Here is a 72,089-nt window from a genome sequence, read left to right as displayed (position 1 = left end):
TTATAAGAATACGAGTATATACCCTAGGAGTAATGAAAGTGAAAGTTTCACTCTAGCATGTCTGAATACTATGAGTTATGAGAGTGAAGATGAAAGTGACATTCACTCTCAATGCTAGTATACAGGACGAGAAAGTGAGTGCTACATATTTTACTGAAAGAAATTGAATCCCTACAGTGACAATAAACTAATACTACTGAAGGAAACTTATGGATAAAGACTGTAGATATATATAAGTGTTATATAGTAATAGAAATATAAAGTGTGAGGGGTTTTATGAATAATAAATGACAGAGTACCAAGAGCGAACTAGCGCAAGTGCGGCGGTCAGACGCGCTCATAATTTTCATTGCTTTCACAGTGGGTTTTTTTTTGGAGTATGGATCCCAAACTACTTGAAAATCATAGAGTAGTGTTTATAGTGTTAATATCTGGCTGTGGTAATCATATTATGGGTTGTCGGGAAGTGTAAAGTGGAGACTTCGTTACCCAACTTCAGAGGTCTCCACAAGTCCTACGGTAACCGACGAAGGCTCAACAAACATTCCAGGAGAAAGCTGAAGGTATGTGCCATAAGCATATATAATTTTAATATTCTAGGACTAATAACTGATTTTTGGCAAATATTTTTTGAGAGTCTGTCAGAGCCCGATTAACCCCGCGGCACACGCAAAACATCGGTAAACATGCCCGCGTTGTAGGGGTTAAACCAATGGTTTAAACCAAGCCTTTTTTTTTTTTTCCTCTCTCTCTCTCTCTCCTACAACTAAATTTAAAAATTTTTCAATTGCAAAAGTAAAAGAGATCTTCCATGCATATGAGACAAGTGTAGCTGACTGATAAAAGTTGATAGAAGCATGTGAGAGAAGTGTAGCTGGCTGATAAAAGCATGTGAGACAAAAGTAGCTGGCTGATAAAAGCATGTGAGACAAATGTAGCTGGCTGATAAAAGCATGTGAGACAAATGTAGCTGGCTGATAAAAGCATGTGAGACAAATGTAGCTGGTTGATAAAAAGCTGGCTGATAAAAGCATGTGAGACAAATGCAGCTGGCTGATAAAAGCATGTGAGACAAATGTAGCTGGCTGATAAAAGCATGTGAGACAGATGCAGCTGGCTGATAAAAGCATGTGAGACAAATGCACCTGGCTGATAAAAGCAAGTGAGACAAATGTAGTTTGCTGATAAAAGCATGTGAAACAAATGTAGCTGGCTGATAAAAGCATGTGAGACAAATGTAGCTGGCTGATAAAAGCTGATGAAAACATGTGAAACAAGTGTAGCTGGCTGATAAAAGCTTGCTTTTAGACTAAATCAGGAACCGTATTTTCACTTTTTTATGTCTGAGTTCATGAACTGGTTGTCTTTGAAGTGCTCAGCACAAAAAACACAACTTTTAAGCAGAGACTCGGATGTTCTCCCCAGATCCTCCCTCCTCTCCTTGACCTCTAAGACAAACTCAGTAACCATAGTAGTCTATAGATAAAACACTGAGAAATTACATAGCATGAGCAACATAAAAACGGCCTGATACCCTAGAACAACACTCAGTAACCACTCGTAGTGTCTAGATAAATCACGGTGTACCAAAGCAGCAATGAGAGAATAACCAACCTGATCAACATTTCTGATTATTTCATCAGCGTGAACTTTGTTTATATAAGATGTGATTGTCAATATATCACTCACCTTTCCTTGTCCCTTGGGAATAAAAAAAGATAATCCTGGCCTTTTTTTTACCTAGAATTTCTGCAGTTAATAGCAGCACAGACCTGACTGCCTAGCGTGATGTTTACATTATCCTGCTCTGTTTCTGCGCCTGCTGGTTGGGGTGCCACTGTCACCCAGAGTTACACGGGGATGGTGTGACTGTCCAGTGCACAGTGTAGAGACTCAAACAGTGTGCTCATCTCTGGACCAAAATAAGGTCAGTTTTGCACAGGTCATCTATGATTGATGGCCTTGACCCGTGACGTCACTTGGGTGGCTGTGTCGCTCACAGGAGCAGGACAACAGTGTGTTTTTACCAGCCATTTGTGATGCATAGCCTGCTTTATTTTATACACTTCATCAAGTTAAAATACTTTTCATGATGTGCAGTGTGTTTGAGTGTTCAGGGAAGACATCTGATGGCAAGTTTCTGAGACGCTTTTGCATGCCAAATGATAAAATCAACAGGCAAAAGTGGATACATTTGTGTGGACGGAAAGACAAGGTTTCTCCCACTGGCCGAGTCTGTGAAAGGCATTTCAGCTCGCAACAGCATACAAGAGATCTGCAAAGCGAGTTGCTGGGGACACCACCACCAATCAGAAGAATGCTAAAGTCAGGAGCAGTCCCTGATCAAAATCTGCCTAATAAACAACAAGGTATGCAGTGAGTGAATACTTTTATGGTGAAAAATAACTGACTACAGTAAGATTAATAATTATTAAGGGATTTATGTTTAAGTATGAGCATCAAATGTTCACGTTAGATGCTTAAAGGATTTTCTTGTTCCTATGCAATGCATTATCACGGAGAACCCCTTGGGTTCTCCGTGATAATAATAAATGAATGTGGACCCAGCCATATCTAACGTACCTCTAGGGCATTATCAGTGCACCATAACTATATTTTCATTAAACTTACAATTATTTATACAATTTCCATGATGAAATTGTGGTAGATTCATTGAAATATGAGTGAAGAGGTTCTGTATAACAAAACAATTGGTGAATGCAACAAAGTATTAATGCTACTGACCTATATATGTGACAATAATTCTTGTAATAACTTTACATTAATTCAAACCCTTGAAAATACCGACTGAAAAAACAGAAGTGTTTGGAAATTAGAGAGAAAGAGAGGTATTCCCCTGACACTTGAGCTTGGCAAATACCCGCAGGTGAAATAGGTGAGGCATCTCTCTCTCTCTCTCTCTCTCTCTCTCTCTCTCTCTCTCTCTCTCTCTCATGCATGCAAACATAGCTTTGCAAACACACACACACACACACACACACACACACACAGGATCAGTTTCCAAGTGACTTAGACATGAAGAAAAGTGGGAGGAGCCATATTCTGGGGGCGAAGTAAGCTACGTATGAGCACACTATTTGAGTCTACACTGTGGTCCAGTGTGTGTGTGTGTGTGTGTGTGTGTGTGTGTGTGTGTGTGTGTGAGAGAGTGAGAGTGTCTGCCTGTCTGTCTGTAATGGGGAAGACGAGCAGCATGAATTCAAGGTTGTTGCTACTGTGACTGGCCTTCATTCATCCAGTACGACGGATTATGGAAAAATATTCGTAGAAGCAGTGTTTGTAGTGTATTTTGGTGTCCTGGAAGTGTCATCAAAGTGATATCAGTGTGGTGGGCTAGTGTAAACCTTTGTTGTGTCACTGAATATCCACCACGCATACGGACACCGGCAAAAATCACACCAGAAATTGCCCTCATTCCCCATTCACTCACTCTCCCTGTCTGCACTTCACGGACCATCTGATGCCATCAACTTGAAGTCGAAGGATGGATGAGTAATATGAAACCTTATTTGTTGCAATTGGTTAAGTATTAACAGAGATATGAAGGGTTAAAGATAGACGATTTTGCCGATTTCTTTCGGGAATGCCCGGCTGTGTGGAGCACTCGCGATATCCGCCGGATGGGAGGGGTTAATCATTTGCACAGATCAAGACGTGTTAACTTTAATTCTTTGCGGCTGGAGGGAAGCAGCCACCATATTGGCAATGACGTCAGTATTCATACACACTCCAATGCATCACACAATACTTTGCCATTAACAGCAATAATAGTTGTCAAGATATCTACCGACATGGCCACCGTAGATCCAAACTACCCACTTCAGGTATGTTGTGAAGGAATGCTTTTCATGGTGTAAATGGGTGGTACCTGTTAGGTAAGTAAATTTTGGTGAAATTGGCTAGAAGTAGTTTACAGCTACACCATTCCTGAGCGGTGCTCGTACCTCATGAGGTGGAAAGTGTTTAATGTATGGCATACATTATCAGTCTTATGAGTTTATATTGGTGTTATGCTCATGACTATTTAGTATTTGACCTCTTCATTTTAGTTTTCTGAAAGAACAGTTTCAGTGAGTGGCTCTGAATTTGATTGTAAAGTACCTTCAGGAGGGTGCGATGAAATACCAAATCGGTGGTCATTTACTGAATCGGCACTTTTAATTGATAAGTGTTATAGGTTTTATCACCATATAGGTTCATACTCACCTATTATCTGAAACCCGGTCAAATTTTTGTTTAATTTTACTTTGTAAAAATCCTGATTCACAGCGAAAACAAGCAATAATTAGCGGAAGTGTTTCTTCTTAAGCTCAACACCTTGCCTTGGCAGATTTCTGCTTCATATATATACTATTTTAACATACAAGTGCATTTATTTGCACTTTAAAATCTGTATTTGTGCAAAATAGAATTCTGTCAAGGTGTGTTGGCAATGTAAAGTAGAAATACTCGCTAGCCTAAGCATGTTTTCGCTCTGATTCTTAATTTTCTATTAATAGTTACCGGTAAATTGAGCGCATTTTTTTTTTTTATCGAGCTTCAGATAATTAGGTGTATGTGAACCTATATGGTGAAGAAAATAATATTTTCACAACAGTAAACCGCCGTTTTCTCAGTTGCCCTGGACTGCACACCTGAGGTCGTCTGCTTGTTTCTGAGAACAATTTGGTTTTCTCAGTTGCATTTCCAAGGCCTGTGACCCGGCCATTATTGGAACAATTGGGTGGAAGCACCCGACTGTTAACCCTTTAACCGCGGGTGTCATTCCAGAATGACATCGACAAAACTGGACCAAACCGCGGGTGTCATTCTGGAATGTTCGTGAATATTTTGAACCGCGCGTTTTTCCTGTGCGCAATTTGTCTCACGCAAGAGTAGCTGTCGAGTTCTTTCACGCCAGCCATCCCACACCTCCCTCTTCCCACCCCGAGGGGGACCCCCCCACCCCTGCCCTGACACGCATCACTCAGTATCTCTCCAGCTCTGTGCGTGATAATGGCGCTCCATCCCGACTCATCGTCGCTCGCTTCCTCCTTGCAAATTATTAGTGCTAGTGTGCCTTCGACCTCTACACCGAAGAAGGAACTGCCGACGGCGAGGCAGAAGGGGTTGAGCACTCCAGAAATTAGAACAGAGCTGGACAAAACTAAGTACTACTCTGGATTGTGGCAGTGAGAGTGATACACTTACAGCAAGTAGTGACGATTTTTCAGTGATTGGTGGTGAACCCTTTAGCATTGACAGTGACAGTGATGAAAGTGAACGTGTAGTTTCCCCCCCACCACCCCCAACTTACTCTGGGAAAGGAAAGGCGCCTATGGGGAAAATTGGTGTTGCACGTGGGAAGGGAGTGAAGCGTAAACTTCTCTCCTACACCAGGCCCTAGCAAGCATTTCCCACCACTTTCCCGTTCCCCTAGCCCTATTGCCCTCACATCTTCTTCATCTTCTGCCGTGCGCTCTCCTCAGTCTGCATCATCTGAGGAATATGAATTCCCAGAGCCTGCACAGCAAGGGAAGGCAGGCCGTGCAGGCAGGGTAAGCAGGGCAGGCCGGCCTAGAACAAAGGGGATGCGTGGCAGTTGGAGGGCAAAGCTGGGTGATAAGCGGGGAAGAAAGGGTCAGATTTCACCACACACCAGGTCAGTAACCCCCCCACCTGCCCCCCGCCCAGCTCCCTCACCCTCGCCACCCCCCCACTCACCACCCCCGCACTCACCCCCCTCCCGCTCGCCTCGTGCCTCACCCATTGCCTCCACCTCAGCTCCTTCTCATGGGGAAACGAGTGCAATGCGACCTGCCACTTCCACTGAACCACGCACCAGGAAAGTGGATGCATTTGTTTGGTCTGACGGTGCTGATTTTCAGCCACATAATCCGCCGTTTGACATGACAAATGCGGGAATACAGCCTGCCTTTCCATGCAACGAAGGAGATGACTTTGTTGACTACTTCCTGGCCTTCATGGATGATGAAATCGTGCAGCATGTCAGCGATGAGACCAATAGGTATGCAGCTCAGTGTGCAGCAGAAGGGCTGGGACCTATTGGCTCACCAAAGCAAGTGTCGTGGTTGCCTGTCGGAATCAGAGAGCTGTATGTGTTCTTTGCACTTATGTTCTTGATGCCACATATCAAGAGACATGAGTTGGAGGAGTACTGGCTGGTGGATGACATTACTTCTATCCCAACATTCTGGAAGTATATGTCACGAGATCGGTTCCGACAGCTGCTAGGATACCTGCACTTCGCTGACAATGGAAACCCGTCCCAAACTGACCCTTTGTGGAAAGTGAGGGATTTTCTCAACAGGATTAGGGATCGATTTATGCGATTTTTCCATCCTATGCAAAAAGTCGTCATAGATGAATCCCTGGTATTGTTCAGAGAACGTCTCAAATTCATGCAGTACATCCCCAGCAAACGCCACTGCTTTGGGATAAAGTTCTTTGTGCTGTGAGACGGGGTACCGTATATCCTTGATTTCGTGATCTACTCTGCAAGCACAATGGACGTGGACAGGAAAGACCCCCTTGGCTTCTCTGGCTCCGTTGTAAAAGTGCTGATGGAGAGGTATTTTGGTGGGAATCATGTGCTGTACACAGACAATTATTACACAGCACCGAAACTCTCCAAATACCTTGCTGAACACGGCATTGGCACTGTTGGCACTGTCCGGAGCTATAGGAAAGAGTGGTCAAGTTTCCCAGAAGCATCATCCTCATCCAAGGGAGATGTGCACCTGAAGAAGTCAGACAAGCTTCTGGCGATCAGGTGGCATGACAAGAAGGTCGTGAATATGATCAGCACCATCCACAAGGGGGAATTGCAGAGAACTGGGAAGGTCAGCTACAGGACGGGAGAGCCAATCATGAAGCCCGATGCTGTCATTGACTACAGTGTCAACATGAGACTTGTTGATAAGTCTGATATGATGATTGGCGAAATAGACTGTCTCAGGAGAAACACCCGATGGTACAGGAAGGCTTGCCTGCACATGCTCGATATGTGCATGCTCATCGCCTTCCTCTTCTACAAGACACAAGTCGGGGGCATAAGGCAACCATCCCCGAGACAGTTCTCCAAGACTGTCGTGCAGCAGCTGCTTGCACGATTTGGTCAGGTGACAGCATTGATCCCGAGGCGACACTCTGACATACAACCTGACCGTCTTGAGTGCCGCAATTACATGAGCCGGCACCAGCTTGTGAAATTGCCTCTTACAGGAGGCAGCAGGTTGTCACAGGGCCGCTGCAGAGTATGTCATAACACCACACGGAGGCCTCGGACGAGAAAAATGAGCACACACCAGTGCCTGGAATGCCAAGTCGCTCTCTGTGTGACTCCGTGCTTTGCCGAGTACCACTCTATGAGTAAATACTGAAACTGACAGTGATATACAGTGATGCGACAGTGACGTGCTTTACCAATAATTGTATAATGGATAATGTAGTAATAAGGAATATTTTGCCTAGAAAACAATGTAAATATTGGTCAGTATAATAAGTGATATTGTAATAAGAGAATCTGCGGCACTTGTGTAATTCTGTGATGCGACAGTGACGCAATATAGTAATAAGTGCAGTGTAAATATAATGTATATTGCCCAGATTATGTGTAAAATAGTATTAGAAGTTAGAAATAATGAAAACATCGCCGCTAACCAAACGTCAGTAAGCGTGTGATGCCGCAGTGAAGTGCGGGCAATTACAGTGCCTTTTACCTACCTCAGTGAACACAGAGTGGGTGTTTATCGTATGTGCAGTGTTCATATATGTTTATAGTACTATTATCAGAGAGTGGTTGGCATTTGGTACTGGTGTGTGGGGCGTAAAATAGTGATTTTTACACCCCTCACTTCTAACGGCACTGCCCGTCCTGTGAAAGTCAACAAAGTCATGAAACCTACATCAATGGAAAGCTGAAGGTTAGTACTTTCTAATGGTACCTTATTTTTTTCTCTAGCTTTATTCTGTGCAGAGTTATTAAGGTTTAAAGGTTTGTTTACATTTGGCTGAAACCCCCGCGGGAGAGGACAGTCAGGGCAAAACAATGCCCGCGGTTAAAGTGTTAATCGGCAGGGTTCACCTGCCGAGCTGGGCAGGCTGCTGTAAAATTTATGTTTGTTTTTAAAAATAATATATGAAAATATGTTTGGTATGTACTGGGTAACGTCAGTACATATTATTTCTATGTTTTGGTGCAGAGTATTGTTAAAAATTTGTGCACTCCCAAATGTTTTACAAGAGTATGGTGCAGCCACAATAATACTAGCTATCGTGAACAAACCAGCTCCATCGTCTGCCTTGGCTGCAAGTCACCACTGCAGGCAGTTGGAAAAAGTAATATATACCTATTGTGCATTCAGATATACACTTAAAACAATACCAAATCATGTTTCGTGCCGCAATTAAGATGCCTTAAACCATTGGTAATGTGGGTAAATGTTCCATAAGTGAGTGACCTTGGCTCCTCTTGCTGACCAGTCATTCAAAACACACTTTTAAAATGATTTAGGCCACACACAAAGCTACCCAAAATATAATATACGTATATTTATGCAAAATTAAATATGATTGGTCACCATTTGGTAGTCAAGTACTGCTAACTACCACAGGCGGGCCTGGTCAGTATTGCCAACTCAGTGCAGGTCACTCTGGCGCTAGGTTTTAAGGCGAAATTCATTGACTGAGAAAACCAATCTCAGTTTTCGGGTGCTGGTGTCCGAGGCTCGGGAGCGGGTGCTCGATTCGGGTGCTTAGGCGACTGAGAAAATGGCTGAAAGCCTGCATTCCAGCACTGGGAACTTCCGACAAGCAGCCAGTCACCACTGCTTTCATTTATTGTTATTGGCTGGTACACAGAGGAATAATTTTCCTGGTGTGCTTTTGTCAGTGCACTTACACATTGGAATGAAACACTAGCAATTATTCCTTTTGTCACTGTCATTCTTGGAGGTCAGAAATAAGCACGGTGTATGCAGGCTAAACGAAAACAAAGTAGACTATGCTGCCTCAGTGTGAGTAGTGATGTCACAACCAGTCAGAGTACTTTATTATTTTTTCATGTATCTGCACCTTTTTTGGGTGGAAAAATGGTTGACATACAGTAGTTATTTTCTGCATATTTTTTTTTTACCCTATACAAGTATCTGTAAGTATGCAAATATTATTTTTTCATGCATCTGCATAATTTTTTTTGGAGGGATGTGGTTGTTATTTTCTTTATATTTTTTACCAATACATGTATCTTCTCTAAGAAAAAAGAAAAAGACCAGAAACTAGTCGGACCTAAATCCGACAGAAAACGCATCAGCGAAGTTGAAGAATGATTTGCAGAGAAAGGACACCTCGTCAATACCCCACCTGATGGAACCTTGTGATGCCGATGGATCACATCAGACTCACAATATTTTAAGAATCTTGCCAGAAGCATGCCATACAGACTAGAGAAACCTTGTGACACCTATGGATCACATTAAACTCACAATATTTTAAGAATCTCGCCAGAGGCATGCCACACAGACTACAGAAGGTCATCAAAGCCCACGGCCACATGATTAAGTATCAATTGTTTGTAAGTGGTTTATGTTTTACTGACCTTTTATGCAGAATTTTCATGTTTTCGTTGTTAGGTCTCAAGGATTTTTACTGATACTTTACACACACACACACACACACACACACACACACATTATACAGTATATATATTTTCAGGTGGCTTTACATTGAGTGACAAGCCAAATGGTTTCCTGTAAGCCAAGAAACCATTTACAATGCTGGGTGGTAACCATATAACCATACCATACATGCTCCCTACGTGTCAGCAAGTGGGTTGGTGGAGGGTTAGTGCCCCTCCCCGTAAAACAAATAACTCAAAGTCAAATGGCCACCCCTTACGGGATTATGGCGTCTGGCAATATATATACAGTATATATATATATATATATATATATACAGCATATACATGTAATTCTAGGTGTTTTAGGTTCGGCTTCCTGTACTGTAATAGCGGGGCTCTCTTTCTAGACCGGGGCTTAGACAAATAGGAGAGAGGTAGGACACAAAAACTCCAGGCAACAGTTGTACACATGTATTACTTAGTTGGACAGGGGAACGAGTAGATGTCACTGATACAAATACACTGGGCAATTATAAGCTCTTATGTCTAGATATCAGTATCACGCAGGATACTGCTCGGGTCACAGTGAATAGCACTTGAGGCAGAGTGTTCTTAATTATGGGAAGTCCGGGTTTTCTATACTCGTGGGGTTACCAATGTTATTTCCTACTGGTGAGTGTTACTTTGGCACTGGGGTCTGATTATGGTCTTAGTATCAGGAGGTATTTTCTGATGGTAGCGTATTTACCCTGTTAGACTCGACTCTCAGTGGGTGGCCGTATTTGTGTTTACACTGTCGCTGTTACTCACTCTGCCACTTTGCTATTATCATTGACTTATATTAGAGGGGTAGTTCACTGTTCTGTCTTTATATCCCTTGGTCACAGACACTGTTCACTGTAGTTGTTATTCACTCCACCACTTGGTATTATCACTGACTTCCATTAGAGGGTTAGTTCACTGTTCTACCTTTATATCACTTGGTCACAAACACTGTACTATTACTGTCACTCGTGTTGGGTCTGGACATCGTGGCAGTCAGGTGCAAGGGTGGAGGGGTGTCACAGCTCCGCTACTGATGGGGCTGGGCACCATCGGGGGCCTCTATATCCAGAGGCCACGGGATCACACGCAGGGGCGTCTGTTCTTGTCTGGGGCTGTGCGTGGCAAAGGGTCCCGTGCTCTCAGGGCTGGGGACAGGAGTGCGGCCCTCAGGGCTGTGGCCGAATAACTTTCTGAATCTGTCGTTCATGCTCCTGACGGAGGACAAAGATCTCCGACGTCGAGGTGTGGGGAGCTCCCGCCCGGGAGTCCTGGGGGCAGTCTGGGGTTCCCGAGGACTTCGGTTCCTAGGGCTCAGCGGCATCGACAAGAAGGGGCTGCGGTGCCAGTCTGTGTCAGGGTTCGTCAGATAGGTCTTCTCCAGATCCGGTTCTAGCGAGCAGAGGCTGGGGAGACTAGGGGGCCTCTCCAGTACTCCTCTAGGCCTGAGACCCTCTTGGTCTTGGGTCGGGGAACAGGCATCAGCTTCAGACGGAGGGGCGGCTACAGGCCGTCTCCTGCCGTAGGGTCCAGCTACTGGCCGTGGCTTCCTGGGGGCATAGCTACAGGCCGTCACCAAGGCCTGGCTACTGGCTGTGGCCTGGGGGAGTGAGCAGCTGCCAGCAGACCCAAAGGCACCTTCGGAGCGGCTACAGGCCGTCTCCTTCAGGAGGGGTGAGTGGCTACAGGCCGTCTCCTTCAGGAGGGGTGAGTGGCTACAGGCCGTCTCAGGGAAGGCACCTTCGGAGCGGCTCCAGGCCGTCTCCTGATGAAGGCAGGAGCGGCTACAGGCCATCTTCAGGAGGGGTGAGCAGCTACAGGCCGTCTCAGGGAGGACGCCTTCAGGGCAGCTACAGGCCGTCTCCTGATGAAGGCGGGAACGGCTACAGGCCGTCTCCTTCAGGAGGGGTGAGCAGTTACAGGCTGTCTCCTGACGAAGGCAGGAGCGGCTACAGGCCATCTCCTTCAGGAGGGTTGAGCGGCTACAGGCCGTCTCAGGAAGGACACCTTCGGAGTGGATACAGGCCACCTCCTCATTACCCTCAGAGTGGCTACAGGCCGCCTCCTTAGCAAGGGGTGAGCGGCTACAGGCCGTCTCCGGGGTGCTGGCAGGAGCAGGATAGACAGCTCCACCCCGAAGCTGGTTGGGGAAGGCTCGCCTGGAAGGTAGTCTAGTATTCCTGCTATGGGGGCGGCAGGCCAATTCCGGGTCATAGGGGCGTGCATCTCGGGCGGACTTATGCCGTTGTCGCTCCAAGTCCTGGCGTGCTGTCGTTGCTCCTTGTGGGGGTGTCTGGGTACTTTTGAGGGCACTATACTGCATTTCACCACTGTCTGCTGGGAAAAAGTCACGTCCCTGTGACTGGAGGTGGTAAACTTTGGTGTCGTAGGTGGTGTAGACTGGCTGTAGATGTTGGAGGAGGGCGTGCCAGGCTGTGGTGGCGGAGTTTTCGTCTTGTTCCTCATCGCGGGTGAGGAAGAGGATGGATGAGGCGGTGGAGGAGTTGCAGGAGGTGGTGTGGTCCTGGGACTCGCTGGTTACATCCAAGGGACGGTGCCCATACAGCTTGCCATATCTTCATGGTGTTAGTTGTTGTTTGTGGTGTGGGGAAGTGTTGAATGCCGGAGATGGACGGTGAGTGTGGGGTTTTATGCTGGGGTAATGTGGCATAGCGTCTCTGGGGAGTGTAGATGGCCGGGATTTGTGCTTGGTGTACCATGAATGTGAGATGATTTAGGGCAGGGGTAGGGGTGTGATTTTGCGGCGAGGCAGGTGGGGTGGGAGAGTGGGTGTATCAGGCAGGTGGGCAGGAGAGACGCCCGGAGCATGTGATGGTTGTTTTGAGGGGGGGTGTGGGTGGTGATGTGGGTGTGCAGGGTTGGGGTGTGTGCGAGGTGCGTGGGGAACGTAAGGGCGGGTGTGGGGTGGTAGGGGTGTTGGCGGCACGGCATGGGAAGCGGGGTGTGGGGTGAGTGGGTAGTGGTGTCATGGGGCTGTGAGTGGTGCAGATGGAAGTGGGGGCGTGTGTGGGCGGTGGGCTGGAAGATTTGGGGGTGGTGGTGGGTGGCAGCTAGAGCGGGGGTATGGGGGTGGGGGTGGGACACGTGGTGCTGGGCGTGGGGGAGGGGGTGGCAGGCAGGGAAGAGGTGGGGGAGTGGCGGGGTGTTGGTGGTGTCGGTGGGTTGTCAGGTGAGGTGTGATGCTGTGTGATGGAAGGCAAGGTGGAAGCGAAGGGGGAGGGGGAGGGAGATGGGGAGGAGGAGATGTAGCAGTCATAGGTGGTAGAAGGGGGCGGCACGGGAGTAGAGGGTGGGACGTGGTACTGGGCCGGGGCAGTGGGGGCAGGAGTGCGGAAGGGGCGCACATGCCGGTTTCGGAGGGTGTGGGAATTGCCGTGGTACTTGACAGTTACCTGATAAGGGTTAGGGACGTGGATGATGGTGTGGGGTCCCGTGAAACGTGGTGCGAGCTTGTTGGGTGTGGGGAGCTGGGCTATCATAACTGTGTTACCTGGCTTATAGGGGTTGGAGGCAGTGTTGGGGCTGAGGTCCAGGTTGTGTTGGAGTTGGGTCAGGCGGCGTTTGAGGTGGTGTAATGGGTCTGTTGTGGGGGTTGAGGTGGGGGGTTGCAAGTGCTGCTGAAGGGGCAGGAGGTGGGGTGTTTTCCCAAACACTCACTCATATGGTGAAATTCCATTCTCTCGGGGGCAGAAGTTGATGCCCCATTGCACGATTTTTACATGGGCGGGCCAGTCATCGTTCTTAGTGGCTTCTATCTGGGTGTGGAGCTGATTCATTAGTGTGCGATGGCTGCGCTCGCATACGGCATTTCCTTGTGGCCAGTATGGGAATGAGTGGGAGATGTTACACCCGAAGATATGGGCCAGCTCCTCCCAGATCTTACTGGTGAATTCGGGTGTGTTATCTGAGTAGATCCCTTGTGGGATGCCAAAGTAGGGGAACACGTGCCGAAGGAGGGCGTCGGCCACTGCAACAGCGTGGTGTTCCTTCGCTGGGCAGGCCACAACGAATATGGAGTACATGTCAGTGAAAATGATGACGTACCTATAGCCTGATTTTGGAGGTAAGGGTCCCACCACGTCAGTTGCTAACAGCTGCCAAGGTTTGTGGGCAGTGATATGGCCCGACGGACCTGCAGTACGGATGATGTCTTTACCAAGGGCACAGGCCCGGCAGGTTAGGATAATTTCTTTGGCAAGGGTGGAAGGATTTGGCCCCCAGTAGGTGTCATTGAAGACCTGCAGTAGTTTTTTCATACCCAGGTGAATGCAGTTGTGGGTGTGCAGGTGTCGTAGGGCATTGAGGGTGGTGTCAGGGGCTAGGAGGATATGGCCTGACGGGGTCAGTAGGTGGTTGCCCTGGCACAACAGTTTCTTGAAAAGGTGCTGGGGGATCCAAGGGGGCCGCTCCTTGCGATACTGCTGGAGAAGGTCTGGCTCCACCTGGGCGGCGTGGATGGGGAACCAAGAGAGGGCGTCCATGTTGGTATGGAGTTTGCCGGGGCGGTAAGAGATTTCTTAATTGAATTCCTCCAGGGTTTCGCACCATCAGATGAGCTGGGCATTGTGAATGTCAGACTGCCGCAACCACTGGAGGGACTGGTGGTCGGTAATGATAGTGACTTGGGTCTCGGAGAGGTATGCACGGAAGTGCTTCAAGTGCCCAGAAGATGCCTAAGCACTCTCTCTTGATGGCAGCATAATTCTTCTCCACCTGATTTAGGGTACACTGGCACAGGCAATGATGTGCTCGCTGCCCTCTTGGACTTGCGCTAGCACAGCCCTGATAGCAATGAGGGAGACGTTGATATAGAGCTGGAATGGGAGGGCATAGTCGGGAAAGGCCATGATGGGGGCGGAAACGAGCTTATCTTTAAGCTGTTGGAAGGCGGCTCGTCTCTCATCCGTCCAGAGGAGCGGTTCCCTCTTATGGGTAAGGTCATGGAGTGGTTTAGCAATGTGGGCAAACCCTTTCACAAAGTGGCAGTAATACGACGTCATGCCGAGGAAGGCCCAGATTCCGTGAACGTCTTGTGGTGGGGGTATGTCCGCAATGGCGCGGAGTTTGTCTGGGTCGGGAGATTTGCCTGCCTGGGAGATGACGTGCCCCAGGAATGAGACGGTTTTGGCAGCCAGGACCCACTTGGTGGGCCGGAGTTTGAAGCCTGCCTGTCGGATCCTGGTGAAGACCCGGCAGAGGTGCTGCAGGTGGTCGGCCCAGGTCTGGCTGAAAACGATGACGTTATCCAAGTATGTGAGACAGATCTCCCACGTGAGACCGCTGAGGACGGATTCCATTAACCTGGAGAAGGTGGCGGGGACGTTACAGAGGCTGAACGGCAGAACATTAAACTCATAATGTTTCCCATTGCTGGTCGAGAAAGCAGTTTTGCCTCTGTCCTCCTGGCACACGGGGACCCGCCAATTCCCCGACTTGAGGTCAAGGGTAGAGAACCAGGAGGCTCTGTACAGGGAATCCAGGGAATCGTCTATAAGTGGGAGTGGAGTGGCATCTTTGGTGGTTATGTTGTTAAGCTGGCGGTAGTTGACGCAGAACCGCATCGTGCCATCCTTTTTCTTCACGAGGACAATGGGGGAGGATCAGGGGCTGGTGGAGGGGGAGACGACTCCAGCTTCGATCATCTCCTGTACCTAGTGGTCTTCCTCTTCCCGCTGTTTCGGGTTCTTGCGTCGGGATGGCTGTCAAATCAGTGGGCCCGTCGTATGAATCTCGTGAGCCAGGTAGGTGGTGTGTCCGATGTCTGCTGGTCCCACCGCAAACAGATCCTGGAAATCCAGGAGTAGGCAGTGGAGGGTGTCTGACTGGTGAGCGGAGAGATGGTCAGGGATAGGGGGCAAGGGGGCGGGGAAGTGGGAGGGGAAAGGGGCACAGGGCTCGGCTTCCTCCATCTCTCCGATTATGAGCCCTTTAGGGAAGGTGAGGGGCGAGGGGGCAAAGTTGGCAATCCGGACTGCTGTGTGATGCGGGGAAAGGAAAGTTGGGGGCAGAAGGCAGGCCGAGAGGGTTCCGGGCGGCAGGAGTGGGGAGAATAGGACGGAGGGGCCGGTTAAGGAGCACCCAGGCTTCATGGTGGGAGGGAACAGTGACGGCAGAGGAAATGGTGGCAGGAAAAGGGGGGGAGGGGAGGAGGAAGGGGGGGGGGCAGAGTCTTCCAGCTGGGACCATGGCGTGCAGGTGCAGATGGTCCGGGGGGGGGGGGGTCGGGTAATTTACGGAACTGGAGCTGTCTGTTGCGGCAATCTATGGTGGCTCCTAACTTCTGCAACAGGTCCAACCCCAGGTATCCGTCATAATTGTGGCAGGAAGAGTCAAATATTAGGAACTGATGTTGAGTCAACACCGGTTGATGGGTGTCGACTCTCAGGGCCCATGTTTCCCCATGGATGGGCAGGGGGCCATCCCCAACATCCACAAGGTGAGTAGCCGTTGGGCGGAGCAGGCCAAAGGTCAATTTGTGATGGGAGAAGTAGTGGCTATAAAGGCAGGATCTGGCCGCTCCCGTATCGACCAGAAGTCTGGCTTTCACCCCGTTCAGCTTCATCTTGTGGTAAATTGGGGGGTGATATTTGGGGAAAATGGCCACCGCCACCGTGGGAAGGTGGGGGGGCGGTCCTTAAAATCCAATTGTCTGGGGCCTCCTCCTTCTTGCTCTGGCTCCTGTTACCCGGGGTCGGTCTCCTCTACAGGTTCGGGTTTGTCCTCTGTTACCTCATCCTCTAGAGAGGAAACTTTGCGTTGGCCTGGGGTTGTAGTTTTTCGTCGTGCAGCTTTTAATTGATCTCTGATATCGTGCAGTGGGCATCTGGAGCTGCACGCAGACTTCCCAGGGATTCACTAAGATGAGGATGGGGTTCTCCCTGTGGGCTGGGTGCCAGTGGGTGGGGTGTGCCCTAGGTGGGCTGGGTGCTGGGGTGGGGCTTGTACGGGGCATAGGCGGACGTGGCTTGACTGGGGGAGCCGGAATCTTTGTAGGAAACCTCCTTACCACGATGATTTGTTGGGGTGCAGGGCGGGAGGTCAGGAGGCGGCGTATCAGTTGGACGTCCTTATCCATGTCTCCAGTCGGGTCATGGATCGTAAAGTGCTCTTTGACTATGCTGGGGAGCACTCTCAGAAGAGTATAAAAGGTGTGTTGCTCCCGGGTTTCATCTGCCTCCGGGTAGGCAGCAGTGACCAGGCGTCTCGCCTGGATTAAAGTATCGTCTAAGTTGCCATCGAAAGTTAAACTATCCAGTTGAGATAGTGCCACCACTTTCCCTAGTGATGGGGTGATGGCTTGGATCACGAGTGTCGTGAAATTCTGCCAGGTGAGCCCCGGGACGATTTTGGGTGCTATATTACCTACCGCTTTGCCCAGCAATGGGAGTGTAAATGCAATTTTCTGCTTGTCATCTGCGAAACCGATATGTAGCAAAGGTTTAATAATTGCCAGGTATGTGTGAACATCATACTGTTCGGGGTCGAACTTAAGTAATTGCACATGCGGTTTGGTTGCCATTTTTCCAGTATTTCCCGATTACCTCTCTCGTGTGCCCGGGTCAAGAACCACAGCTGTCCACTAGTGTAATGCTAGGTGTTTTAGGTTCGGCTTCCTGTCCCGTAAACGCCTAGCGTATAGCTGGGCTCTCTTTCTAAACCGGGGCTTAGACAAATAGGAGAGAGGTAGGACACAAAAACTCCAGACAGCAACCTTACACGTGTATTACTTAGTTGGACAGGGGAACGAGTAGATGTCACTGATACAAATACACTGGGTAATTACAAGCTCTTATGTCTAGATATGGTTATCAGTATCACGCAGGATTTTATATATATATATATATATATATATATATATATATATATATATATATATATATATAGATGGGTATGGTAGGTAGCCTAGGCCAGCGCCTAGGCTACTGTGCTTAGACTACGTTACTTTTGAGAGAAACAGTTGGGGGGGGGGGAGAGGGAGGGAGGAGGGGGTAAGGCAGGTTTGTGGTTGGACTGTGGCTAGAGTAAGGATAGTGTTTCCGTATACCCTTCGTCTCTTCTCCGTCCTCTTCTTGTCTGCAGGAGGAGGAAGAGGATACAGTGGGAAAAGCGGAGAATAGGATAAGAAAGCATAGGAAGTAAAAGAGATAGAAAGAGCGGAGACAAGAAAGAAGAAAAGTAAATGTGAGAAGAGTGGAAAGAGAGAGGAAAGAAGAATTGAGAAGACTAGTAAGGGAGTAAGAGGGAAGAGAAAATTTAGGATGAAAGTGCCAAGGATAAGAAGGCTATCTCTCCTCCTCCTCCTCCTTATTTGTTATTTCCACCATGTTTCTTTCGTATTCCATCTCCTTCCATCCACTCTCCCTTTCTTAATCTCTCTCTCAAATACTCAGTGTGATATGTAAATAATATTTAATGGCTTCTGATTATTTTATTTATTTATTTTTTTTGAGAGAGAGAGGGAAGGAAGTTAAAGAAATAAGAGGGAGAAAAACCCCAAGAGAAGGGTGACAAATGCAAGGCAAGAAGGAGAGAGGAAAGGAAAGAGAACGAAAACGAGAGAAGAGAGAGGATGAGAGCAACGCAGAGAAGGGAAATGAGTGAAGAAAGCAGAAATGAAGAGAATGGAGAAGGGAAACGAAAATGAAGGATAACCAAAGAGAAGAATAGGTAGAGAAGAAAAATAGTATAACGTGTGATGATGGGGAAGCGATAGAAGAGAAACAAGTGGAAATAAAGAAATATAAATGAAAGATGAGAGAAGACATGGGAAAAAGAGATGAGTAAAAAGGAGAGGAGAGAATAGGATACAGCTTGATGAAAAAGAGAAGCGGAAAGGAATAGAGAATATCATAAGGAAAAAAATGAAGGTTAAGGGCAAGAGGCGAAAAGACGCGACGAGGTAAAAAAGAGAAAAGAAGGGAAACAGAAAGACAAGGGAAAGGGAGTTGGAAGAGAAAATGGAAATTTAGAAATAGGAATAATATTGAAGGTGACAAGAGAAGATGGGAAGCACTGGGATAGAGAGAAAAGGAGAGGATAGAGAAAGGGAGAGAGGAGAGGAGAAGAGGAAAGAAGTAGGAAAAAGAGACTGAAGTTTGGGAAAAGCAGAAAGGGGAGTGAAAGATGAGGGAATTAGGGAGGAAGAGATAGGTGGAAAGGGGAGAAGGGCAAAACAGAGGACGTAAGATGAGAAGAGAGGAGACGAAAAGAGAGGAGGACAAGGGAGAAAATAGGAGGGAAGGAAGACCAGAGAAGAAATGAGAGAACGTGAGAGGAATGAATAGGATAGGGAATTAAGGAAAAAGGAACAAAGAAGGAGCAAGAGGGAAGGAAGGTGAAATAGAGATGACAGGAGAGAAGAGAAGGAAGGTAAAAAGAAGTAAGAGAAGAGATGACAGGAGAGAAGATAAAGAATGAAAGATGAAGTCAGAAAAGAGATGACAGGAGAGAAGAGAAGGACGGAAAGAAGTATGAAAAGAGATAACAAGAGAGAAAAGGAGAAGGAAAGAAGTAAGAAACGAAAGGCTAGAGAAGGGAATACCCACGGTATGGAGAGACAAGAGGAGGGAAGGAAGAGACAGTGATGATGAGAACAAGAGAGAAGGAGGATAGAATAAAAGAGAAGAGAGGAGAGGAGAGAAGAAAAGTGGGCAGGGCAATAAGAGGGAAAAGAGAAGATTTGAGACAAAAAGGAAGGAAGAAGAATAGAAGTGGGGAGAATAGGAGATGGAAGGAAAGAAGGGATAAGACTAGAGTGGAGAAAAAGAGAGTAGGAGGGAAGGAAGAGAAGAGGAAAGGAAGGTATAAAGGCCGGTTCACACAAGCTAAATCGCGGCCTTTTTTTTCGCCGATTTGCGGGAAAAAAAAATGCCGATTTTCGGCAAGTCTACCGGAAAGGTGTTCACACGTACGGGGACTGAGTGGCAGGAACGCGGCAACAGTGTTTACAAACAAAGATGGACCGCCATACTCGTACCAGGTGTGCAGTCCTTGGACTTTGCACTTTCTCTACTTCAAGATGAGCCGTCACGCATCTGGACTCGTCCGTGGCTGTCTAGGAGAAAAGAAGAGATTGTGTATTACAGGCTGGTGAGGGAGCTCAGCTTGGAGGATCCCCAAACTTTAAATGAGTGGATCCGTCTTAACAAGACCCAGTACCACCACTTGCTGGGGCTTGTGACACCCTTCATTGAAAAACAAATTACGCAGATGAGGGAAACTGTGATTGCTGGAGAACGGCAGGCATGACGGATAAACTTGTGTTGGCCACGCGTGATGAAGTCGAAATGGTGGTACTGTAAACACACAAAGATGTCGAATTCGTCTTCGTTCCCAGAGCATTGTCTTGTTCGGTGCTTCCATTTTAATCGGCCCGGCAACTTTCTCCCGATTCCGGCAAAAAAAGACCGACATGTCGGTCTCTCCATACCGGTGAAAAAAGTTGCCGGAATTTCTACCGGGAAGCAAATTCCGGCAAAAAACTGCCGCGATTTTGCTAGTGTGAACCGGCCTTAAAGGACTGGTGAATGAAGGTAGTGTTACCGGCTTACACATTGATGTGTCATCCTCTTCCTCTTTTTTTTTTTTTTTTTTTTTTTATGCTTCATCACCTAATTTCTTACGTTCCCCTTCCTCCTCCTCTTCCCCTCACGTGTCTTCCTTCCTTTTCCCTCTGTTTAATACTTCTTTGCCATATTTCTTACCTTCCCTTTCTTCCTCGTCTTCCCCTCCCCCCTCCTTTCATCTGTCTTTCTCTTCTCTCACCCTCCTGTCCTCCTGCTCTTCATCTTCCCCTCCTTCCCTCTTTCCTTCCATCTTCCTCTTCCTCTACTTCCTTTTTTCTTTCCTCCTTATCTCGTTCCTCCAGTAGTCCTTGTACCATACTTCTCGTTTCCTTCCCTCATTTTCTCATTCTTTTCATTTTTCGTCTTAATCTCATTCAGCCTTCCTTTGTTCCTTCTCTGTCTGTCTGTCTCTCTCTCTCTCTCTCTCTCTCAGTTAATGTTGGACACGCAGTAATTATAATAATAATAATAATAAAATGAACTTCGTACCTAATTTCTCAACAGTCCTTCATTCCATCCTCGGTTTCAAAAGTGTTCTTGAGTTTGAGATCGTTGGCTAATCAAGAAATAGTTGAGAGAGAGAGAGGGAGCATGTCTGTGTTCTTGCCTAATTGTATCTTTACAGGAATGAGTCAGGCTCGTACTTTCCCGTGCATTAAACCATTTTTATCATACATATTCTTAAATTTATGAATAGTTTGACACACACTATTTCATTCGGGTGTGCATTCCACTGATCAACTGCCCTATTTGGGAAACTGGATTTCCTTACGTCTTTATCGCCTCTCCTTTTATGTAGTGTTTTTGCAGTCCCCACATGCTAATGCTTCCCCATAGTTTACATATTCATTTATGTCTATTTTCCCCTTCCCTGAGATGCATTTTAACATAATCATATCTCCTCTTTTCCTTCTCTCCTGTACTGTTGGTAGATTTAGTTTTTCTAGTCTTTCTTCGTAGCTTAGATCATTTAAGCATCATACCCATCTTGTAGTTGCCCTTTGTACTTTTTCAGTCTTTTCTACCAGGTATGTGTGTTTTGAGATAAGGATTCCAGACTACTGATGCATATTCCGGGGTTGGTCTGATGAATGATGTTATTAACTTTCTCAGCATGTCTTCATTTATAGGCTGTATACAGTATGTGAATGCTGTTCTCATATTAGTGAGCAGTGTATACATGTTACGTCCCATCTCACCAATGTGGTCAGCAGGAGATAGTTTGTTATTGATAATTACTCCTAGGTCCTTCTCCCTTTTTGATATGTGTAGGGTTGATCTTCCTAACTTATAATACTAATCTGGACTTTTCTCAGTTTTACCAAACTTAATTACAGGACACTTGTCCACATTAAATTCTATTTAGCCTACCATTCATTGCTCCATTCATGAAGCTTATTTAATTCTTGTAGCTCTGCAAGAATCTGTGTTAGTAATTTTCCTTTGTATTTTTGCATCATCTGGAAACATTTTTAAATAGCTTCCATTTCCAGTGTTACTGCCTATGTCATTTATATATACAGTACTAAAAACATAATTGGTGCCAGCACTGAGCCCTGTGGAACTCTACTAGTCACTTCCCTCCATGATCAGCAGTTTCCCCTTAATACTGTTATCATTTCCCTTTTTCTGAGAAAACCCTGCATCCAACAGTACAGTCTGCCTCGGATACCTCCAGGATGGTACAGATTCCATAAAAGTCTTTGATGCAGTACTTTGTCAAATGCTTTCTTGAAATCTAAATAGATACTGTCCACCCATCCTTCTCTTTTCTGTAATGTTTCTGTAGCTCTATCATAGCAGCTTAACCCGTTGATTGCGCAATCTCCCTTTCTTATCCCACCCCTTGGTGTGCAAAAAATGAGGAAAAAAAGTTTTTTCTTTAGTTTTAGTTTATTGTAAACTTGAAGATAAACATCCAGGGCATCATCTGGTAAAAAAAAAAAAAAAAAAAAAAAAATTCTCTCCATCTTTGCATAGGGCCATGCGTAACTTTATGTAGGGGAGTAGTGAAAAAAATGAAAACAAAAAAACAAAAAAAAAATGGTTTTTGTTTATTATAAACTTAAACTTCCAGGGTATCATCCGGTGAAAAGAAAAAAATCTCTCTCTCTCCGTCTTTGCGTAGCGCCATGCATAAGTTTGTGTAGTGGTGTAGTTAATGGTGATGCATGGCGAGCACAGCCAGAGCTGTGGCTCACGACACGACACAACCCAGCCTGAGGTGTGGCTCACAATCCACAGGTTAATAGGTTAGTACCAGTAACATATGATTTTCCCTTTCCAACACCGAACTGCCTTTCTGTTATCATATTGTGTTCTTCTAGATGATTTGCTCAAACTTTTCTTATCAGCATTTCTAGTATCTTGCTTACAACTCTAGTTAGTGATACTGGTTGGTAGTTGAGTGGATACTGTCTTGCTATTCCCTTTCTTGAATAGGGGAACAATGTTTGCTTTCTTTCAAATATCAGATAGTTTACTTTGACCTAAGGATCCTTGAATATTAGATACAATTATCTACTTAACCCTTCTGCACATTCAAGTAGCACTCTGCCTGAAATTTCATCAGGACCATTTGCTTTTCCTTTGTTTGATTTACTTGACCCTATCCTGTAAAGAGGTGGGCGTAAATTCTGGCTGTAGCGCGTAACTTTTGCTCGAGAGCTTTCAGAACAGTCGTGTAGAGATATTTTACTTCTGACGCTCATAGGAAAGTTACTGTTCATCATAGAAAGGCCACTTTGGTCTCATTTTGAAGATGAAGACTTTTGCTCTGTCGTACATTGTTCAAAAAGACAATATATACAAAATAAAATGCAAAAAAAAAGTGAGTAGACGTTAGCTGACATGCTAAAGAGGTACACTGTCCTTTAAAAAAAATATTCGCCCCCAAAAAACTATTCAAGAGTAATTATTATTTTTTGCTTCAATACGTAGCAGAATAAATTTCCTTCCCAATAATGCATCATTTGTTGTATTTTCTTAATAACGCCGCATATATACGTGAGAAAAAGGAGCATATGTTCTTGGCGGGAAGTCAAGAGGTGTACACCCCTACCTGTGAGGAACCTCACACCACACTGAGCCAAGAAAACCAAGTGAGCATGCATGCACCAGCTGTGGCAGGCTTAGCTGCGCCCACTTTAGCCCGTCATCCAACAAAAATGCCGACTCCCTAAATATTTCTTTAGAGCTTACATCGGATGACGGGCAAAGTCGTCATACTGACATCAGAGGTTGACAAATGCATGATGACCCAGGTCATCATTGGTAAGTCTAAGGGTTAATTCTTCCTGTACTTTTTCTGATATTTGTATATGTGGTAATACATGTGTGCATGCATGTTCCATATCATCTCTCAGAATTATTTTCTTTCGTAAAAACCAATTGGAAGTTTTTATTTGGTGCTTCACAAATATCTTTCTCTTGTGTATAGATGATCCCCTCATCCATAATGGACTGTATTTTATCTTTAATTTTGGTTTTGCTTGGGCTGTAGCTGTAAAATAGCTTAGGTTGAACATTACTTTTATAATGTCTTCCTCAAACTGTCTCTGAGCCTCCCTCCTTATCTTTGTATAATCATTTCTTGCCTGTTTATAGTTGGTATATGCCCTTTCGCTACTGTGTCTTCTGTATCTGTTACACAGCAAATCTCTTTTTTCTTTCGATTTTTTACTTTCTGTTTGAAACCATTTCTTTATTTTCATTTCTGTTTCTTTGTGCTGAGGGATTTAATTTTGGGCTCCTATATCATAAAAATCACAAAAATTTCTATATAAATATTTAAATCTTGTCCTTTAAGCTCCTTTTCTTGATCTCTTTCTAAAATGTACTTCTTCAGATCATGATAGTTGCCCTTTTTGTAATTTAGACTCTTTCAGTAACTTTCATTACTGGTAGCATCGTATGCAATTCTGAAGTTGCAATTTAATAACGCATGGTCGCTTTTGCTGAATGGAAGGTGATACATTATATTGTTAGTATCATTTTCTTGCCTAGTAAATATAAGATCTTGTACTGATGGATCATCAAGTCCTCATTTCTGGTGTTTTGCATTACATGCTGTGTTATGAAAAACTCCTGCGCAAGATCTAGCTCTTGATTCCAACAGCTTTCCTGGCTTTTTACATCTAGGGTATTCTAACTTATGTTTGTATTGAAATCTCCAGTTAATGTAATTCTTTCAGATTTCTCTTCCATTCTATGTAGTAACTCTGAATTGTACCAGCACTTTCTGCCAGGTCTTCATGTCTGCCTCTTTCCCAGGTGTTTGTTTTGGGTGGCATATATAAATTTGTCACAATTAATTTCCCTTCAGATGTGTTAATCTCCAGTGCAATCGGTTCTACTTATGAGGGTATTCTAGTTTTATTTCTTTGACTTGTAGATTTTTCTTTGTTTAGATTATAATTTCTCCGCCCTTTCTTAAATTTCTATCTCTTCTCCATATCTTGCATTCTTCTTAAGTTTAGGGTATCGTTTGATATCTTTGGGGTTAATTTTGTTTCATTTAGGCAAATATGTGTTTCCATTTCTTTGGTATAGTCTCTCAACTCTAATAATTTAGACACCATTCCATCTACACTTGAGTACATAAACTTAATAATCTTGTTTACACACTTGGCATAACTTAAGTCTACCGCCTTTCTCCTTTTTATTCCCTGTTGGTAATGTACAACTTTCATACCGCAATCGAATTACAGTACTTTGAAAAAAAAAATGTACTCTTCTCTTCCTTTGATCTGCCATCATTCTTTGTTTTTGCGACCTCCCTCTTGTTCTTTCTAATTTCCAATTCCTCTTGAGGTAGGCATCTTTTTATCCATACTTTTTTAAATTCCTCTTTTTCCATGAGTTTACATTTTTTAGTATTTCCTTCAGTGTTCACACTCTTGAAGGTTACTTTCAGTGGCCTTGACTTATTTCTCTCTTATTTCTGAAGCCTTTTATGTTCCTCTGTGTCTTTATTACAGATTTCCTCTGATGCTTCCTTCAGTATGCTCATTACAGTATATTTGCCATTTCCTTTTTGTCTCGAAATTTTATTTTTCATTTCTTCCTCATCTGTACCAGTGATTACTATAGATTTTTTGATACAGTATCTGCTGAATCTTGGACCAATTTGGGGTTGTTTAGTTTTTTTTTTTTTTTTCTTCACTTTCTAATGCTTTTTTCTTCGACTCTTGTTTCTAAGGCATTCTTTACTTTCACCTTTTCAGCATACGTAGTTTCCACATCTTTGTAACATTGCATCACTTCTTTCACCTGGGTCATCTTCTCTTCAGTATCACTGCTTTGGTCTATCAGACTGCTTGCATGCCTAATTGTTTCTGTAGCATTTCTGAACTCCTCCATAATATGGTACTTTCATGGTTGACAACTGTACTTTCCATTTCACTAATCTTCCTTGTAAGTGAACCCACCTCAGCTGACAGCTCATCTATTATTGTGTGTGTGTTAGGGAAGTAAGGCACACTAGCAAGGCGCTGGCCTCAAAGATAGGAGGTTTATCTCTTTGATGAACACTACAGCTGCTTCGCTCCACCCAAGGTGCACATAGTTACCATGTGTTGGTTCCTCGTTAGTGCTGCCCTAGCATGTAATTGGTGTGGATGTTGGATATTAGGACAGAAACTGTGACATGTGATAGTGTGTGGTACACAGGAAGGGGAGTGTCAGACCTCGAACGAATGTCACTATGAGATGAAGAATGGGGTGTTAGGGTGGAGGGTTGGGCGGAGAGAAGGTGAAGCACTAGCATCCTGTGGCTTGATAACCAACCATGTAAATAAATTCATATTTCAGGAAAAAAAAAACATGCCTGTACAGGTCTGAAGTTTTCTGGGAAAATAAAGACCTACTTAACCCTTTAACCGCGGGCTTGATTTGCGTTTTCTTGCGGCACCTGCGGGCATATTTGCGCTCCGAGAGACTCTCTAAAAATATTTGCTAAAAATCAGTTATTAGTCCTAGAATATTAAAATCACATATGCTTATGGCACATACCTTCAGCTTTCTCCTGGGGTGTTTGTTGAGCCTTCGTCGAGTACCGTAGGACTTGTGGAGACCTCTGAAGTTGGGTAACGAAGTTTCCACTTTACATTTCCCGACTACCTGTAATATGATTACCACAGCCTGATATTATCACTAGAAACACTATTCTATGATTCTGAAATAGTTTGGAATCCATATTCCAAAAAAAAAAACACTGTGAAAGCAATGAAAATTACGAGGGCGTATAACCTTCCCACTTGCGCTAGTTCGCCGCTGGTGTTGTCATTTATTATTCATAAAAACACTCACACTTTATATTTCTATTACTATATAACACTTATATATCAACAGTCTTTATCCATAAGTTTCCTTCAGTAATAGTAGTTTATTGTCACTGTAGGGATTCAATTTCTTTCAGTAAAATACGTAGCATTCACTTTCTCGTCCTGTATACTAGCGTTGAGGGTGAATGTCACTTTCACCTTCACTCTCATAGTATTCAGACATGCTAGAGTGAAACTTTCACTTTGATTGCTCCTAGTATATATACTCGTATTCTTATAATACCACTCATTTACCTTTCTGTTTACGTTCTCTATGTTATTTACATTATTTACATTTCTATTTTATTTACACTGTGTTATGCACTGTCACTTGAAGTAACTTATAAAACTATTTTCCACGGTTCACTTATATTTACATTTATTGCTTTCACTTGCTGTTTACACATTATTTACAATTTCACTTGCACTGTTTTACTCAACAGAAAGATCGAAGTCACTCTCTTTCAGTTGTCAGCCCTTTGCCTCTTTCCACACGAGGTTTAGTAGGGGGTAAAGGTCACAGGGCCCTTTGCATGGTTCTAATAAGTGGCGGAAGTTAGCAGGAGCAAACAGACGTACCTTCACCTTGGAAGATGACAGTGAACTGATAGGGGTGGGCCAGGGTAGCCTACCTAGGGAAATGCATTACTGCCAACATCAGCCTCTTGACAGCTGCTAATATATAGCAGTGAAATGATTGGCAGGAAATCTAGACAATACATTATAAATCAGGTAGTTCCAGGTGAATGTAAATATCACTTAGGCTTCTCCCTTCCCTCCTTATATATATTTCTAGTACGAGAATAGATTATACAGCATATTTCAAGGGGAAATAAACAGCGAAAATTAGTGAACGAGTGCATGTGAGGTGTTGTCAGGTGATAATTAGCCAATTCCAGGTGTATGGCACTCTCACTTACCTTATTTCTTTTTGACATATATTATTTGGTATAAGAATAGGGCATAGGGCTTATTTCAATGGATGAAATCAGTGGAAAATTCCAGGGAAGATTTACTTAGCGTAGCACAGCCAGGCAGGCGAGAGGAGAGGGTAATGGAGGGGAGGTAGGGAGGGGAGTCAAGAACGGGGAGAAATGGCTAAATTGTCAAAAATGGATGGGAGTACAGATGAGATTAGGAGTGCTGACTAGTGTTGGACGTTGGTAGTACTGATAGATGATACAAGCTACCACTTGAAAGCCTGGGCAAATTCAAAATAACACAGAATCGCAAAAGTGACTCCCCGCGGTATGATCCCTTGCTCCCAAGCGTCACGAAAGTGACGCCCCGCGGTTAAGGGGTTAATGAAAACTATGATACTTCTAATACTAGATTACACCAATTCCAACCCATGTGGCCTCAGAACACGAATGCTTAAACAAGAGTGGGCACATAATACGGCACTCCGTTTTTGTTACGAACGAAAGATTTCCCTACAATGCGAGTAAAAAAAATATATATACTTATAGATTCTTGCCTCCTTGATATACCCTTACATCCCCGCTTGCGAGAAGCTGCTAGTAAAATATGACAGACACTTAAAATCAGTGATTGGTTCCCTCGAAGCTTGAAAAGTTTAGAGAACATCTACTACACCATAATCTTACTTAGCTATATGGGTAGAAGTCTTTAACTTAAGAGTAGTAATTCTTTTGTAATCATATAAGAGAAAATACACACACACACACACACACACACACACACACACACACACACACACGGTGTCCCAGTAGGTGACATACTAACTTCAAGTGATGTTTCCTGGAGATCATTCTAGAATGTTCCGTGAACACATGTCGGATTGACAAGGATTATGGAGTAAACGACATTTAAATATCAGTAGTGTTGGGGGGGGGGGGGATTATGTTTCCACCCTGTGTTACCATCCTTTGTAATCATCATTACTTTGTTATGCTGAAAAAACCTGAACAATAGTCAACTGTATAATAAGAACTGTCAACCAAAAACAAACAAACCAGTGAAGAACGTAGATGATAACTGTAAGAATATATATATATATATATATATATATATATATATATATATATCAACAACTGAGGTGCCCGTGGGGAATCTTATACTATATATCCAGCCAAGGAGAAGCAAGATGATTTGCCACTGTCTAACCCAACTTTGTCAGAGATTAGGAACCACTGTTTCGATATGGGCCATACTTGTAATATGGATAATTTCAGTATTTTACATAGTAGTAATGACACAATGGAACTGCGAATTTTGGAGTCTTTGTACATTCACAAACTTAAGCCTTCATTAAATAACTATGAATCATCAACAAAGTTGTATACCTTAGGATTATAGTGTTTTGTATCGATGAATCAGCCTTTTGATACTTGGTTCATTGATTCTTTACCTGGTTCTTTTGCTTCACACTGGTTTGTTGACGATTCGGAAGCTTTATGACACTTTTCTTTATGAAACACTGTGTTCAGGATTTTCAGTGTTAGCTGCCAACTCACAGAGGTAACACTCTCACTTTTATTACTCGAGTCTGTTATTTAAGAAAAAAATACATTTTTTTATAGTAATCAATCATTGTCACATGCTTCTTTGGTAACTTTTTTGTATTTCTTATGGATATTTTAAAATGTTGTTAAAACTTTATGTAATTTGCAATATGTGTTTTAAATGCTTTTAGGTCTGAAGATGGGATAAGCATCCCGAAACTAGTCACCTGAAATAAATAAATATGAAGTGGAAAATCATCTTGCTTCTCCTTGGCTGGATATATAGTATAAGATTCCTCACGGGCACCTCAGTTGTCGATATTATTCTATGAAGATATGGCCGTCCAGCATTGTCTTGTTACAGGAAGGTGGAACGTCTCCACCTTCGCCACAGGAAAGCTTCACTGGATGTGGATTTCTTGCAGCACTGCAAGATGTATAATGTGATCCCCAGGTTTTTGTATTTCAGATCTAGTTTAAAGAATTTTACACACAGTAAACTTTACAGGTCTGTTCTGTTTAAACTATTAAATTATGAAATAAAGCAAAAGGAAAAATATTCAAAGCAGCTGGGAATAGATTACTTCTTGAATCATCAAGAACTAAAGAATAAAGTTTCCTGGCTTGATTTTAAGGTCTTAAACAACCAGATTCATAAAAATAACACAGAGAAACTTAAGAAGACTAAGGATATTCATAATAAAAAACTGGTCAAATTAGGAATTCCCATTTACTCTAATGTGGATAAACATAAAGTAATCATAAACCTTTCCAGTAGGACATTAACAGATGAAGAGGAAGATGCACTGAAATTCGGTCTCGATTTTTCCTTGCCAGTCTCCAAGCCAAACTTTGTATCCCACTTTTTGAGTTTTGAAAAGTTAATTTACACCATATCCAGACTAAGAATTTATAATCCTAATAATGATTCGTCAGTTTGGACTCGAACTGTTGAAAGTATCAGTTCAATAGCTCATAATACCTTTAAAGATTTTGGTAATTTCTCAAGGTCAGTATTTGGTAAAGACAAGGTCAGAATACTTAATCAACTGAAGACTGATACAAACATTGTTATAACTAAGCCAGATAAAGGGAGAGGGGTAGTGGTGATGAATAAGTCTGATTATGTGGATAAAATTTCAAATCTGCTTTCTGACAGAAGTAAGTTCCTTGAACTTGACATAGATCCATTTTCCTACATACTAAAGTTGGAAGACAAACTTAATAGAGTTCTTAGGAGAATAAAGAACTTGATTTCATCAGAAACTTATAATTTTCTTTTGCCTCTGGATCTGTCCCAGGAATCTTGTATGGATTACCAAAAATACACAAACCAGATGTCCCAATACGTCCCATCCTGTCTGCAATTGGAACCTTTAATTATAATTTGGCTAAATTTCTTATTCCCATACTGAATAGCCTCACCACAAACAAATTTACTGTTAAAAACTCTATCAATCTCGTACAGGAGTTAAAGCAGCTTCAATTTCCACATCCTGTGGTCATGGCAAGCTTTGATATTAAAAGTCTATTCACAAATATCCCACTTAAAGAAACTATAGATATTTGCATTGCTGAACTATTTAAAAGGCAGGAAGTAGTCAATAATTTAACAAAGCAGAATTTCAGATCCCTTTTAGACCTGGCAGTTAACGAATCCATGTTCATATTTAATGACAAATTTTATAAACAGGTTGATGGAGTGGCAATGGGATCCCCACTGGGCCCCACATTAGCTAATATATTTCTATGTTTTTATGAAAGACAATGGTTATCAGATTGTCCTCTAAGTTTTAAACCAGTTTTTTACCGTAGGTATGTTGATGATTGTTTTTTATTGTTCAAAGAATCTGATCATGTTGTAAAGTTTCTAGACTACCTGAATTCTAAGCATTCTAATATTAAGTTCACTGTTGAAATTGAGAATAATAACTTGCTCTCTTTCTTAGATATTCAGCTAACCAATTATGGTAATTACTTGGGTACTTCCGTTTACAGGAAGGAGTCATTCACTGGTTTGGGTCTGAATTTCTTATCTTTTGTACCTAACATATATAAGCTGAATTCAGTAAGGACTTTACTTCATAGATGCTATGCACTTAGTTTGAACTGGACATCTTTTCATGATGAAATTGATTTCCTGAGTAAATTCTTCACCAATAATAATTACCCTACTACGTTGTTTCCTAGGATGGTAAAAGATTTTTTAAACCAGATATTATGTGGTTCTAGGAAGGCAGCAACTGCAGCTAAGGACATACATTATATCAGGTTTCCCTTTTATGGTCATGTCAGTTATAATATTAGGAACCAGCTTTTGAAAATACTCAAGCGTGTCTATCCTCAAATCTCATTTAGATTTGTATTTGTAAATCCTTTTACTGTAGGTTCATTTTTTCGATGTAAAGATAATATCCCAAAGCCACTGTGCTCAAACATAGTATATTTATATGCCTGTTCTAGCTGTACAGCTAGATATATTGGGAGTTCAATTCGGAACCTCAAAATTCGTGTGTGTGAGCACAGAGGCTTGTCTCATAGAACATCTTTGCCACTGTCTAACCCAACTTTGTCAGAGATTAGGAACCACTGTTTCGATATGGGCCATACTTGTAATATGGATAATTTCAGTATTTTACATAGTAGTAATGACAGAATGGAACTGCGAATTTTGGAGTCTTTGTACATTCACAAACTTAAGCCTTCATTAAATAACTATGAATCATCAACAAAGTTGTATACCTTAGGATTATAGTGTTTTGTATCGATGAATCAGCCTTTTGATACTTGGTTCATTGATTCTTTACCTGGTTCTTTTGCTTCACACTGGTTTGTTGACGATTCGGAAGCTTTATGACACTTTTCTTTATGAAACACTGTGTTCAGGATTTTCAGTGTTAGCTGCCAACTCACAGAGGTAACACTCTCACTTTTATTACTCGAGTCTGTTATTTAATTAAAAAATACATTTTTTTTATAGTAATCAATCATTGTCACATGCTTTTTTGGTAACTTTTTTGTATTTCTTATGGATATTTTAAAATGTTGTTAAAACTTTATGTAATTTGCAATATGTGTTTTAAATGCTTTTAGGTCTGAAGATGGGATAAGCATCCCGAAACTAGTCACCTGAAATAAATAAATATGAAGTGGAAAATCATCTTGCTTCTCCTTGGCTGGATATATAGTATATATATATATATATATATATATATATATATATATATATATATGTATATGTGTGTGTGTGTGTGTGTGTGTGTGGCCTCAGTGGTATAGTGTACGTGATCGTACATGGCAGAACAAGGGTTTGCGCCCCACTAGGGTAAGAAACTTTGGGACTGTTCACCCGGCCACTTACTGCTTTGGCGGACACAAGGGGTGCTGTGGTTGAACCAGTGTCACATGCTTTAACCCGTGGATTGTGCAGTTACCCTTTTTTATCCTACCCATGGTGTACAAAAAATGAAGAAAATTTTTATTTTTTTTGTTTTTGTTATAAACTTGAAAATAAACATCCTTGGCATCACCAGATAAAAAAAAATAATAATAATTCTCTCTCTCCGTCATTGCGTAGGGCCATGCATAAGTTTACAGAGAGGAGTAGTGAAAAAATGAAAGAAAAAATTGTTTATTATAAACTTGAAGATAAACATCCAGGGCATCATCTGGTGAAGGAAAAAATCTCTCCGTCTTTGTGTAGCACCATGTGTAAGTTTGTGTATGGGTGGAATAGTTAGCGGTGATGCACGGCCAGCACAGCCTGAGCTGTGGCTCGCAATGCGACGCTACCCAGCCTGAGCTGTGGCTTGCAACATGACGCTGCCCACCCTGAGCTGTGGCTTGCAACATGACGCTACCCACCCTGAGCTGTGGCTCGCAATCCACGGTTTAGAGTATGCTTGCACCCAGTCGGCATGCGCTGGCCAATCACACTTGGTTCACAGACTACACACACATCCAAAGCCATTCCAGCATTACAGTCACACTTACAAGCACTCTTCACCCCGTATACAATCTCTACCAGACAGCCTAAGCCACTTGCTAAAGATACATAGGCTGTATCGTTCCCACTTCGGTCAGGATAGGCTGGTCCTGCAGTGGACACTCAATGGCTGATGATATACAGGTATATATATACAGTAACCCCTCCAATATCCGGATCAATAGAGCCATCGGTAGGTTCGGATATTGGTTTTGTCCAGATATTGGGCCCCAGCTTATGGACTTGTACTTACGGACCCTAACACAGAGAAACACCTATACAACTCCCTCCGGACATGCATAGCACCTATTTAACACCCAAATCACACCAATAAGGCATATAAATGACTGAAATAAATGCAATAGACACATAAAATGTGGGTTTAGAAGTATGTTCATACATTAATAAACATTCTGGTACTTATGGACTCTAACCGAACCTAACCGAACTCTGAAAAACACATTCCTACTGCACATGCATGAGGTAAGTTTAGTATGGAAAGAAGTACAGTATGACACTCTCTGGTAAGTATAGTATGGGAAAAAATACAATATGAAACATTCTGGTAAATATAGTATGGGAAATAGTACAACATGAAACATTTTGGCTACTTACAGCAAGTCCCTGGCCACCTCGATGAATAACCGCCTCCTCTCGGACTCTGACAGTAAGAACGATTTCCTGAAGCACTTGCACTACACTCTTCCTGAAGTCTTGCACTGAACTTAGTCAATAACACACAGAAGTCCGTTCTTTTCACAGTGTTCACTTTAGTCCAAATAATGTTCCATTAAATTTAAGTGTTGCACATTAACTTTTCCCAAGTTTTTTTAAGTTTCCAAAGCCAAAACAAAGAAGGTTAGCTACGTTAAATTTCTTTTCTACTTAGTCTTTTCTCCCAACTTGAAAACCTTAAAACAACACACCGTTTTTTTCACTGCACAACACTCAAAATTCCCGTGTGGTCTAGTGGAGAAGTTCTTGCTGTTTATTCACTGTCAGAGCCCGAGAGTATCAGTGGCAGGCGTCCAAGGGGTGCATCGGTGGGTAGTGGTGATGGCGTACCGACTACAGAAGACTCTGAAGACAGCCGCAAACTCACGTCGAGCGGTGACTCCACTGTAGTTGATGTGCTGGGCTGTGTCTCGGAGCATGAGGGCCTGTCTTGGGGAGGCAACGGAGTGGAACCAGGGCTTGGCACAGCGGGGGTCACGGGCCTGAAAAAACTGTCAATCGTTGACTGACGCAAGGACCGACGATTCTGGCGATTGATGATGCGCTGCCGGAAAGCACGCACTTCCTCCACGAGTCCCAAGGGCCCCATCTCCCTGTCGCAGTCCGGGTGTTCCAGGTAGTCTAGGACGAACTCTAGATGTTCCCGGAGTGCGCTCAGCTTGGGGATGGCTGGAGTAGTGTCCTGCTGGGCGGAGTCTGCATCATCATCGCCTTCGTCGTCGGAATCTTCAAGTTCGGGACTGACACCAGCAACCGAAGACGCGATCTCGATATCAGACAACTTCTGATACCCAGGATCGCCCTCGTCGTCGTCCAACCACTCACGAACATCGTCCACATCAACATCGTCGCCGTGCGTACGTAGCCGTGCATGGAAGTCATCCACGTCAAACCCTAGGAAATCGTACTCCACATCTGTTCCGAGAAGCAGACGAGACCAACCATTTTCAAGAGTTTTCACAGGGACTTCCTTCCATGCACTAGCCCAGTTGTACAGCGCAGACTTGATGTTGTAGTGGCGAAGGTTTTCCAAAGTCCGCTTGCCTCGAGTGTCACGTCCTTCCCTGCGCTCGTCCTCGTCCTCGAGAACCACCATCACCTCGTCCAGGAACTTCCGACGGTACAGGCGCTTTGTTGCCACGATCACTCCTTGGTCCATTGGTTGAATGAGAGCAGTCGTATTAGGTGGCAGAAACATGCACCTAATACGGCCATTCTCAGCAACCAAGTCCTTGTCGCACGGGTGGGCAGGTGCATTGTTGAGGAGAAGGAGAGCCTTTACCTGGTCGCGAGGAATTCCCAGTGTCTTCGTCTGGTAATGTATGACCTCCTTGACGAAGTGATGGTGAAACCAGTCTTTGAAAATCTCAGCTGTGAACCATGCTTTCAAAGAATGGTACCATACGACAGGAAGGACATCCATCACCCCACGAAGGCACCGAGGCTGCTTTGCACGGCCAACAATAACGGGCTTAAGCCGGTGCATGCCGTTAGCATTGGCACAACACAAAGCAGATATCCGTTCCTTAGAAAGCTTGCGGCCAGGTACACGCTTCTCCGTCTCATCGGCGAGAGTGTTCATTGGCACCGAGCGATAGAATAGGCCAGTTTCGTCAGCGTTATAGACTTGACCGAGAGTGAGGCCCTCCCTGTCGATCAAGCCTTTCACCTTGTGCCGAAACTCGTCCACTCCATCCTCGTTAGCGTCCAATGCTTCACCATGTGCTTTACGGTTAGTAAGGCCATGTCGCAACTTGAACGCGAAGAGCCAACCCTCGGATGCCTTGAAGTCTAGGGCGTCGTGAAGCCTTGCAAACTTCTCAGCAGCAGCCTTCAGCTCCGTTCCACGTACCATCACACCAGCTGCACGTTGCTGTCGATACCAAATCAACGTGGAGCGGTCGATCTCTGCATACTTGGGGGTAAACATAACCTTCCTCTCCACGTTGCGTTTGCTTCTCGACGAGAAGTCAGCCGTGTACTGCATGAGCTTGTCTCGGGAACGCTTGATATCAAACAAAGTCGACCGGGCCAGGTTGAACTCGCGGAGAATGCGAGAGGAAGACCAACCCGCATCAACCTTCTCCAATATCTCCCGTTTCTTCTCCAGAGTCAACACCACTCTCTTCCTTTTCTCAGGAGGCGGGGCCATCATCACACACACTAAGAGTAGGGCAGAGAGCAGCAGGAGGCCTTGCAGCAAGTACGGCACCACCACAAAAGCGAGCACGTGGGCAGCCATGGCGAAGAGCGTAGGTCTTGTCGATGTGAGAGACAGGCGGGAAGTGGGGAGGATGCAGCGGCGCTCTATCGGACGTCGGAGGAATGACGAACCAAAACAATGCTCTCACGCGGCGTGCGCGGCAAGTTCAAATTACGGACGGCAAAAAATCGATTTTTTTTTCCAATTTTTTTGGATTTTCGGACCATTTTGGGAATGTTTGATCCCAGGACGATAAGGTTCGGTTAGTGGGGATGTTCGGATATTGGGCGTCCGGATATTAGAGTGATTACTGTATATATATATATATATATATATATATAAAATATATGCACACACAGAGGCAGTCCCCAACTTACGAAAATAATTGGTTCCTAAAGGTATTTCATAAGTCCTTTTTTTTTTCATTAGTCCATCTCTCTTTCTCTCTCTCTCTCTCTCTCTCCAGCCCAACCCTAATCCCATAATTACTGACGTTAGAGTCCTTTCAACACCATCACCTTTCTGCATCATACCTATGGTCCTTCCAGTTTATCCAGGTCATTTGGGCGTTGTCCCTCACGGGAGTTCCCCTTCGAGCGACGCTGCCGAATCTGTACCAAAACACACGTCTCTCTCATGTCAGCTATTACTACTTCTAAATGAAATTTATTTACAGTATATATATATATATATATATATATATATATATATATATATATATATAAAATTCTCTAATATGGCTATATAGTGTAAGAAAATGCCTATTGTTTTTAATAATAACAATGACTTTTTATATATACCTCAACACTTGGCATCATTGCTTTCCAACGTTGTCGCGCTTGTAGGTGAGTCAGTGAGGGTAGGTCAGGTGTCAATCCGTAGGTCACTTTCTCTGACTGCCATTAAAAGATAAGCTCCTACCCCTACTACTCGCCCTCGTCTGCTCCACAGTCGAGAAAAAGAACTTATTTACAGCCTAAATAAGTATTTTTTGGAAGAGAAGGCAAACAGGGGACCTATAATTGATCCCTCAAAAGTTGTTGCTCAAACAGCAAAGGCCACCAACGTGAGTGAAGTAACAGTCAGACGAATTTGCTCTTCCTTCAGTCAAGCCTGCATTACACAAAAGTCACCAGAACAAACTATAATAATTCATAAAACCGTCTAGACTTTTTATAGAAATAAATCACCATAAACTGTAGATTTTATATGCAGAGAAAGAGAGAGATGGACAGACAGACAGACACAGACGAAGTCAGGAGGCTTTTCCTCAAATTTTAATCATTCTTAAAACCATATAGACTTTTTATGGAAATAAATCTCCATAAAATGTTGATTTTATATATATATATAGAGAGAGAGAGAGAGAGCTGGGAGTGAGGGTTAACCCTTGTCTCTAATCCGATAATTGGCCTAGTAGAAACTGTGGCATCGTCGCACGTAGGGGAAGTCCCGTGACGGACAACGCCTAAATGACCTGGATAAATTGGAAGGACCATAACTTGGCAGTGAGGTGATAACTGAAGTTCAGGGAAGGGTAGGGGATAAGTGAAGGAGTGAAGACAATAATGGTCTTTAATCTAGGAGAGAGAGAGAGAGAGAGAGAGGTATGATGCAGAAAGGTGACAGGATAGAGGGAAAGAACTTTGAGAGGGAAAGAACTTTGACCTCAGTAATTATGGGACTAGGGTTGGGTTGGAGAGAGAGAGAGAGAGAGAGAGAGGTATGATGCAGAAAGGTGATGGAATAGAGGGAAAGAACTTTGACCTCAGTAATTAAGGGATTAGGGTTGGGTTGGAGAGAGAGAGAGAGAGAGGTATGATGAGAAGAAAGGTGACGGGATAGAGGGAAAGAACTTTGACGTCAGTAATTATGGGATTAGGTTGGGTTGGAGAGAGAGAGAGAATAGCACAGAAGTAGGTATGGTGTAGAAAGGCGATGGGGATCAGGGAAAGAACTTTGGCCTCAGTAATTATGGTATTAGGGTTGGGTTGGGGTTGGAGAGAGAGAGAGAGAGAGACCGACAGACAGACAAAGGATAGCACAGAAGTAGGTATGGTGTGGAAAGGCCATGGGGTTCAGGGAAAGAACTATGACCTTAGTAATTATGGTATTAGGGTTGGCTTGGGTTGGAGAGAGAGAGAGAGAAAGAGAACACAAGTACAAGTATGGTCTTTCCAATTTATCCAGATCGTTTAGGCGTTGTCCTTCACGGGACTTGCCCTACGTGCAATGTTGCCAGTTTCTACTGGGCCAATTATCGGATTAGACACAAGGGTTAACCCTCACTCCCAGCTCTCTCTCTCTCTCTCTCTCTCTACATATAAAATCAACATTTTATGGAGATTTATTTCTATAAAAAGTCTATACGGTTTTATGAATTATTAGAATTTGAGGAAATGCCTCCTGACTTCGTCTGTCTGTCTGCCTCTCTCTCTCTCTCTCTCTCTCTCTCTCTCTCTCTCTCTGCATATAAAATCTACAGTTTATGGTGACTTATTTCTATAAAATGTCTATACGGTTTTATGAATTATTATAGTTTGAGGAAAAGCCTCCTGACTCTCTCTCTCTCTCTCTCTCTCTCTCTCTCAGCACTATGTTTTTCTTATTTATGTGATACTTTCTTCCTTAAAGTATGATGTTTTATATTTTCTCTAATTTTGACTTTTTTTCCACACCACCTCTGAGGTAAAAGTCAAGGCGCATTTTTTTATAGAGGTTTTCCCCAGGAGGCCTATTCCTCTCCCTCATCTTTAGTCTGAAAATTCATCAGAACTCTCTGCTGTGTTGATTATAAGTGAATCCACAAAATGATCGACCGCTATATCTTGCTTTCCGTCTTCTTGTTGAAGGTGTTCAGCATGCTGAACTGCCTGCATCCAGTTGTGTGGTGTTATGTAACTCAAAGCCTCTTTAACAAGAAGTTTTAAGTCAGCCATTTTAAAGGTGTTTTTCTTGGCAATGTAGGACTTTACTTGAGCCCAAATGAGCTCAGTAGGGTTGTATTGGCAGTGGTAAGGTGGTAACCTTACAACCCTATGCCCGGCTTCTTCTGCAATCTTGTCAGTGCAGTACTTTTTGCTGACAGCAAATTTCTTTGCAAGTTCGTAAAGCTCGGCTTTTAGCAAGTCGTCACTGGGCTGAACACCTTTCTTCTCAAGCCAGTCCTTTAGGTCTGCTTTCCTCCAAGATGAGCTTGGCATTTTTTCAAGTTGTACCGAATGGTAGGGAGCATTGTCCATGACGATTATCGAGCTGGGTGCAATGTTAGACAGCAACTGATTCTTGAACCATTCTTCAAAAACCGTAGAATTCATCTGCATGTGATAATCTCCGTCGTTTTTAGCTTGGAAAATTAATTCAGCATTGTCGATGAAGCCATCTTTTGTTCCCGCATGGAGAATAATTAGTCGACTTCCTTTTCCAGTGGGTGGTTGTACTCCTGTTGCTTCTTGAGATGTAATGTCTGCCCAGCATTGTCTAACAGAGTAATTCTGGTTCACCCAGGTTTCATCCAGATATACAATGTTCTGGAAAGACTGCTTAACATGCCGCATTTCTTGCAAAAATTGAGTTCGAGCAGCAGCAAGATTGCATCTTTCCATAAGGAATTTTCGACCATCAACTTTTCCATACTTGAAACCAATCTCTGTGAGAATCTTGCGCATGGACTCAATGCATCCATTGAAGGAGATATTTTCCTTAAGTTCTTCTTTTATTTTATGCAGTGTAGGGATCTCCTTCCTTTCATAGAATCCTAAGACGGTTCTTCTCACCACACGTTTGTTGAAGTCGTCTAAATTAGTGATGGTTGCAGAGCGCTTCTTTGCTGGTGACGAGAGTACAGGCTGTTCTGGTGACTTTTGTGTAATGCAGGCTTGATTGAAGGAAGAGCAAATTCGTCTGACTGTTACTTCACTCACATTGGTGGCCTTTGCTGTTCGAGCAACAGCTTTTGAGGGATCAATTATAGGTCCTCTGTTTGCCTTCTCTTCTAAAAAATACTTATTTATGCTGTAAATAAGTTCTTTTTCTTGACTGTGGAGCAGACGAGGGTGAGTAGTAGGGGTAGGAGCTTCCATCTTTGATGGTGGTCAGAGAGGAAATGACCTGCGGATTGACACCTGACCTACCCTCACTAACTCACCTACAAGCGTGACAATGTTGGAAAGCAATGTTGCCAAGTGTTGAGGTTATAAATAGTCATTGTTATTATTAAAAACAACAGCCATTTTTTTACACTATATACTGTAGCCATATTAGAGAATTTTATATATATATACTGTAAATAAATTTCATTTAGAAGTAGTAAATAGCTGACATGAGACAGAGAGGTGTGTTTTGGTACAGATTTGGCAGCGTTGCTTGAAGGGGAACTCCCGTGAGGGACAATGCCCAAACGATCTGGATATTTTGGAAGGACCCTAGTGTCTTTACTTGACTCCATCATTTGTTGCTCTGACTGACCTCCCCTCCCACCCCCTGCACAATTTTTTTCGTACGGTATCTGCGGATTTTTCGTGAGTCGATCCTTCATAGTTAGGGGTTTCACTGAATGTATATATATATATATACTGTATATATATATATATATATATATATACTGTATATATATATATATATATATATATATATATATATGTACATATATATATATATATATATATATATATATATATACACATATATATATATATATATATATATATATATATATACATATATATATATATATATATATATATAAATATATATAAATATATGTATATATATATATATATATATGTATATATATATATATATATATATATATATATATATATATATATACATATATATACATATATATATATATATATATACATATATATATATATATATATATAAATATACGTATATATATATATATATATATATATATATATATATATATATATATATATATATATATATGTGTGTATATATATATATATATATATATATATATATATATATATACGTATATATATATATAGATATCTATCTATATATGTATATATATATATATATATGTATATATATATATATATATATATATATATATATGTATATACATATATATATATATATATATATATATATATATATATATATATGTATATACATATATATATATATATATATATATATATATATATATATATATATATATATACAGGGTGTAACGCGACGTATGACAAAAACTTACACCAATGATCTATCATGTAATTCTGAGTATATTTTGTTCTATAAACATATGCTCTCTGCAACCCCAGTTCAGTACCCAGCATTCGGCTGTTTTGTGTAAAAGCTCGTCTCTTGCATGCGCCATTGGGTGAGAGCTTCGCAGGGCGACGGGAGACGAGTATTATTAGCTTATACTGTACTATACATAAAAATCCCATATCCTATCAGTACACACGAGTTTTAAGAAGAAACTTTACGTAGTCTATTGATTCTTTAACATCAAGTCATGCATTCATGCAATTCTTTTGCACATATCGACTGTAATTAAGGGTTAAATTCAAATTTTATGGCTTGCAAGGGAGTAGGGAGGGAGGGAGGACAGGCTGGTGTGTTGTTGCCAGTTATGTAATATTTGGTTTGTAGGATGTTGCTACCGGCATTATCATAACACCCACAGCTCATTCAGTGAAAGAACATTACCATACTGAGTGACTAGCCTCACTTTAAGTCAGGAGTAATATTATTATTCATAACAATTTTTCTGCTGCAAGTAAACTTGGCACCATTTTTTTTATATGCTGACGTGAGAACAGTGACACAGGATTGCCAATGGCCAATGTAACGAGTATGTTGCTAGACCTATTTTCTTGCTTCTACTTGCGGCACTAACATCTAGCAACATGATATCTAGCTACATTCTGGATATTTTTGCCATTTTTAGGTGATATTCTAGAGATTTTATCGTATTTTCTAGCGATGTTTTGCAGTGTTTGTTATCTAGCGACATTCTAGCAAGTTTTCAGGACTAAACTAGCGAGACTGATGATGAGGACTTGGCAACCCTGCGTCCAGTGTCATTTGAACGGGAACATTTGCAGGGGAGGCACATACTTTAAATACTGTTCACCGGGTTCAGCTTCACATGTTCATGAAACAGCATGCCACGTACGTACAGCAGTGAAGAATATGCAGATATCGTGTATTTTTTTACGGATTCTGCGATGATGTGCTGCAGAGAGGAACACAGGTGGAGATACCCAATTGCGCCACGTTTACTTGCAGCAGAAAAATTGTGATTAATAAAATTCTTCCTGACTTAAAGTGAGGCTAATCTCCCTTTAGAATAAGTTTTTTTTTCACTAAATGAGCTGTGGGTGTTATGATAATGCTGGTAGCAACATCCTACAAACCAAATATTACATAACTGGCAACAACACACCAGCCTGTCCTCCCTCCCTCCCTACTCCCTTGCAAGCCATAAAATTTGAATTTAATCCTTAATTACAGTCGATATGTGCAAAAGAATTGCATGAATGCATGACTTGATGTTAAAGAATCAATAGACTACGTAAAGTTTCTTCTTAAAACTTGTGTGTACTGATAGGATATAGGATTTTTATGTATAGTACAGTATAAGCTAATAATACTCGTCTCCCGTCGCCCTGCGAAGCTCTCACCCAATGGCGCATGCAAGAGACGAGCTTTTACACAAAACAGCCGAATGCTGGGTGCTGAACTGGGGTCGCAGAGAGCATATGTTTATAGAACAAAATATACTCAGAATTACATGATAGATCATTGGTGTAAGTTTTTGTCATACGTCGCGTTACGAGGGGTGATCAGAAAGAAATGACAGTGAGCCCATAAACTTTTATTAGCATGAAGAACTATCAAACTATGACTCACATTCCTTCAAAGTACTCCCCTCCAACCTCTATGCAGCGTTCCATTCTCTTTCTCCACTTCATGAAGCAAGCGTGGTACTCTGAAGACGGTATACTTCGGAGTTCTGAATTGACGGTCCGTGCCAAGTCTTGGATGCGATGAAATTGCTTCCCAGCGATGGCAGATTTAATTTTTGGAAACAACCAAAAGTCACAGGGAGCCAGGTCAGGGGAGTAGGGTGGGTGGGGGAGCAGAGTTATACCTTGTTGTTCCAGGTACTGCATAGTGAGGCGAGCTTTGTGGGGTGCAGCATTGTCGTGGTGCAGCAAAAGGCGAGACCGACGGCGGGTTGGTGCGGTGTTGGCCTTGTGTTCCAAGACTTGTGGAAGGACCTGATCTGTGTAGTATTGGGCTGTGATAGTGGACTTTTCAGGCATCACATCCACGCATATTGGTCCTTGAGAATTGAAAAAGATGGTGAAAAGGCGCTTCCGGCTGCGAAATCCTTCCTTCAAAATCTGAGGTCGAGGGTCTTCATCGCCCAACCACACCATGTTTGACTGCTTGTCACGGGTTGTGAAGAATGAAATCCAACACTGATCTCCAGTAGCAACATCTGAGAACCGTTTTGGACCATTTGGTTCAAATTCAGCAAGCCAGACACGACAAATCCTCACCCGTTCAGCCTTTTGCTCATCAGTCAACAAATGGGGTATCCATCGACAACACTTCTTCCTCAGGTGTAACTGTTCATGCACGATGTCATATGCACTCCCATAACTGATATCAAGCTCCAAGGCTAAGAACCTAAGAGTTACAGTTGGATCCTCGTCAATGATGGACCGTGCACGGACAGTTGTTGCTTCGGTCACGGATGTCCGGGGGCGTCCAGAGCGTTGTTCATCTTTCAATTCAGTTTTTCCTGCTGTGAAAGCACGAATCCAGCGGGAAACAGTTTCCAGGGAAGGAGTAGTGTCTGGATAAACTTGTAATAATTCCCCTCGAATCTCTGTTGCTTTCTTTCCCAGTTTCCACCTCGTAAAATGTAGAACCTGCAGCCTTCTTTCGAGTAATCCATGTTTCTGGCCAGAGAGCAAAAACAAGAGTGAAGCATTCACTCACAACAATAAAACAAGAAAAGTCAGGCATACGGCGACAAGTTCAAACTCGTAAGGACAGGCAACTCTGCACTCTCCTTGCTCCCCTACCTCCCCTCATTCAAGGTTTTCATGTTATAGCACGAACTGTCATTACTTTCTGATCACCCTTCGTACACCCTGTATATATATATATATATATATATATAACGGCCATACCACGTTGAGTACACCGCTTCCCGTTCGATCAGTGAAGTTAAGCAACGTTGGGTCTGGTTAGTACTTGGATGGGTGACCGCCTGGGAACACCAGATGCTGTTGGCATCCCTACGTCAAGTGGGGTTGGTGGAGGATTAGTGCCCCTCCCTGTAAAACAATTAACTCTAAGCCCTTGGCCACCCTGTCTGGGATACATGGCGTCTGGCAATGAATGAATGAATATATATATATAATATATATATATATATATATTATATATATATGTATATATGTATATATATATATATATATATATATATATATATATGTATGTATGTATATATATATATATATATATATATATATTATATATATGTATGTATGTATGTATATATATATATATATATATATATATATATATATATATATATATGTATGTAGATATATATATATATATATATATATATATATATATGTATATATATATGTATGTATATATATATATGTATATATATATATATATGTATGTATATATATATATGTATGTATGTATATATATGTATGTATATATATATATATATATATATATATATATATATATATGTATATATATATATATATATATATATATATATATATATATATATATATATATATATATATATATATATATATATATATATATATATATATATATATATATATATATATATATATATGTATGTATATATATATATATATATATATATATATATATATATATATATATATATATATATATATATATATATATATATATATATATATATATATATATATATATATATATATATATATATATATATATATAATATATATATATATATATATATATATATATATATATATATATATATATATATATATATATATATATATATATATATATATATATATATATATATATATACAGGTAAGCCCTTAATTCACGCGAACTTTTTTTACGCGATTTCGGTTATCCACGAATTTTTCGTACAATAATTAAAACATAAAATTATAGTATTCATACAAGAGAAATAAATAAAATATAAAAATGCCTACCTGCTGCCTGTGTGCATACATATATGTATGTGTGTGTGTGTGTGGAAGGTCGGTCCACACAGTCAATTTGAATCCGACGGTCGAACCATGCATGACTCGCGAATCGTTATTTGTGGCTTATTTTTCTGCCTTCCAGTGATTGCTTACCTTGTCTGCCAACCTGGGGCCTAAGCATAGTGCTAGTGATGCATGTGGTAACACACCAAAACGGACTTGTAAAGTGATGTTGCTGACAGAGAAAGTTAAAGTGTTGGACAAACTTAAGGGAGGAATGTCAACGACAATTCCCTGTCAGGACGATTCCCCGTCATTTATTTACATACCAGTTTATTTAGCAAGTACAGTACACTAGTTTTTTACTTACATGAGATATAAAATCTACCTGAAAATTTGTTATTAAAGTACTGTATTAATTAATCAGTAATAAGTATAATTATAGAATGACAGAATCATCCATGTTTTGATGGTGAATTGACTTCATGGTGAATTGTCTCTGAACCGTGTGTTTGGGGTGAGTCAACTGTTCTTACAATAAAGAAGACAGAACGTAGCATACGTGAGTCAGTGAGGGCTAGTGCACCAGACTGTGCTAAAGTGTCTTCACCTATGCCTGTGAACTGGCTTGGAACCGTATGTTTGGGGTGAATGAGTCAACTGTTTGGACAATAAAGAAGGCAGAATGTAGCATATGGGAGGCAGTGAGGGTTTGTGCACCAGACTGCTGAAGTGTCTCCACCTACGCTTGTGCTTGTCATGTTTCAGTGTTAAATTTCTTACATTTTTTTTGTTTTTCATACTTTATGCTAGTTTATAAGTTGTACGTAATGCATAAACAGTATTATTCAGATGTAATATACTTAGTAGACATGCGTAATTATGTGCAAACAAGGGCAGAATGTATACACGAATTTACCACATACGCGATGGGTCTGGGAACGTAACCCTCGCGTGAATTAAGGGCTTACCTGTATATACATACATATATATATATATATATATATATATATATATATATACATGCCACGTTGAGTACACCGCTTCCCATCCGATCAGCGAAGTTAAGCAACGTTGGGTCTGGTTAGTACTTGGATGGGTGACTGCCTGGGAACACCAGATGCTGTTGTCATCCCTACATGTCAAGTGGGGTTGGTGGAGGATTAGTGCCCCTCCCTGTAAAACAGTTAACTCTAAGCCCTTGGCCACCCCATTTGGGATACATGGCGTCTGGCAATGGATGGATGGATGGATATTCGTGAAAGATGCGGAGTGAGGAAGTCAGTGGACACCAGAATTGAAGAGAGTGTACTGAGATGGCATGGTCATGTGGAGAGAATGGATAACAATAGAGTGGTGAAGAAGGTATATCTGAGTGAATTCGAAGGAGGGAGGAGGCGAGGTAGGCCAAGGAGAAGGTGGAGAGATATGGTGGATGAATGTGTGAGGAAGAGAGGTTTGGAAGTCGGTGATGTAGTGCCCAGAAGTGATAATGAGTTGTATTTAGTTTATTTTATATGACCAAAATTTCAGTTTAGTGAGAGTGTGGCCGAGATATAGTTGTTATCATGCGGATGTGACCAGAACGTAGATTAAGTTACCTAGTTGCTAAGTCATTTTTTTTTTCGTACTGTAATTTACTGGTATTAAGTCTCTTTATGATATAAAATCTCGAGTGGATGGGAACATGTGCCTTTGGTCATGTAATCCAGCATAATGTACGCGTGCGCAAAGTGATGTAAAGCACAATGATTTTTATTGTTTTTCGATGTAAGGGTATAAAGAGAGAATTGTTGGTGAGTAAGTATTGTAACTAGAGAATGTTTTTTTTTTTTCGGGTAATCAATCGTAAGGTAAAGACATCACATTGAGTCTGTCGTGAGTCTGTAATAATAAAAATCTTAAATTGTGTACACCGTCATCTCCCCCCCCCCCCCTTTGCATCAGCAGTTTTGGCATGTTTGACTCGCTCATCGGCTGTGATGTGTGATGGGTGGCCAGTACTGTCGTCATCCCCCCCCCCCTCCAAGGAATTCTGAAGTGTGTATCGGTGACGCCATTAACCATTGGAAGAGCGAGTCCTGAGTTTCTCACTCTTCTCACTCCACTCTGTATTCTGTGAGCTGAATAGTGAGCGGGTCCAAGTGTGGAGGTTGAAGTACCAGTGAGTGAGTCAAGGTCCCAGTGCGTGAGTCAAGGTCTCAGTGTGGAAGTCTAGGTCGGCAGTGGCAGAGGACTGGACCAGTGAACTATGTGCTCAGAGGGACGATTATGAAGAAACATATTGGACTGGGACAAAGGAGCTAAGTTTTGTGGATTTCATATTAGGACCATATATTTTGAACAACTTGCCAACTGATTCAGGTTTAATCTGTAAATCATGTAGCTGGGGAAGATTTCTATCTTTTGGTCTTGTTAATACACATTTCCTCCCACTCGAACTTTATTGTTTTATAACCCTTGAGAACTGGTGGTATAGGGCTTACCTAGTAGTTGTTAATGTGAAAACTTAAAAGCATTTTGGGAAATTTCGAAGGTTGGGCTTGGGTTGGCCTAGTTGGAGACTGGCCCCATCATTTTGGCGTGCTACCATTCTTAACTTGACCACTTGAATTATAATAAACACAACCAAAGAGGCCGCTTCTGGGAGAGAGTCTCCATCAGTCTGAGTTCCCAACTGTTCCAGCACACAGTGGTCATCAATAGTGACTTGATTTCTGTCCCTTTTGACCACGTAAAAGTCTGGATCGCAGAGGTGACAGTACAAGTGGTGGCACAGCGTTGAGATGACCTAATAATGTGAGGGTAATTAAACTGGTAAGCAATAATTGATAGATCATTTAGATGTCATTAATTAAAATTAAGGTAATAGCTCAACCCCCAGTTCTCAAAGGTATATGTACTTGGCATTATGTGTAGAATTTTAAGGTATGTGTAGTTTTAGTGTGTACTGTCTTGGTGTTACAGTTGAGCATTCACCTCCTGGGGTTGCTCAAGTTGCAGTTGGGCATTTTAGTAGTTGAGCATTCACCTCCTGGGGTTGCTCACGTTTGTATAATTCATGATAGAGTCCTGTGTTGAAAAATTGATTGACACTGAGATTGAGACGCCTGAGGAAGTACGTGTGAAACAGGAACCATCTGCAATTGATGAGTGTTTTGAGCATATTAGAGCTTTGGAGGTGATGTTAGGCCCACCGGACTCACCCCGACCAAGGTTGGAGGCCCATCACAATCTACCCCTATAAAGTCTGGAAATCCATTTAGGCAGTCAACTCCACAGTGGTCAAATTTGCATGTAGGAGGTATGCAGAGCTATCAGGGAAATTCGGTTGTATTAGAGTGTAAGGATGTTGACGTTCTAAGGACGAGCAAAATGTATGGTCTACATACTAGGACCCTGGTGGATCACTTTTTCATGCAGGTGGAGTCAGTGACTGTTAACTTAGAACAGCGGAAGGCGGTAGCACTCACCCGTATGGACACAGAGCTGCTTACATGTGTTCTGGGAGAGTTAAGCTTATGTGAGGCAGGTGGTACTTATGGGGACATTAAGACATTGTTGCAGCATGAGTTCAGAGGTCCCGAAGGGATTGCTGATGCATTCCATGAGTTAGCCCAAATGGAGTATACAGTGCTCGTCAGAAGTATAGAGCGCCCTGCGTCCCTCCTGAGAAACAAACCTTTCAACATTGAAAAAACCTATAAATAATGCATTTTATTTACCTTTAGTGCTTCGTAGGGTAGCCTTTACGTTTCTTCACGGACCTGAGACGTCTTGGAAGTGAAAGGGCGAGGCTCCTTAGGTGCTGGAGGGGTATTTTGTCCCAGGAGTCACGAATGGCGGCTTCCAACTTAGGCAGAGAGCTCACGTCTTTCCCTTGGAGACTCTTCTTTACGAGGTACCAGAGGTTTTCAATGGGGTTGAGGTCTGGGCTATTTCCTGGCCAGTCTGTCATGAATGATACCTCGCAGTCACGAAGCCAATTGGTGACCGATTTGGCCTTGTGAGCAGGTGCACCGTCCTGCTGAAACACTCGTGCACCTGTTAGCTCGAAGGAGTCTGGTAAATGATCACACAGAAGCTCCAGGTAAACATCCTGATTCACTCTGATGTTCTTGGGAAGTACAACAAGCTTCCCCAAACCCTTCCCTGAGAAACAACCCCATACCATGAGTGAATCAGGATGTTTAACTGTGCTTTCTACATACCTTGGGTCAAGTGGGTCACTACCTTTGCGTCGATACACACGTGCTCCTCTGTTACAGGTAACACTAAACGTTGCCTCATCAGACCACAACACTGACAACCATTGCTCCTCACCCCAGGTTAGATATTTATTAGCAAAGGAAAGCCTACGAATTCTCTGGCTCTTGGTGAGAAGAGGCTTTTTCACAGGCCTGTGACTTGTGTAACCAAGCTCATGCACCCTACGAGACACTGTTCTCACTGACACCTCACCAAACACTTCCGGGTTGCTCTCCTTAATTTTCCTTGCACTCACACGAGGATTAAACTCCACTGCACGTTTTAAAACATTAACAGACCTTGGGGAAGTTTTCCTAGGCCTACCAGACCGCGGTTTCTTTGTGGGAACTGCACCACTGTTTTCCTCCCGAAACCGCGCACACCAACGACGCACTGTCGATCGTGCCACACCAACCAATTCACTAATTTCCTTTGTCTGGTGGCCTGCCTCCTTTAGAGCAATGATCTGGGATATGATTTCACTCGATAGTTCACGGGTAGGTGCCATAACAAAGTTGTGAAGGCCAGAACACTGCGGGACACTCGGTAAAAAATGGCGCAATTTGAGAGGGACACTCGGCGGAGTTCCTCTCTCTCAGGCAGCCCGTGGGCGACTGAGGCGGGAACCAACCAGCGCGTTGGAAGGCCCCAGGCTACCGTGACGTCATGCTCGGAGCTCAAACTTGTGGCTCAATTCTTACCCCCCAGAATGGGTGATTCTTTTTGGGCCATAAGTATTGCGCGCCTGGCGGACAACGCTGAATACTTCTGACGAGCACTGTAACTCTGAGGATCCACCTAGGAGATTTGTTAGAGAGTTCAAGAGTAACTTTAGAGCAATTTGTAGAGAACATCCTCATATTAACCCTCCCAGTGTGGAGTAGTTGTGGGAGAAAGCTGTGCTACGTAATGTACCACAGGAAGTTAGGGAACGATTAGAGTTGTTTAAAGATCTGGGGATGGAGGAGACCTTTATTTTAGAATTAGAGAGAGAAAGGGGTTGCAGACAGTGGTGTAGAGTGGCAAAAGTTATGGATGAACAAAGGCCTGTTGATAATTATGTTCCAACCCCTACTAGAATCACACCTCCAGTTGTTAGTGACAACGCTCATTCAGTGACTCAGGTACCCATACATGAGGTGTCCTTTAAACCTAGACCTACAGTGTGGCCTTGTGGGTGGTGTTCAAATGGCAATAGACATGACAGGGTGAACTGTCCAAGGAAACCTGAGCGAGGAAGTTGTTTTGATTGCTTGAAAGTGAACTCTAGAAGGGGACATGAGGGATGCCCTGGTAGATCTAACTTGAGTAGAAAACAGGAGAGAAGCGTTCCAAGTACACCTCCCGCAACAGCTAATCCCCTTCCACAGCAGAATTCTCAATTGCATCCAGACTCCCAACCACCTAGGGAATGACTAGAGGCCCCTGAGGTAATGCAGGTTGCCAGTCATGTCGTGTGTAGCATACAGGATGTAGAACAGAATGAGGGCTGTCAGAACCTTTCTGATACTGAGGTGGAGGAAGTTCAAAAAATTCGAGGTGAAGTAGACACTCTAGTGATACGCTTGATTTTGGGCCAGTATCAGATTTCAGCTTTTGTAGATACCGGTAGTGTAGCAACGTTGATGAAAGAAAGTACAGCAAATAGATTAGGATTAAAGATTAGCAAGTGCCGACGTTCATTGTATTCAGTATCCAACCATAAGTTAACTGTTGTTGGCAGGTTTCATCGGTAGTGCATATTGCCCCCGAGACAAGCATAGTGCAGCGATTCGTAGTGGTCCCAGACTATTATTTGTCAACCGAAGTGCTCATGGGTGCGGACTTAATTGGTAGGGCGATTTTCACTTGGGACGGAGAAGGTCAGGTGATGCATTGGGGTGGTCAGCAGTACGAGATCCGAAATAAGCTTTGCCAGACAATGAACAGAATAAAGTTCCAGACTAACCATACGAGAAGGGCAGAAGGAGAGCTAGCACAAGTGAAGTGTAGGACCGTGGTACCTGCACAGACATTTATGTCAGTACCCATTGCATTAAAAGACAGAAAACCCGGAGATGTCTTACATGTTAGTAAATTTCAGAAGGCCAGGGGTAAAGCTTCATTAACACCAAATTGTTGCGTGAGAGTTAGTGAGAATGGGACATGTTATTTACCCATTGTCAGTGTAACCAAGGGACCAGTGAAACTAAACCCAGGACAAGTGTTTGGGACGTACCATGTTGTTGACGAGTCGAATATTACTTAGCCCCAAAGAACAGGACAGAAGTCCACTTGAATTAGTGCGACCAGTAGGCGACGCAGATGACCTTGTGGCACCAGTAGTTCAGGTCAATAATGCTTTGTTACCACACATGGATCAGGCACGGGATGAGAGTGACCGTCGTGCTGTCCTTAATTCAATTCTCAGAGAGCTGAAGTGGGCACATTTGAGAGAGTTGATATTGGATAATCATGCACTGTTCATTCTTGGTCCGAAGGACCTGAAGCCCACATTCATACCATCAACTTTGAACCCGTGCACATGCCCTTGTATTGGCATCCTGAGCAAGCAAGGAAGATAATTTCCGAGATGATTGACAAGATGATTGAAAAGGATATGATTGAGGAATCGAACGCTGCATATTTAGCCCCCAAAGTCTTAGTCAGCAAGCCGGACAGCAGTAAGAGGATGTGTATTGATTATCGGGCTCTTAATAAGAAGGTCAAGATAGATATCCAACCCTTACCTCAATTAGACGAATTAATAGAGGAAAGTGCTGGGAAAAAGTTTTACTGCATTCTTGATATGAAAGACGCCTACCTCCAAGTTTGGTTGGATGAAAGCTCTCAAGACTTGACAACTTTTTCTGATGGAGTTAATTTGTTCAGATACAAGCGCTTACCTTTCAGATTGTCTGTGAGTCCAGTAATTTTCACGAGGAAAATGCAGCAAGTGTTAGCCCCTTTAGTTAGAGAAGGTTGGTGCTGTAACTACCTAGACGATGTGATTTGGGCAGACTCTTTTGATCAGATGCTAGACCGACTGAAGATTAACCGAGTTTGGAATGAAACTGAATGTTAGTAAATGCTCTTTCATAAAGTTCTTGGGACATGGAGTATCGGAGAAAGGAGTACGCCCTGACAGTAAGAATCTTGAAGCCATTGAACTGATGTCACGACCAACGAAGGCGAAGGAAGTGAGACACTTTGTGGGCATGTGTAACCTCTATCGCAAACACATTCCTGACTTTGCTGCCATTGCCAGTCCTCTCACAGATTTGCTTAGGAAGGACGCAAAATTTGAATGGTCAGAGGAGTGTGAGAATGCATTCTTAGTTCTTAAACAAAACTTAGTGTCAGCTCCAGTACTAGTAAAGGCAGATTTAACTAAACCGTTCAAGTTACACTCAGATGCTAGTGACTCGCACATTGGCGGAGCTCTTATGCAGCTGGAGGGTGAGAAGATCTGAGACCTATTGGATACTTTTCAAAGAAACTTACCCAGACAGAGAAAAGATACTCAGTAACAGACAAGGAAGCTCTGGCAGTAGTGAGTGCATGTAGATTTTTCAGCCACTATTTATGGTGCAAACCCTTTTCCATTGTCACTGACCATAGACCATTAACCACCATCTTTAAGAAAACGACTAAATGCCCACGGATGTCGCGTTATTTGTTGTTAATGAGAGCCTACGATTTTGTGATATAAAAAGGGTGTGAATCATTATGTCCCAGATGCTTTGAGTAGACCAGTAGGAGCAATCGAGGATGCCTCAGATGTAACCCAGTCTAATGCAGAATTTCGGTGGTTGGGCCTTACTGTGCCCAAAGAGCAGACCCAAGGTGGAGGCAGGTAAATCAGTATTTAGAAGGAGGTCAGTTACCCAGGAAGTTGTCTGGTAATCGTCCCATTTACGCTTTTGAAATGAACTAGGAGATTCTGTATGTCCGAAGAGAAGAAATGGGAAAGTCGAGGTTGTGCCTGGTAGTACTCAAGTCTTTAGTTGCTATTGCCTGTTCAATTGTTCATAACCCTTCACACCTAGGAGAATGCAAGACGGTAGCCATGGCAAGACAGTTTTTCTATTGGCCGTCTCTACTGACCGATGTGCGACATTTTGTTAAATCATGGAAGTCATGTCAGCAGTTCAAGGGTCACGGGAAGATTGTGCACCATTTTAAGGAATTGCCACCAGTAGATGATAATGGTCAGAGAGTTGCGATAGATCTCATAGATTTGCATAATAGTAGGAGTGGTCACAGCTATTGTTCTCATGGTGATAGACCTTTTTCTAGGTACCTACGTATCTACCCCCTTCGTACTAAATCCACCAAAGCCGTCGCTGAAGAATTTAAGAAGGACATCTATAGGTATGGCAAGCTGCAGATAGTCATCATGGACAATGGAGGAGAATTCACCAGTGCAGAGTTTAGAGATTTTTGTAGGAGAGCCGAGATTACGCAAGGATTCTGTCTACCCTACAATCCCCAAGGAAATTCAGTTATTGAGAGAGCACATAGGACCTTAAAGACAGTACTGGCAATCTTGAGCCAAGAACACCTGAATACGTGGCCCATGCACCTGTGCGACACTAAGAAAGCATTGAACGAAGCAGTGCATATGTCCCTAGATACATCACCATTCTTTGCTTTTTATGGTTGTCATCCAAATCGCGAGGTAGGAGATTTGCAGTTGCCTACTGATGAAGACTGTATAGAGAAAATAGATGTCAAACAGATGCTCAAAGAGACAGCAGGATACCTTAACAGGGCAAACGAGGCACGTAGGATTGATTCTCTAGAAGCAGGTGAATTAGTTTGGATCTATGTCGAAGAGTGCTTGCCTGGTACGGCATCAAAACTAAATAGAAAATGGCAAGGTCCTTACAAGGGTTGTCAAAGTTATCGATCAGGGTAGAGCTTATGAGTTAGAAAATATGTTCGATGGCACCATCTTGAGTAGGGCAGCTGAAAAGTTCAAAAGATATGTTGAAAGAGATGCCTTATTGAGTACGGTGGATCACAAGTTTTTGACCAGTGAGGAAGAGATACTGTCTAGTGTAAGATCCCCGAGACCACCTGAGAGGTTGCAGTACACGTAGATGATGGATGTATGGTGTATATATTGTATGCAGAGATAGCCCGATTATCCGGGCTATATGGTGTTAAGGGGTGCCCGATTGGTCCGAAAGCACGATTAATCCGGCGGAAACACAAGTACTGTACTGTTAGACTGATTTATTTAACGGTAAATGTACACTTTAAGTACCAGAAAGACCTTTCCAGTTCAATGTATAATCCTCCAGCTTGTTTCAGTATTTTTCAGACTATATTCAGTTCGGTAAATCATTTTTTCTTACTGAAAGATTTCCTCCCTGTTAGTATCGTCTCGTTCTAAAGCTGTACCTACGATTGTTTCCAGCATAATGGACGAAACTTATCGTACTCAAATGTGGACTTCGTTTCCCAACTTCCCAACTGAAGATTAGGTTAGGTTACATTATTAGGTGCAGTTAAGCTAGGTTAGGCCAGGTTTAAACACTTAGATTAGAACAGTGTCTTCTGCCATTACGTTAACGAATCAAAGAGTCGTCACACCAGAACAGCTAAAAACAGCGGGGAAAGATTTAACAAGAAATGTTTATTTACCAACCCAGAAATAATAAGGAAAATATAACAGACTATCAGGATGAAATGGCTTGGTAAGGTGCTTTTACTGCTTACAACAAAGCGCATGTTTACCCACCTCAAATCCTCAATGTTGGTGAGTTCAGAAATTTGTGTGCTCCCTTGGTAGACCTTGAAACCATTTTTTCAAAGTTATAAAGTCAGTTTCTTTTTCTTACAGATTTGAGAAGACTCGTCTGGTACACCTGGCTTTTTCCCCTCCTCCCTAAACCCATCTTGTGATTTGCTATGATTCATGAAAGAAAATTAGGGGGCATGTTACATAAGAATTTAAACATAAAGTTAGGGTGCATGTTACTTTAGCATTTAAACGTATCGGCGAAAACATCTGGGATGAAAGGACCGCCAAGCTGTTTGGGATGGTTGAGTAGGGTCGTGTAAACATACCAGTGACCTTTCCTTTCCCATAATTGTTCGCAGTTTTTATGACTCTCCCTAACCTAACGTTACTGACACCGGTACAGTAAAGCATTGTTCAAGCCTAGCAGCCATAAGGGGTTAATGGAATACATTATTGTTTGTATTAATACTCTTTCTTTCACACATACACGAACGAACAAAAGATTGTGAAATAAATGTACACTTAACTGTAAGGAGCAGAAATAACTGTATGCTCTGTCGGTCCGAAATGTGTTGGGAAGCGACATCGAACACAGAATGTGGAACTGAATGCCACCTTACGAGAACACTTGAGATGAAAGTATTTTTTCTTATTAGTAAACATAATTGTTCCCTTTCGTCCCCTATAATTTTGAAACTCGTAAATTTTCGTCCAAGCATACACCCTAATAACCTTACCAGTTCAATTCATATTCTCTAGTTTGTTTTCTGTATTTTTCTAGTTTGTTTTCTTATTATCATAACGTTCCTTAAGCCTTACCTACGATTGTTTCCGGCATAATGGAAGAAACTTACTCATAATTAGGGTGCATGTTACTTTAGCATTTAAACATATCGGCAAAAACATCTCAGATGAAGTGGCAGGCCGCCTGACTGTTTGAGATGGTAGAGGAAGGTCGTGAAAACATACCAGTGACCTTCGTTCCCTTCCCATAATTGTTCGCATTTTTTTATAGCTCTCCCTAACCCAACATCCCTGACACCGGTATAGTAAACCATTGTTTGAGGCTGACAGCTATGATGGGGTTAATGGAATGCATTATTGTTTATATTAATACTCTCTTTCATACATACAGTACACTTAAGAACGAACAAAAGAGTGAACAGTAAATGTAAGAGGAAGAAATAACAAAGCTCTGTCGGTCCGAAATGTGTTGGGAGGCGCGATATCTAACGAAGAATGCAGAACTGAATGCTAACTTATGAGAACACATGAGATGAGTAATTTTTTTTTTTTTTTTTTCTGATTAGCAGACATTCTTGTTTCATTTCATTCCCTAAAACTAGGAAACCCATTACTTTTCGTCTAAGCATACAACTTCACCAATTCACTTCATATTCCTCCAGTTTGTTTTCTGTGTTTTTCTATTTTGAGGGTAGTAAATTACCTTCTCTTGCTGAAATATTTTCTCATCACGTTCTTTAAGCCGTACCTACGATTGCTTCGGGCATAATGGAAGAAACTCATTGTACACAAAAGTGGATTTAGTTTCCCAATTTCCCAACTGGAGCCCAGATTAGGTCAGGTTAGGTTAAATTAGGTTAAATTATTAAGAAGTTAAGCAAGGTTAGGCTACGTCAGGAATATCAGTTACCTCACCAAACTCCACCCTACCACCCTTGTGATTGAGTTGTGAGCAGGAGGTGTGGGTGGGGGCAGGGTGAGCAAGACTCTGGTTTATCCATGCCTCTCTCCCTAGCAACTGGATCCTTCCTGTTTAAACCAGAGCATTCGTACGGATAATTCTATGAATTACTGTACCACTGAACCATTGGGTCACGGCCCGGTTATACCGAAAGCTGGATAATCCGAGCCTGGATAATCGAGCCTCCACTGTATACTCATTTTTTTTTCTCTCTTAACACTTCTTGTCCTTGCCTTAACTGGCTGGGAACATGGAGCCAGGTATGCCCTTCCAGGTCTCTCCGGACTGTACCTGCGTATTTATCTTTTTTACCAGCACCCCATCCGATCAGTGAAGTTAAGCAACGTTGGGTCTGGTTAGTACTTGGATGGGTGACCGCCTGGGAACACCAGATGCTGTTGGCATCCCTACGTGTCAAGTGGGGTTGGTGGAGGATTAGTGCCCCTCCCTGTAAAACAATTAACTCTGAGCCGTTGGCCACCCCGCTTGGGATACATGGCGTCTGGCAATGAAATGAAATGAAATGAAAACCTATGAGTTGTAATTTTGGGTTGATTAATAGGGTTGAGTAATTGTTTAGGTTATGTCCAGCTTTTGGAGAGATGAGGCGTGGAAGATGCGTGTTTGTCAAATCGAGTGCACCACGGTGTATAGACCATCGTTCTGCCTTACCTCAATTCTTTTTTTTCTTTAGGTTAGATTGTTAGGCTTAGGGAAAATGAGACCTCACAGTTAGGACTTTTCTTTTTTTTTCCCAGAGTTAGGGAACTGTACATGTGAGGGGCAGTTTTACCTGAAGGTCTCCATCTGGAGGTTTCCTACTTGCTTTGAGAACCTCGAGCACTGAGTGTATGTAATACCCAAACTGCAGTATAGGATTGCTCAGAGAGAGAGAGGGGAAGTTTCCAGTTTCTCTATAGGGCTTGGAGAAGTTGAACTATGGGGCTCTCACATGTTAGGAGAGGTAGGTAGGTTTCGTTCGGTCTCTCTGGACAGAACGCAGTGGAGCAACTTGTGCTACTCTTAGCTAAGCACAAAGTTTCTCCTTGTAGCAGGACATTCTCCTTGTGAGTAATATGCCTGGTGAGTGGCATATGTCGTCAGTTGCATATCGTGAGTAGCAGGAGAAAATTTACTCGTGGTAGAGGATTTTTTTTTTCTGTGGACACGATAGCCGCCGACTGTTCTCGAGCATGGAGCTTATTTAATACTCTACAGTTGCAGTATAGGACACGTTGGCTAGTGTTTTGGAGGTGTGTAGATTGGTTTCCCCTCATGAGCAAGGAGCATGTAGACCACCCCACAGTAGCAGTATTGAGGGAGACTGGTTAAGTAGGTGAACTTACGTAGTGTGTGTGTCAAGTATGGGTACTGAGTATTTCTGAGGAGTTCAGGTCCAATCGCCCGAACTTTTGGTCTTCCCTAACCATGGGCGGATGTAGTGCCCGGAAGTGATGAGTTGTATCTAGTTCATTTTATATGACCAAAAGTTCGGTTTAGTGAGAGTGTGGCCGAGACATAGTTGTTACCATGCGGACGTGATCAGAACATAGATTAAGTTACCTAGTTGCTAAGTCATTTTTTTTTCCTACTGTAATTTACTGGTATTAGGTCTCTATAATATAAAATATCGAGTGGATGGGAACATGTGCCTTTGGTCATGTAATCCAGCATAATGTATGCATGTGCAAAGTGATGTAAAGCACGATGATTTTTATTGTTTTTGATGTAAGGGTATAAAGAAAGAAGTGTTGGTGTGTATGTATTGTAACCAGAGAATGTTATTTTTTTCAGGTAATCATTTGTAAGGGGTAAGACATCACATTGAGTCTGTCACAAGTCTGTAATAATCAAAATCTTAAATTGTGTACGCTGTCATCCCCCCCTCCCCCTTTGCATCACGCAGTTTTGGCGTGTTTGACTCGCTCACTGGCCGTGATGTGTGACGTGTGGCCTATACTGTCTTCATCCTCCTCCCTCCCCCCTCCAAGGAATTCTGAAGTGTGTATTGGTGACGCCATTAGCCATTGGAAGAGCAAGTCCCGAGTTTCCTGCTCCACTCTGTATTCTGTGAGCTGAATAGTGAGCGGGTCCAAGTGTGGAGGTTGAAGTACCAGTGAGTGAGTCAAGGTCCCAGTGTGGAAGTCTAGGTAGGCAGTGGCAGAGGACTGGACCAGTGAACTATGTGCTCAGAGGGACGATTATGAAGAAACATATTGGAGTGGGACAAAGGAGCTAAGTTTTGTGGATTTCATATTAGGACCATATGTTTTCTTTTGAACAACGTGCCAACTGATCCAGGTTTAATCTGTAAAGCAAGTAGCTGGGGAAGATTTCTACCTTTTGGTCTTGTTAACCCCTTATCCGTGGGGCGTCACTTTCGTGACACTTGGGAGCAAGGGATCACACCGCGGGGCGTCACTTTTGTGATTCTGTGTTATTTTGAATTCACCTGGGCTTTCAAGTGGTGGCTTGTATCATCTATTAGTACTGCCTATGTCCAACACTAGTGAGCTCTCCTAATCTCATCTGTACTCTCATCCATTGTTGACAATTTAGCCATTTCTCCCTGTTCTTGACTCCTCTCCCTACCTCCCCTCCATTACCCTATCCTCTCGCCAGCCCGGCTGTGCTACGCTAAGTAAATCTTCCCTGGAATTTTTCACTGATTTCATCCATTGAAATAAGCCCTATGCCCTATTCTTATACCAAATAATATATACAAGAAAGAAATAAGGTAAGTGAGAGTGCTATACACCTAGAATTGGCTAATTATCACCTGACAACACCTCACGTGCACTCGTTCGCTAATTTTCGCTGTTTATTTCCCCTTGAAATATGCTGTATACTCTATTTTTGTAATAAAAATATATGTAAGAAAGGAAGGGAGAAGCCTAAGTGATATTTACATTCACCTGGAACTACCTAATTATTGCAGGCCACCACACTGTATTCTACACTAAGTAAATATTCCCTGGAATTTTCCACTGATTTCATCCATTGAAATAAGCCTTATGTCGTATTCTTATACCAAATAATATATACAAAAATGAAATAAGGTAAGTGATAGTGTCATACACCCGGAATTGGCTAATTATCACCTGACAACACCTCACGTGCACTCGTTTGCTATTTTTTGCTGTTTATTTCCCCGGCTATTTTTTGCTGTTTATTTCCCCTTGAAATATGCCGTATAATCTATTTTCTTCATAAATATACATATAAGGAGGGAAGGGAGAAGCCTAAGTGATATTTACATTCACCTGGAACTACCTAAATTATTATGTATTGTCTTGGTTTCCTGCCAATCATTTCATTGCTTTATATTAGCAGGTCTCACAAGGCTAAAGTTGGTAGTATTGCACTCACCCAAGCCAGGCGGCAGGAGGCCCCCACTATCAGCCATTGTCGTCTTTCAAGGTGAAGGTATGTCTGATTTGCTCCTGCTAACTTCCGCCGTTTTTCAGCCCCATGCAAAGGACCCTGTGACCTTTACCCCCTACTAAACCTTGTGTGGAAAGAGGTAAAGGGCTGACAATTGATAAAAGAGTGACTACGATCTTTCTATTTAGTAAAACAGTGCAAGTGGAATTGTAAATAATGTGTAAACAGCAAGTGAAAGCAATGAATGTAAATATACGTGAACAGTGGAAAATATAATAGTTTTATAGGTTACTTCAAGTGACAGTGCATAACAGAGTGTAAATAAAATAGAAACGTAAATAACGTAAATAAAATAGAGAGCGTAAATAGAAATGTAAATGAGTAGTATTATAAGAATACGAGTATATACCATAGGAGTAATGAAAGTGAAAGTTTCACTCTAGCATGTATGAATACTATGAGTTATGAGAGTGAAGGTGAAAGTGACATTCACTCTCAGTGCAAGTATACAGGACGAGAAAGTGAATGCTACATATTTTACTGAAAGAAATTGAATGCCTACAGTGACAATAAACTATTATTACTAAAGGAAACTTATGGATAAAGAGTGTAGGTATATATAAGTGTTATATAGTAATAGAAATATAAAGTGTGAGTGTTTTTATGAATAATAAATGACTGAAAACCAGCGGCAAACTAGCGCAAGTGGGAAGGTCATACGCCCTCGTAATTTTCATTGCTTACGCAGTGTTTTTTTTTTTGGAGTATGGATTCCAAACTATTTGAGAATCATAGAATAGTGTTTCTGGTGATAATATCAGACTGTGGTAATCATATTACTGGTTGTCGGGAAGTGTAAAGTGGAGACTTTGTTACCCAACTTCAGAGGTCTCCACAAGTCCTATGGTACTTGACGAAGGCTCAACAAACACCCCAGGAGAAAGTTGAAGGTATGTGCCATAAGCATATATGATTTTAATATTCTAGGACTAATAACTGATTTTTGGCAAATATTTTTAGAGAGTCTATCGAAGCGCGAATATTCCCCCGGGAGCCGCAAGAAAAAGCAAAACAAGCCCGTGGTTAAAGGGTTAATACACATTTCCTCCCACTCGAACTTTATTGTTTGTATAACCCTTGAGAACTGGTGATATAGGGCTTACCTAGTAGTTGTTAATGTGAAAACTTAAAAGCATTTTGGGAAATTGTGAAGGTTGGACATGGGTTGGCCTAGTTGGAGACTGACCCCGTCATTTTGGCGTGCTACCATTCTTAACTTGACCACTTGAAATATAATAAACTCAACCGAAGAGGCCGCTAATGGGAGAGAGTCTCCATCAATCTGAGTTCCTGACTGTTCCAGCACACAGTGGTCATCAATAGTGACTTGATTTCTGTCCCTTTTGACCATGTAAAAGTCTTGATCGCAGAGGTGACAGTATAGTGAGGCTAGGGAACTGACAGGAGATCGAGCTGGCTGGATGAATTTTGTGAGAAGTGCATGATCAGGGATTTTTGGCACCCTTTTTTAACGTGGCAGCGTCTGGATTGACTCTGTCGGATACTATTATGCGAAGCTACAGAACGTGGTGAATGTTTTTGGCGTATCCGATAGAGCCAGGATTCCGGGGGCTTGAATGATGAGTGAATGGAAGCGTGGCCCATTGGATTGGGCAATTTTGGGCTGTCTGGACATTGCTACTCTTCACCCTGCCCTTGGGTGGGAAAGGAGGTCCGGATGATGATGATGATGATGATGATTTATCTGTCTATCTATCTATTGCCAGACGCCTCAATCCCGTTTGGGGTGGCCACAAACAAATCGCCTCCAAGTCGCCCTGTCCCCCGCCATTTCACTGCCCTGCTCCCAACTCACACCCCCCTCTCTCATATACCTCTCCACCCCATCCCTCCATCTCATCCTCGGCCTCCCCCTCCCTCTTCCCCCCTCCACCTCACTCACATACACTCTCTTCGTCAGTCTTTCACCCTCCATCCTCTCCACATGGCCAAGCCACCTCAGTGTGTTCCTCATAACGCTCCCTATCACATCCACGTCAACACCACATCGTTCCTTTATATCCTCATTCGTCAGCCTATCTCTCCATGTGACTCCACAGGCTCCTCTTAAATAACTCATTTCCACTGCTCTCACTCTTGACTTGTGTCCTTCCAACAACGTCCAAGCTTCACTTCCGTACGTCAGAGTTGGTATCACAATACTGTCATGTAGTAACTTTTTCACTTCCATGCTCACTTCCCTGTTTCTTATCACTGCTTTCAAGAAACCAGCAACCTTTCTTCCCTTGAGGTCACCTATAATACATGGTCGAAAGACTGGACCCAGCAGCCCAATTTTTGGCATGGAGACTCACATGACCTCCAGTTCAGACAGGCTATGTGAAGTTGACCTCCAAGGTCATGGGTAATAGTAAACAAGTGTGCACAAATACTGTACATTAGTCTACGAAAGCTGAAATAGAAAGATCCTGGACCTCTTACAATCCCTCTTCAGAAGCATAAGAGGTACAGTCAGGGAAAGTTCCACATTAACCACTGTTTGGAGCATTGATGGTCGACGAACAGTCACAAAACAGCAGCCAGACCCCACATGTCTGGTAACTGTGAGTGGGAGGTAGGGTTGTGGGGGGTGGGAGGGTTTGGAGAGTTTCTCACGTCACAGTATCAATACATGTTTGTTGAAAGTATGCTTCTTTGGCTTTGTTTTGTAATATTCAATAGGAATGCTAGTTACAGACTGATCTTATAATTAGGACTTCCCATGTCATTCTTTCTATAGGAAAATGAAGAACCTGTTCATTGTTCATATAAATATTTTTATATTATTATTATTATTACACACTACTCTTGACTTGAAGTTTGAGATGAATAATTACCAGAATAACACTAAAAATGTTTGCAGGCAGATGTTTACAGTGGGACGACAGGATAAATAAACAAACATTTATATGAATTTACGTATATACGTAGATACAGAGAGAGAGAGAGAGAATATAATGGTTTTGTTTTCAGCACAAAAGTATACATATATCATTATGAATATCCTGTGGGGAAACGTCTCATGTTAAACTCGGGAAGGAATGAAAGCATTCAAACTTCTGTCCGAACTCTGCAAACTTCCATAACTTTCATGACAGCACTACAGACATTTACGTAATTTTTTTCCATAAAATGCTAGCATCATATTATCATTTATCCATGCTAAATTAACGCCAACACACCGTCCAAGTCATACATTTTACACCTACACGTAATTCTCAGTCTATCACTAAACTCTCCTCTGTTCCCAATCCCCTGCCTTCCCCTCCTTCACACTCACAGTTACCAGACATATGAGGTCTGGCTGCTGCTTCACATTCACCTGTCTCACACCAGTGCTTCGGGAGGTGGGTAATACGGAACTTTCCGTGACTGTATATGGTCTTTCTGGAGTAGAAAGAAAGATTGAACTAAAATAAGTAGGATTAGTGTGATTGCCTTTTTCACCCAGGCAGTGCCTGGTACCCCTGCTAGTGTGTGTGTGTGTGTGTGTGTGTGTATTATATATATACATATATATATATATATATATATATATATATATATATATATATATATATATATACACACATATACTATATATATATATATATATATATATATATATATACTGTATAGATATTTACAGTATATATATATATTTATATATATATATATATAATACAGTGCTCGTCAGAAGTATCGAGCGCCCTGCGTCCCTCCTACAAAACAAACCTTTCAACATTAAAAAAACATGTAAATAATGCATTTTATTTACCTTTAATGCTTGGTAGGGTATCCTTTACGCTTCTTCACGGACCTGAGACATCGTGGAAGTGAAAGGGCGAGGTTCCTGAGGTGCTGGAGTGGTATTTTGTCCCAGGAGTCACGAATGACTGCTTCCAGCTTAGGCAGAGAGCTCATGTCCTTCCCTTGGAGATTCAGCCTTACGAGGTACAAGAGGTTTTCTGTCGGGTTGAGGTCTGGGCTATTGCCTGGCCAGTCTTTCATGAATGATACCTCGCAGTCACGAAGCCAATTGGTGACCGATTTGTCTATGAGCAGGTGCACAGTCCTGCTGAAACACTCATGCACCTGTGAGCTTGAAGGACTCGGGTAAATGATCACAAAGAAGCTCCAAATAAACGTCCTGATTCACTCTGCAGTTCTTGGGAAGCACAACAAGCTTCCCCAAACCTTTCCCAGGGAAACAACCCCATACCATAAGTGAATCGGTGTTTAACTGTGCTCTCCATGTAACGAGGGTCAAGCAGGTCACTACCTTTGCGCCGGTACACTCGCGCTTCTCGATTACAGGTAACACTAAACGTTGCCTCATCAAACCACAACACTGACAACCATTGGTCCTCACCCCAGTTAAGGTACTTGTTAGCAAAGGCAAGCCTATGAAGTCACTGGTAACATGTAACAAGAGGCTTTCTCACAGGCCTGTGACTTGTGTAACCAAGTTCATGGACTCTGAGACACCGTGCACACAGAAACTTCACCAAACACTTCCGGGTTGCTCTCCTTAATTTTCCTTGCACTCACACGAGGATTAGACTCACTGCATGTTTTAACACATTAACAGACCTTGGGGAAGTTTTCCTGGGCCTACCAGGCTGCGATTTCTTTGTGGGAACATCACCACTATTTTCCAATCGACGACGGGCGCACCACCTACGCACTGTCGATCGAGCCACATCAACCAATTCACTAATTTCCTTTGTGGGGTGGCCTGCCTCCTTTAGAGCAATGATCTGGGATATTATTTCACTCAAAAGTTCACGGGTAGGGGCCATAACAAAGTGGCGAAAGCCAAAACACTGCGGGACACTAGATAAAAAATGGCACAAGAAGAGAGGGAGAAGCAGCAGAGTTCCTCTCTCATGCAGCCCGTAGGCAACTGAGGCGGCAGCCAACCAGCGCACAGTAAGGCCTCAAGCTGCTGTGACATCATGTTTGCGGCCCAAACATCTGGCTCAATTTTTAGTACCAAAAAAAGGTGATTCTTTTTTTACCAGAAGTATTGCGCGCCCTGCCATAGGCGCTCGATACTTCTGATGAGCGCTATATACAGTAATCACTCCAATATCCGGATCAATAGAGCCATCGGTAGGTTCGGATATTGGTTTTGTCCGGATATTGGGCCCCAGCTTATGGACTTGTACTTACGGACCCTAACACAGAGAAACACCTATACAACTCCCTCCGGACATGCATAGCACCTATTTAACACCCAAATCACACCAATAAGGCACATAAATGACTGAAATAAATGCAATAGACACATAAAATGTGGGTTTAGAAGTATGTTCATACATTAATAAACATTCTGGTACTTATGGACTCTAACCGAACCTAACCTAACCGAACCTAACCGAACTCTGAAAAACACATTCCTACTGCACATGCATGAGGTAAGTTTAGTATGGAAAGAAGTACAGTATGACACTTTCTGGTAAGTATAGTATGGGAAAAAATACAATATGAAACATTCTGGTAAATATAGTATGGAAAATAGTACAACATGAAACATTTTGGCTACTTACAGCAAGTCCCTGGCCACCTCGATGAATAACCGCTCCTCTCGGACTCTGACAGTAAGAACGATTTCCTGAAGCACTTGCACTACACTCTTCCTGAAGTCTTGCACTGAACTTAGTCACTAACACACAGAAGTCCGTTCTTTTCACAGTGTTCACTTTAGTCCAAATAATGTTCCATTAAATTTAAGTGTTGCACATTAACTTTTCCCAAGTTTTTTTAAGTTTCCAAAGCCAAAACAAAGAAGGTTAGTTACGTTAAATTTCTTTTCTACTTAGTCTTTTCTCCCAACTTGAAAACCTTAACACAACACACCGTTTTTTTCACTGCACAACACTCAAAATTCCCGTGTGGTCTAGTGGAGAAGTTCTTGCTGTTTATTCACTGTCAGAGCCCGAGAGTATCAGTGGCAGGCGTCCAAGGGGTGCATCGGTGGGTAGTGGTGATGGCGTACCGACTACAGAAGACTCTGAAGACAGCCGCAAACTCACGTCGAGCGGTGACTCCACTGTAGCTGATGTGCTGGGCTGTGGCTCGGAGCATGAGGGCCTGTCTTGGGAGGCAACGGAGTGGAACCAGGGCTTGGCACAGCGGGGGTCACGGGCCTGAAAAAACTGTCAATCGTTGACTGACGCAAGGACCGACGATTCTGGCGATTGATGATGCGCTGCCGGAAAGCACGCACTTCCTCCACGAGTCCCAAGGGCCCCATCTCCCTGTCGCAGTCCGGGTGTTCCAGGTAGTCTAGGACGAACTCTAGATGTTCCCGGAGTGCGCTCAGCTTGGGGATGGCTGGAGTAGTGTCCTGCTGGGCGGAGTCTGCATCATCATCGCCTTCGTCGTCGGAATCTTCAAGTTCGGGACTGACACCAGCAACCGAAGACGCGATCTCGATATCAGACAACGTCTGATACCCAGGATCGCCCCTCGCGTCGTCCAACCACTCACGAACATCGTCCACATCAACATCGTCGCCGCAGCGTACGTAGCCGTGCATGGAAGTCATCCACGTCAAACCCTAGGAAATCGTACTCCACATCTGTTCCGAGAAGCAGACGAGACCAACCATTTTCAAGAGTTTTCACAGGGACTTCCTTCCATGCACTAGCCCAGTTGTACAGCGCAGACTTGATGTTGTAGCGGCGAAGGTTTTCCAAAGTCCGCTTGCCTCGAGTGTCACGCGTCCTTCCCTGCGCCGTCCTCGTCCTCGAGAACCACCATCACCTCGTCCAGGAACTTCCGACGGTACAGGCGCTTTGTTGCCACGATCACTCCTTGGTCCATTGGTTGAATGAGAGCAGTCGTATTAGGGTGGCAGAAACATGCACCTAATACGGCCATTCTCAGCAACCAAGTCCTTGTCGCACGGGTGGGCAGGTGCATTGTCGAGGAGAAGGAGAGCCTTTACCTGGTCGCGAGGAATTCCCAGTGTCTTCGTCTGGTAATGTATGACCTCCTTGGACGAAGTGATGGTGAAACCAGTCTTTGAAAATCACAGCTGTGAACCATGCTTTCAAAGAATGGTACCATACGACAGGAAGGACATCCATCACCCCACGAAGGCACCGAGGCTGCTTTGCACGGCCAACAATAACGGGCTTAAGCCGGTGCATGCCGTTAGCATTGGCACAACACAAAGCAGATATCCGTTCCTTAGAAAGCTTGCGGCCAGGTACACGCTTCTCCGTCTCATCGGCGAGAGTGTTCGTTGGCACCGAGCGATAGAATAGGCCAGTTTCGTCAGCGTTATAGACTTGACCGAGAGTGAGGCCCTCCCTGTCGATCAAGCCTTTCACCTTGTGCCGAAACTCGTCCACTCCATCTCGTTAGCGTCCAATGCTTCGCCATGTGCTTTACGGTTAGTAAGGCCATGTCGCAACTTTGAACGCGAAGAGCCAACCCTCGGATGCCTTGAAGTCTAGGGCGTCGTGAAGCCTTGCAAACTTCTCAGCAGCAGCCTTCAGCTCCGTTCCACGCACCATCACACCAGCTGCACGTTGCTGTCGATACCAAATCAACGTGGAGCGGTCGATCTCTGCATACTTGGGAGTAAACATAACCTTCCTCTCCACGTTGCGTTTGCTTCTCGACGAGAAGTCAGCCGTGTACTGCATGAGCTTGTCTCGGGAACGCTTGATATCAAACAAAGTCGACCGGCCAGGTTGAACTCGCGGAGAATGCGAGAGGAAGACCAACCCGCATCAACCTTCTCCAATATCTCCCCGTTTCTTCTCCAGAGTCAACACCACTCTCTTCCTTTTCTCAGGAGGCGGGGCCATCATCACACACACTAAGAGTAGGGCAGAGAGCAGCAGGAGGCCTTGCAGCAAGTACAGCACCACCACAAAAGCGAGCACGTGGGCAGCCATTACGAAGAGCGCAGGTCCAGTCGCGGTGAGAGACAGGCGGGAAGTGGGGAGGATGCAGCGGCGCTCTATCGGACGTCGGAGGAATGACGAACCAAAACAATGCTCTCACGCGGCGCGCGCGGCAAGTTCAAATTACGGACGGCAAAAAATAGTTTTTTTTTTCCAATTTTTTTGGATTTTCGGACCATTTTGGGAATGTTTGATCCCAGGACGATAAGGTTCGGTTAGTGGGGATGTTCGGTTATTGGGCGTCCGGATATTAGAGTGATTACTGTATATATATATATATATATATATATATATATATGTATCATCATCATCATCATCATCATCCAATCCTACATTGCCCCATGAGGAGCATAGGAGCCTGGGGCTAGGCAGTTGGTCCTGACATTTAAGATGAGAGTGACCAGCCTCACTCATCCCTGAGTGGCGTTACGTGAGCAATCAACCCCAACCACCCCTTGGATATAAACCTTCACCGGCTCAGTCCAATTGGAGCGCAATAATTACCCATTAGACCACCAGGCGCCAAAATTTGGTTATATGGTTACCACCCAGCGTAGTAAATGGTTTCCTGGTGTACAGGGAACCATTGGGCTTGTCACTCAGTGTAGAGTCACCCACAGGCAGAAGGAGGAGGATAGAATGAAGGAAAGAAAGACAGAAGAGGGAGTGTAAAGTTACCCATAGGCAGTAGGACAAGGAAAGAATGAAGGAAAGGAAGACAGACGAGGATGGAAGGAAAGAAGGATGGAGGGAGAGGAAATGACAGACACCCATCAGCAGCACTACATCGAGTGAGTGAATGGTGTATGTATATATATATATATATATATATATAGTAATCCCTCTAATATCCGAACATCCCCACTAACCGGACATGATCGTCCCGGGATCCAATATTCCCAAAATGGTCTGAAAACCGCAAAAATTTTGAAAAAAAAAAAAAAAAATCCCGCCCGTAATTTCAACTTGGCGTGCGCGGCGCAGGACAGCTTTGTTATGGCACGTCATTCCTCCAACGTCCGATAGAGCGCCCCTGCATCCTCCCCAATTTCCGCCTGTCTCTCACCGCGAGTGCACGCTCATCGTCATGGCTGCCTACCTGCTCGCTTTTGTGGTGGTTCCTTACCTGCTGCAGGCACTCCTACTGCTCTCGTGCCTCTTACTAGTGTGTTTGATGATGGCCCCGCCGCCTGAGAGGAGGAAGAGAGTGGTGTTGACTCTGGAGAAGAAACGGGAGATATTGGAGAAAGTAGATGCGGGGTGGTCTTCTTCCCGCATCCTTCACGAGTTCAACCTGGCCCGATCTACTTTGTTCGATATCAAGAGATCCTGAGACAAACTCATGCAGTACACGGCTGACTTCTCGTCGAGAAGCAAACGCAACATGGAGAGGAAGGTGATGTTTGCTGAAGTTGAATGCTCCACGTTGATTTGGTATTGACAGCAACGTGCTGATAGTGTGATGGTACGTGGTACGGACCTGAAGGCTGCTGCTGAGAAGTTCGCCAGGCTTCACGACGCCCTAGACTTCAAGGCATCCGAGGGTTGGCTCTTCACGTTCAAGTTACAGCATGGCCTTACCAACCGTAAAGCTCATGGCAAAGCTTTGGATGCTAACGAGGATGGAGTTGACGAGTTTCGGCACAAGGTGAAGGACTTGATCGACAGGGAGGGCCTCACTCTTGGTTAAGTCTACAATGCTGACAAAACTGGTTTATTCTATTGCTCTTTGCCAACGAACACTGTAGCCGAGGAGACGGAAAAGTGTGTACAGGTAACTCGCACGGAACACGATCTCACGGAACGCGCTCGCAATTATACACGGTAAGAGCTGGGATACATATAAGACAACGTAAGATTAAAAAACCATTATGAAAACTACAAATTAACGCAGGAGAGGCCTTTGAAAGATCAAATCCTCAAACGTCACCGCAGCGCGCGGTTTGTTTTGATTACGTGACAATCTAGGCGGGAAATTATTCAGTGAGTGAGACATTCCTGAGTACAGTAGCACAGTATTTGTAAGTTAAATATTTACAGTGCTGTACTGTTCTGGTAAGTTTATGTGCAACTTAAAGTACTATTAAATAGCGTTAAAGCAAGAAATAGTCTTAAAACCAGTTTACGTGATAGGCGTCAAAATATTGCCTTTTTTATTTGTTCGTTTTTTCCACAGTACTGTACAGTATTTGTAAGTTAAATATTTACTGTTCTCGTATGTACTGTACTGTACTTGTAAGCACTTAAATAAAGTTAAATCATTAAATAAAGCCTTGTAACCAGTTAACCCGAATTATATGATTACCCATGATCGGCGTCGGAATATTGCCTCTTTTGTTTGTTCGTTAAACTCTTACTGTACTGCTTTTCTACAGTACTGTATTTGTAAGTTAAATATTTACTGTTCTGCTATGTACTTGTAAGCAATTAAAGCATTAAATAAAGCCTTGTAACCAGTTAACCTGATTTATATGATTACCCATGATCGGCATCGGAATATTGCCTATTTTGTTTGTTCGTTAAAGACTTATAATAAGAGAAAAATACATTTTTGTCTTGGTATCTTTACCTATTTGCTCAGGTTTGCTGTAATGGTTTGGATCATTTGATGCAATGCAACTTGTAGAAAACTGTGAAAACTTTCGGGAAGTGAACGAAAATCTGGGACATGAGACTGACCTTGACTTCACCCTCTCATGTATCATCTGTCAGTTCACCACCTGCTAGCGTGATGAGTGGATGTACGGTTTTTTTCGCTCGTGGCCATGCCTAACCACACATAGTTACACCCATTATCTCGACCCAGACAGAAAATACAACCTTTTTCCTCCCTTGCAAAATACAAACAACCACCCTGTTTACGAGACAGCAATATATATTGCAAAAATAACAAGGTAAAATGATAAAGATGAACGTAAAATGACAGAGAAAGATGAACATGTTATGACGGAAGTACGTTTTCCCCATCTGTAAACGTATTTATTTCTGCTCTGTATCTGTATTCGTAATAATTAGACTTATTGTTAGTTCTGAAACTGCATTACAATTCTATTTTTAGCCATTCTTGTGGTGTGGGAGCTGGAAGTTGTGACACAACTTCCTTATTGCTAATCGGACTGACCCTCCACTTTATTCTCCCGTGGCAGTCTAGCCTTGGAGGACGTGCAGTTTTCTCATTTAGGAATGAAAATTCAACTCTTTCGCTCCCTTTTCCAAGCATGGGCACAATGATAACGAAAAAAATAACTCGAAACTACCATAAACATATATCAAAAAGGTGAAAATGTATTCATGACATTTTTTTTTTCCTGCCATTCCTAACAGATTATGTACTGAAATCCTTCGATATCACAGTACTGCATTTCTAAGTTAAATATGTACTGTTCTGGTATGTACTTGTAAGTTAAAGCACTGGTACCAGTTAACCTGATTTATAAGATTACCTATGATCGGCGTCGGAATGTTTCCTTGTGTTTACGTATAGTATTTGTGTGTTGAAGTTTTGCTCTGGAGTACTGTATTTGTGAGTTATAACATTAAATAAACCTTCTAACCACTTAAAGTGCTTTCTAGTGATTACCAGTGACAGATAACAGCAAAACAACACATTTGGGGGGTCTAGGGAGCAAAATACGGAGTAGTTTAAATATACGCGATTTCGCACCTAACACGGCACTGTAGGAACGAAACCCACGTGTTCCGTGCGAGTTACCTGTACTTGGCCGCAAGCTCTCCAAGCAACGGATATCTGCTTTGTGTTGTTCCAATGCTAACGGCATGCACCAGCTTAAGCCAGTTATTGTTGGCTGTGCAAAGCAGCCTCGGTGTCTTCATGGGGT

At 42.9% G+C, this 72,089-nt stretch overlaps 1 protein-coding gene, 1 non-coding gene and 1 pseudogene across 2 annotated transcripts; 2 read left to right on the top strand and 1 right to left on the bottom strand.

Moving 5' to 3' along the window:
* Positions 1-38,732: 38,732 nt before the first annotated feature.
* Positions 38,733-45,399, bottom strand: LOC145401056 (uncharacterized). The gene is made up of 2 exons (XM_080273429.1): positions 45,372-45,399; positions 38,733-39,916 (listed from the first exon to the last, which is right to left on the bottom strand). The coding sequence occupies exons 1-2, from the start codon at positions 45,397-45,399 to the stop codon at positions 38,733-38,735; spliced, it is 1,212 nt and encodes a 403-aa protein (XP_080129555.1).
* Positions 44,152-44,270, top strand: LOC145401151 (5S ribosomal RNA). The gene has a single exon (XR_013897563.1). It is a non-coding gene; the product is annotated as a 5S ribosomal RNA (ribosomal RNA).
* Positions 45,400-46,231: 832 nt separating the features above from the next.
* On the top strand, positions 46,232-46,349 carry LOC145401178 (5S ribosomal RNA; annotated as a pseudogene).
* Positions 46,350-72,089: the final 25,740 nt, after the last annotated feature.

The sequence above is a fragment of the Coenobita brevimanus genome, chromosome 54 (genome assembly GCF_032717465.1).
Source record: "Coenobita brevimanus isolate Jiangsu-jjx chromosome 54, ASM3271746v2, whole genome shotgun sequence".
Lineage (NCBI taxonomy): Eukaryota > Metazoa > Arthropoda > Malacostraca > Decapoda > Coenobitidae > Coenobita > Coenobita brevimanus.
Note: the sequence above shows the minus strand (reverse complement) of the source record. Positions and strands in the feature narration are given on the sequence as shown.

Excerpts from the sequence above, each read along its gene's own strand:
- LOC145401056 (XM_080273429.1), bottom strand. The coding sequence starts at position 45,399 with ATGCTTAGGCCCCAGGTTGGCAGACAAG. Across the intron at positions 39,917-45,371 it reads GCCCCAGGTTGGCAGACAAG|CAAAGGCCACCAATGTGAGT; the intron begins GTAAGCAATCAC and ends TTGCTCGAACAG.